At 43.5% G+C, this 60,948-nt stretch overlaps 1 long non-coding RNA gene across 3 annotated transcripts; it reads right to left on the reverse strand.

Annotated features, from left to right (window-relative positions):
• Positions 1–1,663: 1,663 nt before the first annotated feature.
• LOC137379142 (uncharacterized) lies at positions 1,664–57,848 on the reverse strand. 3 transcript variants are annotated; one of them, XR_010976742.1, is made up of 4 exons: positions 57,760–57,836; positions 54,930–55,057; positions 46,823–46,913; positions 1,664–2,618 (listed from the first exon to the last, which is right to left on the reverse strand). It is a non-coding gene; the product is annotated as an uncharacterized lncRNA (long non-coding RNA). The 3 variants fall into 3 exon arrangements; XR_010976743.1 differs by lacking the exon at positions 54,930–55,057 and having other exon boundaries at positions 57,760–57,848; XR_010976745.1 differs by lacking the exons at positions 46,823–46,913; positions 54,930–55,057; positions 57,760–57,836 and adding exons at positions 13,907–13,971; positions 22,525–22,668.
• Positions 57,849–60,948: the final 3,100 nt, after the last annotated feature.

The following is a 60,948-nucleotide window of genomic DNA, read 5'->3' on the forward strand; positions in this document are numbered from 1 at the left end:
AATCTAAGAACTTGGTCCATGTGCTTTCTTCCTCTCTTACAAGAGTTACAATTAAGGTCACTGTCCTTTTATCAGCAATCCTTTTTTTGTTGTTGATGGTATATCCTTCACTTCTAGTCTTTCTGCACATGATTGTCATGGGATACTCTTCAAAGTGGTATCATTTAAAGCTACTGGAATCATCCTCTGTATCCCTCATGATCTTGACAATGTTGGAACATGTGTTTGAGTGCAGTCATTGGTAGCTATTAGCAATTTGCTGTTGAAGGCTTTTACGATCCTAATTTTTTTAAACAAATAATTTGAATCCAATGTCACGACTCCTGGTGTTCCCAATATACATAACCGAGCTGGCCAGTGCATCTATAGTTACATTTACAGTTGACACCAAGTTAAAGGTGAGGTAACGGCATTTGTGGGTGGGCAGGGGAGTGGGCGGGGGGGGCTATGGATTCAGAAGTGTCAGCAAACATCTTACAAAGGGAGCTTGGCAAGGTTTTCACTAGGGTTGAACAATGGCAAATTAAGTTCAATATCAATAAATTCAAGTTAATGCCTGTCAGAAGGGAAAAATAGGTTATATAGTCCTTGGGAGCTGAGTTTCCTTCTGCACATCTGCACCTTTCCCAACATTGCTCTTCACATACCTTTGCAACATTATCTGTAAATGCTCCCAGCCCTTCTGCAGCTTGACCCTTTCAAAATGCTCTGCAGCCAGCCTTCTGATCTCCACCCTGTGCCTCACTTGCACAAATTTCCATCCTTGCAAGTTCATTTTAAGAATTGTGTCCTGGCTTTCAAATCCTTGCATGCCCTCAGCAGTTTCCTCTCACCAGTAGTCTCCCAGCTCCCCACACACCCTTCGCTTTTCGGACCTCAGTCTATGAATTGTTCTCCAGTCCTTCTACTCCACCATTGGCAGCTACTCCTTCAGCTATTACGTCACTGCCCTCTGGGGCCCCTGTTTAAATTATTCTGCCTTACCACCTCCCTCTCCCTGTTTGCACAAGTCTTCTGAAAACCTTTGTTCAACCATGTTGTTAGTTCAAATCCTTAACTACCATTCTGTTTTCCCTCCTACGCAGTGATTACTTTTCCTGCCACTCTGTCATCTGTGCATGAGGAGCAGGAAGGAAATGTTAGCGGTTCTTCTGATGGGATAAAATGAGGGAGAAATTGGACCCATTTTTCGGACAAAAAGCACCTATTTCCCAGTGCTATCTCCCACGCCCCAAGGACACATGAAATACGTCCAATGCAATATTGGGTTGGTGATAATCAAGGTAGATGGCCCAAATTAGTTCTCTTCAAATCAGCGAGATGCCTCTGGAATCCCAAATGGCAATCACAGTTTACTGAAATGATGCTGATGAGGCCCAATTTCAATCGAGCTTCGGGCTTTTGGTGCGTGCTCCAAGTGGGAACCACTTTGCGCCCAAAAAGAGGCCAAGTTAACTGCTAGCCCAATTTCTCAAAGGGTGGTTGAATGAGCACTAACCAGCCTTGGATGATTTTTGCTTACTATGTTCAAAAAACACAACAACCAAATCAAATGGTGCAGAGCTATGTTTACCAAACCACTTCCAATCTCCAGCAAATGAGATGAAGCTGGATACAAATTATTCCATAGCAGCTGGACAATACAAATATTTAAAAAGCCTTAAGAGATACAGTTAAAAAGAAATGGGTTAACATCTTTGCTGAAAATTGCAGAGGATTTCAGATGAAGAAATTAACCATTTGTTCATTCATAGACTGAGATGTAAGATCAGGACCATGGAGAGTGCTTTTGTGCCTAAGTATACCAAACGTCAAGTTCCAAGTAGCTGCATTGGTCTGTATTTCTGTATTATTTGAAAATTACTCAATAACCACACTTGGGGAATAGGATGCAAATGTTAACAAGCTCAGCTGAAATCTCTATCTGCTTTTTTAACAATGGCATTACCCAGTTTAAAAAATGGGACAAGTGCATATGGGTTTGATGGCCACTTCATCTCCTGCATGACTTAACATATTAACATGATATTAATGTAACACAATGTAAATGGATTAACATCTCTGCTAAAACAGTGGAAAGGAACTTCAGAAGAAAAAACTAAGCATTGCATGCTGGTAACACACAGCGAGTTCAGAAAACCATCTTCACAGTGTTTTTCTGGTCCAGACTTTTCCCGTCTCAACTAATTGATAGAATCTGAGACCTTTTAGGTCTTATTTTCTGATCTAGTAAGTGACTGGCTTATTATTGTTGCTCATTAATATTCTGAAAAATGCAACAGAGTGGAAATTAGGAACTTTTAATCAAAATATCATTTTGTTTGAATTAACAAGACTGTGATTGTCTCAACTGATTATCCTTTTTAATAATTGTTCGCTTCCTTTGGGACACTCAGTTTTTCATGGTGAATTCTTGCTCTTTTATAGCTTTTGCCTTTGAAGTGCAGAATAGGAAAGAATTGACTCTTTTATATATACAACCTGTAAAGTTCCCAAAACTCTGTCAGGGACCTGAGTCTGTACTGGTGACAAGGAAGTGATTGTTTGCTTTTATCACATATTCCTGATGTTATAGGTCTTGAAGTTGAGAAGCACTGAACTTTCAATTCCGAGTAGTTCTGTAAAAGAGAGAGAAATATAACACAAGACCAACATGGAAATGGCTACCTACAATGAGTGGCTCCATTTATACCTCCATTAACCATATTAATTAGTTGCTACATAATAGTGCCTCAAGTCTGGGCCATCTGATTACAACAATGACAAAGTCTCCATTCAACCAAAATCATTATTCAAGTTTTCAATCATTTTTAAAACAAATTTATAGCATTAAAAAACAGAACTAATTCCTTTTCCTCTGGTATAATGGAAATCTCTCTGTAATTTCAAAAATTAACTATATGTGACATTTTACATTTTTTTTCATTCATTCAGAGGATGTGGGCATCGCTGGCTAGGCCAGCATTTATTGCCCATCCCTAATTGCTCTTGAGAACGTGGTGGTGAGCTGCTTTCTTGAACCGCTGCAGTCCATTTACATGGGTAAAAATGAAGAATAAAGAGAACATATACATATTTCACTACACGTGTATATATTTTCTGCTGCTCTATTGCTCACCTGCCTCAACCAGATCTTATGATAAAGGAGAAAATTGTCCCAATTTATGACTCTGGGAACAAACTTTGGAGGGAATCTCTTTTCTGTCGAAAAGTCAATTGAAGTCGCTTCTGATGTCATTGTCAATTGCTAGTTAGTGAGCTGGTTACCACAGATCACTGACATCATGAAATTTTTCTATCACATTGTTCTCATGAATTGATCACTTTATTTGGGGCTAATGAGAAGTTGCTACTATGGAAACAGTCATATGGTTTTGGGGGTGGAGTTATGCATATGGGCTGCGTTCTAAAACAAAAAGGGATACACAGCCGTCCGTCTGCCAAGTTTTCAGTCCCCTGGTTTAGTGAGCTTTCCACGAGAGCTCATCTGGCACTGGGCAGCTCACCGATTGTATTACGATTAGGCCTGGGTCAAGCCACCTGCTGAAGGGCTCATGTGGGAGAAGCAGACATACTGGCGACCTCATGCCCGTTTTGGGCACATGTTTAAAACTGCCCCCACAATATCCAGTTCCAATCGCAAGGATGGTGGGGGAGGGTCTTATTTTACAACCAGCTTTACACTATTGTATGGGTAGATACTAGACAGTTTGGCACACCCCTAAAAGTAAGTTGTGCGGACGGCTTAAGAGCTACAAGCACCACTGTACTCAAGAGTATATCTAAGGAAGACCCTAAACTTGTAACAGTTACCAAAAATCAACCCTCATCCTGATATTGGCCCAGAGCTCTCCAAACAAACATACGCCAATCCGTTCAGTCACACGCATGCCAACAAGCAATGTGTTTGTGAGAAAGCATCACAAGGGGAAAAGTCACACGATTACTGGTCAATGAAATTGCTTGAAAGTAGCCACAAAATCGCTACTAACCAATGAGATTGTTAGAAAGTGACACAAGTAATTAGAAGGGTTTCATTGCTACTATTTAAAATAAGGAAAATGCACCGATTCTTTCATAACTATGGACAGATGCTTAAGATTTGGAAAATGTTACCATGGTTCACAGCACAGAATGTTAACCGTCTGCGGATGCTGTGGATTCCGAATTACCTATTCCTTATGATTAGCTTACTGAAGGGACTCTGAAATGATGCAATCACCAATTAAAAACTCTTGTAGAAGAAAATGGCCTTTGGTTTGATGATGTTTCAGAAAAGGGGGGGGGGGGGTGGGTGAGAGCAAAAAAAAATCAAAAATTGTATAAAGGAAATGGAAAAAAAACTCAATCATCCTCTCGCTTTTCTTTCTATACAAGACCAACTCCCAACACAACTGCAAATTTGAAGCCATATCTCACCATGAAGGGCATATTTGGTTCACATTTAATTAGTTGATAAATAATGCACAGACTATGTTAGCACAGTGCGGCACAAATGACCTTCACAATAACTTAATAACAGCACTCTCATCAGTGAGATACCTTACTTAAAAACAAAACTTCTGTCCATCTATCGAGTCCTAGAGGTATTCACTTCCTCACTGTGCAATTAAACCTTCAAACATTAATAAACTCGAGGCGTCATCCCTCTCCTGTAAGTAGCTTGGGGTCAGTAGTGAATGTTCCAGTCAATCTTAACTTACAATAGTTGTAAGCATCTGGCAAGCTCCCGACAGCTGCAAAAGCAGCAAATCTAATCCCCATTATTAGAACTTCAGCTAATAATTAAATATTAATTATAGAAACTTTGCCAGAGATTGATAACACTAGCACCACGTTGCTTCATTTCAGTTTATTGAGTAAGCCTCTACTCTAATGGACAGATAAACCGCTTCTTTAACAAGCTGAATAAACAAGATTCAAGGTGACAGCTGTAGACTGAGATGATCAAATAACTCCATGGGGCATGATGGGAACTGTGCAGCTGGGAGAGCGTTGTCTGTGGAGGGTAATGGAGCAGTGTGGAATAATAGAGATGTGCGAATGGGTGAATCATGGAATGAGAGAAGCTTACAGCACAGAAGGAGGTCATTCGGCCCTTCATGCCTGTGCTGGCCCTTTGAAAGATCAGTCGTGCTTAATCTCACACTCCCGCTTTCTGTCTGTAACCCTGTAAGTTCCTCATTCTCACGTGTCTGTCCAACTCCCTTTTAAAATGATTTACGGAATCAGCTTCCACCTTCTTTTCAGGAAGAGCATTTCAGATCGCGAGAACCGTCTGAGAGAACATTTCTCCTCATCTCCCCTCTATTTTGCCAATGATTTTAAATCTCTAACCTCTGGTTCTTGACCCAATTGCCAGAGGGAATGGTTTTTCTCACTCTACTCGATCAAAACTTATCATCTTGAAAACCTCCATTCAGGTCACCTCCTAACTTTTCCATCGTTTCCTCACAACCACAGAAGAACGCTCGATTGTTATGAATCAGGAAATTTTTTATGCAGAGCAGACTCTGAAGAGATATATGATTAGGGGAGAGACCACAACAGGGTAGATTGTAAATGGACTGTGGATCATATAATTTACAGGCCTCCCAGCCATGCCAGCTCTCAGTACAACAGGTGATCTTCCCAATTCCATACATATCAACAGTCTGTGGTCGATACAGGCAGTCAGTCCTTCTGAGGAAATATCCACAGGTGAAATTAGCACCAACCAAACCCTCATAAAAGAAAGACTTGCATTTATGTAGCACCTTTCACAACCTCAGGACGTCCCAAAGCACTTTACATCCAAGGAAGTGCTTTTGAAGTGCAGTCACTGTTGTAATGTAGGAAACACAGCAGCCAATTTGCACACAGCAAACTGTTCATAAACAGCATGTCATAATGTCCAGATAACCTGTTTTTTTTGTGATGTTGATTAAGGGTTAATTATTGGAGCAGATCACGGGGGATAACTCCACCTGCTCTTCTTCAAAATAGTGCCATGGGATCTTTTTGCATCCACCTGAGAGAGCAGACAGGGCTTCAGTTTAACATCTCATCTGAAAGACTGCACCTCTGACAGTGCAGCACTCCCTCAGTACTGCAATGAGTGTTTTTTTTTGGTGCTCAAGTCTCTGGAGTGGGACTTGAATCTACAACTTTCTCACTCAGTAGTGAGAATTCTACCAACTGTGCATTAGTCACTGCCAGACCCTTCGCTGCTGCTCCTTGTTGGTTTCCCTGTTGCAATCTATTGCAGAGTGATCAAGTCCTAGAGCTGGTAGTTTAAATAGGGGCCTCTCAACCCTTCTTCTGTACACACTGTCCAACTCAGCCTGACTGGGGACCCAGCAGCAAGGGCACGACAGTGACATTCCTTCCTTCACATCTTCCCCCATTCCTCCACAGAGACGGGAACCCCAGTTGCCCCAAAACGGCCTGGGCCACCCAATCAAAATGCATCATGACATGAGTTTCCTGGGTCGGTAGTCGTTGAGTGTGCAGGGTGGGTTCCTGCTGAGATCACTGGCAGCAAGAGGGAAGCTGCCACTGCCAAGCAGGAAAATTCGAGCTTGCTGTAGCAGGATTGCTGCTGTAGTGACTGAAGAGGAGGAGGCCATTCAAAGGGGACTGAAGAGCCTGAAATTTGAAGAATTATTTTTTATGTCTCAGTATTGACTTCTGATACAATGCTGCATACGAACAGGCCTCCGGAAGATACAGAAAAGCAACTTGGAACAATACATTTTTCTCATTCTCCTTCTTTCTAATGGCAATTCTCTGCCCTTCCCACTGATGGTTTGGCTGAGGTCACAAACTAAATGCACAAGGGTTTCGTGGCTAAACATACATGCCCAACCACCCTTTAGCACACTGAGGCATCAACACGTCAAACTTGAGTCATCTGTGCTCCCCAGTGACATGTTGCATTGGGAGCCCTTTGGATTGCATCCACTTTCTAACAGTTACTTTCCAGTTTGCTGAAAATGACTGAGGCTACACGGAAGAGCCAGATAAAGAGGCATTTTGAACAAAAAGTTTGGGGGAAGTAAGTGAAACAAATCTTGGAAAAGTACTTACCTCCTGAGTTAACTTTCTCCCTTCTTCAAATGAAATAAAACACTCTGCTGAGGTTCTGCAGTTATCAAAGGTAAACAATGTCAAGGCTGGGAAACTGAAACGCTTCCCTGTGCAAAATTGTTCTAACAGCAGAAAGGATGGTGCAGATTCCTCAAGGAGCACTGGGGCACAACTTGATAGCTACTGTCGCACAAACACCATAATAGCATGCTCCAGATCCTGCAAAAGAATGGTTGCTTGCTGGAAACAGAGAAACGTTCCACTGAAGACAATCGCCACATTTGAATTCTTTTTCATTTGCAATTCAATACGATTTGTTTTGCACATCGATGACAGAACCCACAACCCGAAGGAATACAAAGTGTCATTTCAGATTCCAAAGATAATTTGCTGCACAGGTCATTGCCAGAACAATTATGCAAATTGGTACAGCGCACAAAGGAATATTGGAAGCACATATTCCTCTTATCAAAAAACAGATGTGCAGATTAGTAACAAAACACATCTCATTCTAATTCTCTGAAAATATAGGTCACCAAATACATAACTATATGCTTTGAAGATTAGCATTCAACTGTGTGAAGTCTACACAATACTGAAATGTATCTGAATATAGTTGGAGAACAGTCACTTGCTCAGAGGAGTTAGGTTGACCCATCCAATGATGATTTGAATTTAGTTCGATTTTCCAGGAACCTCACCCATGTGCATGCAACCTTTTCAACACTTTTCACGAAGATGTAATATGAGGTTCCTGCGGCAAAAATCAACATTCGTTACTCAAAGTGACTCCTATTCCTTGACAACACCCATTTCAAACATCTGGCACATTAATTGAGATGGCAAAAGTGGGAGTCTTTTTTAAAAAATCAATCCACATTTTTCGTGTTTTCCATTTACTGTATCGTATTTTGAGTAGTGAAGGAGCTATTTTTCTTTCATTAACTGCTATTAAAATGTAACTTTAAAACCCAAGAAAACAGAACGAGAAAGTTCCCATGGTATCTTATATTTGTAACTCATCATGTACAGAGACAAATTGATAACTGTGTATATATATTCATGCATATAGCCACACCCGTGAACCACAATTATTGCTTCAAATCCTGAGCACTGTAAACTGGACACAATATGCCTGAAGTTACTCCGGAGTTTAAGTGTCAACTCAAAGTCAGAAGGTTGTGAGTTCAAGATTTACTCCATGACTTGAGCTGACACTTCAGTGTAGTTACTGCCAGTGGTGCTGCCTTTCAGGTGAGATATTAAGAAAATGCCTTGTCTTCATGCAAAAGTAGATGTAAAAGACCCCCCAGCACTATTCAAAGACGAGACAATTTCTCCCAATGTCCCGGCCAACATTTATCCCTCAACCAACATCCGTCAAAACAGCTTAATTGGTCATTTGTCTCGATGCTAATTGGCTGCTGTGTTTAGCTGTGTTACAACAGTGACTGAACTTTAAAAGTAATTCACTGGCTCGATAGTAAAGGCCTGCTACCCGGCCCGAACCCGACGGGTCAGGTCAGGTCGCACTTCCGGGTCCGGCATTCGGGCTGGGGTCGGGTCGAGCCAGGTCGGACCCACTCTATCACAACCTCCGGTAAGTGCCCCCACTGTTAATGTATTTTTTGGTCTAGAAAGGTGGTTTTGCTACAGTTATTTTAAGCTTGTGCAGGTCAGCAACAACGTGAAAAACGGAAGGTAGGTTAACTGATGGTCGGGTCGGGTCGGGTGCGGGAAAAAATGGAAGGGCTCGGGCCTGGTCGGGCTCAGGGTCGGATGTGGTTCTGTCGGGCTCGGGTCGGGTTTTGTTTGCAGACCCGAGCCAGCCTTTACTCTGAAGCACTTTGGGAAATCCTGAAGACACGAAAGGTGCTCCATAAATGCCAGTTCCTTCTATCTCTGTAGTGGCCAAAGCCATCTGCTTTACTTGCTCCTCAAGTGTGCAGTGTTCACTTTCGATCAAAAGATAGATCGAGATATTAAAGTCATTGCAGATGGGGATTTCACACAATTGGGAAATACCACACAATCTAACTCTATTATAATGACACTCCAAGAAAGAAGCCCATTGTCTTTACTCAAGTGGCAAAACAGGAATTAGCATCAAGTCAACCATTAAACTGGCACTTAATGATAATCTCATGCACAAATAATGTCCATCTGCCAATTCGTCTCCACTTGTACCCATTTTTTTGTAAACCATTAAAGGAAGCAGCTGTCTCACAAGGTCGACGTTTGTTCTGCCAATCCTTTTGGCTCACACACTCCCTGATAGTTTTGAAAGCAATAACACCCTCAGAAAAAAGTGAAGTACGTTAATCAGCAAGTCCTGTAGCAAAGCTAAGCATGGTCATATCAGTGAAGATGCAAACTTGATTAATGCCTAGTTGATGGCATATTGCAAAACAATACTCAGTTATGTAAAACGATTTTTATGTAGAATGTTCCAATGCATGGAACCTACCAATTTATTATGGCATTTTCTAAAGTTCACAATACTATAAATATTAGAAATTACAAGGGTTTCTGCTGTTTTTGTATTAAAAAGAAAGATTTCTGATAGCACAGATTGAGCAAAGACAGTTATTGAAAAAGAAGGTTGTATTTTTTTAAAGTCATTGGAAAACCCGTGAATGATTTCAAAGTTTGAAACAGCAAAAGGCAAAGCCCATTAGAGAATATGTTTCATCATTTCTAATTTTCTGGTGTATCAGTATTCTCGTTTTGAAATCAGATTTTGAAGACCCAAAATGTAAGAACCCAAGGTTGGAAAGAGCAGAAGAGAAAATAAGGCAAATCCTGAAATCATGATTAGGATGTGTTCGGGTTGGATATAAAAAGCCTGTAATTCAAAGCAGAAGGAAAGGTTAAGGATGGATCAGGTCCATGGTTTAGGCTGAGTTAGACTAAGATACTGTGAGACATATCTTGGAGTGAAGTTTCACTTGGGGGCATCTCTCACAATCCCAATGGGAAAGAGCCTGGGAAAAACAGCACCAATGCCACTGAAACCATTTTTCCAGAGTTTCTGTGGCTCTTCAACTGAAATCATGATGAACGAAAGGGAGGACACTCACAGAATGTTCACTCCCTTGATTTCATCACACTGGGGATGCCGGGAGGATGAACAGCATGCAGGATTGTGCATTTATGACTTAAGGGAAACAACAGAGGAATGTCCAGAGCAGAACTGGTCATGAACCTGTGATGGAGAGAGAGGCTGGAGGTTAGAGGTGACAGAACAATCACCTGTCAGATGATAAACTTTTTCTTATTACTTGACCAAGATTGTGAGTTGACTTTTAGAATAGCTTGGGATTTAGAGGAAGTACAGAAGTAATGAAGGGAAAGGAAGCGCTTAGCATCAGCAAAGTATGCTTTTAGAAATCAAATTTAACAGCAGAAGAGCTAAGTGGGTTCTATTTGATGTCTGCAGAAACAGTGATGCCAAGAATGTCAATAGATGAAGTTGGGGTTGAGAATGGAAGCACTCAAGGTATCAAATGATACTTACTCTTGGATTCATGAGTGATGCAGAAGAAACTGCAGCTTAGAAACTCCATGACATATAAAACAGGTGCAAAAGCATCCAATATAGCGGGTGGCGGGCATGTGCACATGCTGAGCCAGAAAAGGGTCTCCCGCCTGTAAACCGTGGCGCGGAGTCAACTCCCCCTTGGCCCCTTTATTCCCTTCACCCACTTGATCCTGGCCATCACATGGGATTAAGTCCTCTTAATTCAGGCTCAGGCTGGGTGTTTGGGATATTGGTGTTACAGGAGAGCCACCCTCCACCTAATTCACCGGCTATGGTTAATGGCTTAGTACAAAGAGGAGGAAACTCAGTCCTTTCTTTAACTATCAATTTACTTTATTCACGTTGTTGTACAATGTAAGAATAAGGCTTATACACTTGGTTAGACAAAAGCATGCAACTCAAATTGGGTTATACAGTTAATAACAAAGCTAACTAGAATCGATAAGCACACCCACTAGGTTCCTCTGACCTTTCCCTGACCTAGTCACAGAAAACAAAGGATAATACCCAAAAAAGGGGAGAGCTGACGCTGGCCCGACGTTCCGTTCTCTCTCTCTTTTACGTCGTCGCCGCTTTGCTCACGCAGGGTCTTCCACTTCCGCGATGGTTGGTCTCCGGAGTTTCTCGCTGGCTCTATGCCTGAGATTCTCCATACTTAATCTCTTTCTTATCTCCTCAAAACTGTGCTGTTTCTTTCCGGTTGGTTTAGGCCTGCTCACCTCGTTCGTATCTTCTCCTTATTGGCCCAGGCCCAAAGACCCCGGTATCACACCGTGTCCAAATAAGGCTCTATTCCTGTGATCTCTCCTTTGTCTTGTCACATAAATTAATTAGTTCAAACTGGTTTTTACCAGCACAGGCCAGTATCAGAGCTCAGGTTACTTCAGTTCACAAACAATCCAGCAGTTTGTAACAGATTCTGTACTTCTTGCAGCCCCTGGCCAACACGCCATATTAGTAATATTAGTATTTGCGTCAAAAGCGGCATTCAGGGTTCACATTTGAAATAGGCGATAGGCCCTTTGTAAATGTTTTTAATGGGACCACTGCAGATCCCAATAAAAAGTTAAGTTTTGCAAATTAAACTTACTTCAACTTTGAGCCTGGAGGAACAGAAGTGCTCCTGCCAACTCCACATTAAAACCATGGACCACCAACCCCCCCTCTCTCTTCCAGTCGTGGCCTCCCTCCCTCTCCCTTTCACTATGGCTGGGAGCACATGACACAACTTCACAGATTGGGAGCCCAAAGATTGCTGAGTCTATCAAGGAAGGTTGGCTAGCTTCCAATCTTCCATTGTCAAGTGTCAACCTGTAGCCAAGTTAACTCAGAAAGATGCTGCTTACTTCCTTGCCATATCACAATATAGCCAAACATCATAAATGGATTATTGTCATACCCAGATGTCAGTCAAAATTGCAATCTCATCCTTTATTTATTGTGGGAGGGTTTAAAACTATAATATAATTAAACGAGATTATTTTGTTTATGGCGTTTTCCATAACGGTACATTAAGAAACTGCACTGTCCATCCCTGCAACCATTACAGTAATTTGAGCAGTGATCATATACTATTATTCTGCCAAAGTCATTCATTAATGAGATGTGTTATAACCAAGGCAGGAGTAATGCACTGTTAATTCAGTCCCACTACTCCACAGGTCACAACATATTAGTAAAGTTTCCCACATACCAGAAAATTAGCCAAATTTAACATCGTATTTATTTGCCAGAATAAAGCACCCCAAACCAGGTTTCTTTAAATAACAACAAATTAACAATTTATTAATAAAGCAATTTTAAATGATAGTGAGATAAACCTATATGTATGAACAGATTTTATAACTTATGTTCCTAACCCTCATGCACACACAAACATTCAAAACAGTTAACCATTTGAAAATGATGTTTTAAATTAGAGCTGTTTCTTAGGAATAAAATAACTGGGTTGTAAGTCCTGGTGGTTATGTCTGGTTCAGTGAGGCATCCCAGAGTCGAATAATCAGATGCCACTCAAAGTCTCCAGGTGAAATTAGTGAACAGTCTGTACTGGGTAGGCATTCAAGGCAATTCGTCTGTAGCACACATCACACAGATCTGCAAAAGGTTGCAGCAACGGGTCTACTTGGATTTCTAAGTCACAGTCCAACAGCAGAAACTTTCCTGGGGTTTCAGCATCTTTCAAACACATAAAAAAGGCAACAGGACTCACTTTTGAGGCAGAGTGTTTCCAGAGACTGAAGACAACAGGAATCTTTCCATCCTTAACAACGCAAGGCTCCCTATCAGCAAAATTCTGTTTTTCCGGGACTTTTCTCTCACCAGGGGTCTTCTCCCCTCTCTTCAGGCAGGTCAAAACCACACCTTAAATGTAAGATTCCTTTTTTACACAAAAAAGACAAGCATTCCACTCAGGGGGAGTTCTTTTTCTGGTCTACAAACCCCAGGTTTCCAGCAGCAACTAATCTTTTACTTTCTTTTCAGAGAGAGATCTCTTTCTCTGGTCTTTAACAGGTTCCAGCCCAAACTGGTCTGGTCTTGCAGAAGTGAAACTAAAAAACTCCCTAGCTGCCAGTCATGTGGCAGTCATTTCTCTCTGCTGAGTGGCTTGGAAAAACAGCTTGCCTTTCAATTGCCCCACCCAGTTCAGCATTCATTGTTCTCAGAGAAATCCTTTTTCTCAGTCTTAAAGGCACACAGACAACTTTTGTGACAGATGTGAGAATTGCTTTACCATTGAAAATCACTGCTCATATAAAATTGGTTAATTTACATTCCTCAGTCATTCAAATCCACGTATTGTGATTAATTATAAACTGGTTCAAAACTACTACTTTTTTGCTATTTGGCAACAATTATTTAGAACAGTCACTGGTTACATCCATCATCCTTTCAGCATATTTAACTCAGCTAATAATTTAGATCCTTGTTCGGGGCCCGCATAGACTATTTTTAAGTGTAAAATTCACACTTGTTGTGATCACCTTTCTATTTGGATTCAATTTAATTCTTTTGTTTTATTCGTTCATAGGAATTTGCAAACTCCACCTCAATAAACACAAAATTCAACACTCCTCTCCAAAAAAAGTGAAAAATTGATTGAATTTTAAAAAGCACATATTTATTGTTGTAGCTTTAACTTTTCCATTTCAGTTTTGTTTGAACCTCAAAGTGAAGGTCCAGACAACATCCCTTTATTTTAATTTGAATATATATTAGTATACATGCACATCTGTAATCATATTGTGCACAGAATTGAGCACGATTTTAATTATTTTATTAAGCAGGTCAGCACACCTGTGGGAGCGAGTTTCATATCCACTCTGAGTGATGGATGTACGGATTCCACAGTCTGACAGTTCCTAAGAAAAATGATACAGAGTGATAGATAGAAAAACCTACTGCTTTCACTGACAAAGGCCACAAGGGCGACTGGTGTGGGAATTCTGCCATAGTAAAAGGGTGTTCTGCTGAGTTTTAGATAATGGGGACATAATTAAGACCAGTTGGGAGGTTATTAAAGCCAACTGCTGCATCGAGAAGCAGGATTCAATCTATAACAGGACTGCTCAGTGCTGATAGAGTGGGGAGATGTTTCATTCCCAGCATCAGACCCAAGCTTACCAAGCGTGAAGCTCCCCAAAGATATAAATACATTGTAAAGGCACATTTTTAGTTACTTAGCAGCTTTTATTCTCCTTCACATCATAGATCGTTCCAGCATTGTTTGGCCGACTTGATAATATTCTACTGCCAACTTCTATTACCTAAATAAAAAGTATGGACATCTAACAGTGACTATACTTCAAAAGTACTTCACTGGCTGTAAAGTGCTTTGGGATGTCCTGAGGTCACGAAAGTCGCTATATAAATGTAAGTCTTCCTTATTTCGTTTTAAACATCTTTGAGATATCTTTCTCCCTCATTTTAGCACTCTCGCAAAGGCTTTTATCCCCTTACCCATTTGCAGAAAGCCAACACTTCACCTGAAGCAGGTGGATGGCGTTGAGATACAGATCAGGTATTGAATAGCAGAACTAGCTCAAGGGGCTGAATGGTCTACTCCTGTTCCTATGATCCTAGGTAGTAACCAGAGCTGTGCCAGCTAACATCAACCACAGGCTCAGTCAGTGAAAACAAGAGAAATCGCAAGCAATTTTTCCAAAGTTACCAGAGACCCCAGACCTCCAGGATCAGGCTTCCATGCAGATGCTAAGTATAGATTAAAATAGCAATGTTTCTTGTCAGGTGAGTGATACTTTAATATATTTTCATTGAAAGTGTGACAGTTGCTGTCAAAAATACCAACCACCTAACAATAAACACAGATTAAAATGGCATAAATTACACCGAATTATCATAGAAACATACAGAACAGAAGGAGGCCATTCATTAGGCCCATGCTAGCCCTTTGAAAAATATGTTTTGTTTTGTCCCATGCCCCTGCTTTTTGTCCGTAACCCTGTAAGTTCCTCATCCTCGGGAACCTGTCCAACTCCCTTTTTAAATTATTTATGCAAAAAGCTTCCACCTCCCTTGCAGGTTGAGCATTCCCAACCCCGACAAGTCTCTGAGCGGAAACATTTCTCATCATCGCCCCTCTAGATGTATGCCAATGATTTTAAATCTATGAACCTCTGGCTGCTGATCTGCTTGCCAGAAGGAATATTTCTTTTACCTCTCTACGCTATCAAAAGCTCTCATCATCTTGAAAACCTCTATTGGGTCACCTCTTAACCTTCTCTCTTCCAAGGAAAACAGTCCTAACTTTTCCACCCTCTCCTCATAACTGAAGTCCCTCCTTCCCGGTAACATCCTGGTAAACCTCCCCTGTACCCTTTCTAACTCCTTTACATCTTTCCTGAAGTGTGGATCCCAGGATTGTCCACAATATTCCAGCTGAGGCCTAACTAGTGATTCATAGAGTTCTGGCATGAGCTTTTTGCTTTTATATTCCATTCCTTATAAACCCAAGTAACCCATATGCATTTTTAACCACCTTATCAACTTGCCTTACCACCTTTAAGGATTTGTGTATACGGACACCAAGCTCTTTGCTCATCTACACTTTACAAAATTGTGCCATTTATAGTAAACTGTCATTCCATAGCAGTTCTTCCAAACTGCACCACTTCACAGATCTCCGCATTGAACCCCATCTGCCACGCTCCTGCCCATTTCCCCATCCTGTCTATGTCATTCTGAAGTGTGCCACTTGCACACACTTTGACCGGGATTTTACTGAGGTCCCAACATCAGGATCTGTGGCGGTGGTGGGGGGGAGGGGGGGTTCGGAAGATTGTACCTACAGCAGCCCGCCATGGAGGCCAACACCGGGAGTGCCAGGCCCGATCATCCCGGTGGTGGTGAGGCTCTGTGGCAGCAACTCTCCACCACCTCCCTCCCCCCACCCCCCGCTGGGCGGCAGGACCTGGCTTTACATATTTAAATGAAGTAAATGAATACATTTGAATAAAATTCACAACAATCTTATCTGCCGCCTGGGATCTACCGAGCGGCGGCTGGCGCTCACACGCCTTCACTTTCCTGTCCAGGGAAAGTGAGCGCCACTGAGGTGGGGGAGGGGAGAACTTAGGATTTTAAGTGAAGTGGGGAGGTGCGGTGGGGGGGGATGGATTCCAATTGCCATTAATAGCGTAGGAGAGTGTGGGTAGGAGTGACCTCAGCACTTTGATCAGTTTTGGTGGGGGGGGGTGAGGTCAAGTGTTTCAGGTAAGTGTTTTGGGGGGGGGGGGTTGGAGAGGGAAACTATTGCATTTAATTGTTATTGGGGAGGAAGGGCGAGAGTTCCTTTGTGGTACATTGGGGGCGGTAGCAGCGCCTGCACATAGGCAGCTGACGCCACTGCCGGCATCGGAGAGCCCGCCCCCTCCACGTGATTGCGGGGGTGGGGGCAGCCTGACCGGTGCATTATCTTGGGCCTCTGCGAGGTCGATCACAGCAGCATGGCAGTAGGTGGGCCACACATGTGGGCTGCCATTCCCAGCGGCAGGAGGAAAAAATTCAGCTCATTATGGGGGCCAAGGCGGTCCATAAAGTGTGCATCAAACAACAACGAAGCCAAAGGCTTTCTCTCAGTGCCTTTTCAGAACAGTAAACAACCGCTAAATATGGAGTGCCCGCTGTGGAGGTCACATGGTCCACCTGTGTGAAACTGAAAATCTCAGACACAAAAATAGGAGCACAATTAACACCAGTGAAACCTGTGTAGCAGGAGATTACTGCAGCCTACTTCAAAAAATGGTATTTATTTAAAAATATTTGTACGTTAGTGCTTTCACTGTGATTTTTCTTTGGGAATATGCAAGACTGGAGAATTAAGGACATGCAGCTCATTGGTCAGGTAGATTATCAGCTGATTCCAATATCACTGAACATTCTTTAAGTGCCAGGGTTGTCAGCTCTGGTTGGATGTATAACTGGAGGTTTCCTCCCACCTCCACCCACCTCACCTGGTCAAAGAGCCTGTTTCTAATAAATGAACATGCACAAAACAAAAGAGAAAAACACTCAATTGCTTTTCTCTTTGAAAAGCCCCAAAGATTTCCCCTGATCACAACAGCATCTTGAAAATTAATCATTCATTCGTGGAGGCTCCAGGAGAATTGTGGAGGGTTAGCGGTGCTAGTTCAGACACGATCTTGTCTTTTTGCTGGTTTTCAACGATTTCATCCTGTTACTGGCAACAATCAGTACCAGGCTTTCGGTTTGCCAGTGATTTTTCTCAGAAGCACAAGAAACTATTTATTGCCGCTCACACAATGAAGCAGATGAATGGTTGACAAGGTGCTAGCATCCCCAACACCGAACACCTATTCCTGCTGGGGAGACTTTAATGCCAGGGTTGGGGCCGACCATGACTCATGGCCCTCCTGCCTTGGGTGCTATGGCGTTGGAAGGATGAATGAGAATGGTCAGAGACTGCTTGAGTTGTGTACCTATCATAACCTCTGCATCACCAACTCGTTCTTTCACACTAAACCCTGTCATCAGGTTTCATGGAGGCACCCAAGATCGCGTCGTTGGCACCAGCTAGACCTCATTGTCACAAGGCGAGCCACCTTAAACAGTGTTCAAATCACACGCAGCTTCCACAGTGCGGACTGCGACACCGACCACTCCCTGGTGTGCAGCAAGGTTAGACTCAGACCAAAGAAGTTGCATCATTCCAAGCAGAAGGGCCACCCGCGCATCAACACGAGCAGAATTTCTCATCCACAGCTGTTACAAAAATTTCTAAATTCACTTGTAACAGCCCTTCAAAACACTCCCACAGGGGATGCTGAGACCATGTGGGCCCACATCAGAGACGCCATCTATTAGTCAGCTTTGACCACCTACGGCAAAAGTGCGAAGAGAAATGCAGACTGGTTTCAATCTCATAATGAAGAGCTGGAACCTGTCATAGCCGCTAAGCGCATTGCACTGTTGAACTACAAGAAAGCCCCCAGCGATTTAACATCCGCAGCACTTAAAGCAGCCAGAAGCACTGCACAAAGAACAGCCAGGCGCTGCGCAAACAACTACTGGCAACACCTATGCAGTCATATTCAGCTGGCCTCAGACACCGGAAACATCAGAGGAATGTATGATGGCATGAAGAGAGCTCTTGGGCCAACCATCAAGAAGATCGCCCCCCTCAAATCTAAATCAGGGGACATAATCACTGACCAACACAAACAAATGGACCGCTGGGTTGAGCACTACCTAGAACTGTACTCCAGGGAGAATGTTGTCACTGAGACTGCCCTCAATGCAGCCCAGCCTCTACCAGTCATGGTTGAGCTGGAAGTACAGCCAACCAAATCGGAACTCAGTGATGCCATTGATTCTCCAGCCAGCGGAAAAGCCCCTGGGAAGGACAGCATTACCCCTGAAATAATCAAGAGTGCCAAGCCTGCTATACTCTCAGCACTACATGAACTGCTATGCCTGTGCTGGGACGAGGGAGCAGTACCTCAGGACATGCGCGATGCCAATATCATCACCCTCTATAAAAACAAAGGTGACCGCGGTGACTGCAACAACTACCGTGGAATCTCCCTGCTCAGCATAGTGGGGAAAGTCTTTGCTCGAGTCGCTCTGAACAGCTCCAGAAGCTGGCCGAGCGCGTCTACCCTGAGGCACAGTGCGGCTTTCGTGCAGAGAGATCGACCGTTGACATGCTGTTCTCCCTTCGTCAGATACAGGAGAAATGCCGAAAACAACAGATGCCCTTCTACATTGCTTTCATTGATCTCACCAAAGCCTTTGACTTCGTCAGCAGACGTGGTCTCTTCAGACTACTAGAAAAGATTGGATGCCCACCAAAGCTACTAAGTATCATCACCTCATTCCATGACAATATTAAAGGCACAATTCAACATTGTGGCTCCTCATCAGACCCCTTTCCTATCCTGTGTGGCGTGAAACAGGGCTGTGTTCTCGCACCCACACTTTTTGGGATTTTCTTCTCCCTGCTGCTTTCACATGCATTCAAGTCCTCTGAAGAAGGAATTTTCCTCCACACAAGATCAGGGGGCAGGTTGTTCAACCTTGCCCGTCTAAGAGCGAAATCCAAAGTACGGAAAGTCCTCATCAGGGAACTCCTCTTTGCTGACGATGCTGCTTTAACATCTCACACTGAAGAGTGCCTGCAGAGTCTCATCGACAGGTTTGCGGCTGCCTGCAACGAATTTGGCCTAACCATCAGCCTCAAGAAAACGAACATCATGGGGCAGGACATCAGAAATGCTCCATCCATCAATATTGGCGACAACGCTCTGGAAGTGGTTCAAGAGTTCACCTACCTAGGCTCAACTATCACCAGTAACCTGTCTCTAGATGCAGAAATCAACAAGCGCATGGGAAAGGCTTCCACTGCTATGTCCAGACTGGCCAAGAGAGTGTGGGAAAATGGCGCACTGACATGGAACACAAAAGTCCGAGTGTATCGGGCCTGTGTCCTCAGTACCTTGCTCTATGGAAGCGAGGGCTGGACAATGTATGTCAGCCAAGAGCGACATCTTAATTCATTCCATCTTCGCTGCCTCCGGAGAATACTTGGCATCAGGTGGCAGGACCTTATCTCCAACACAGAAGTCCTCGAGGCGGCCAACATCCCCAGCTTGTGCACACTACTGAGTCAGTGGCGCTTGAGATGGCTTGGCCATGTGAGCCGCATGGAAGATGGCAGGATCCCCAAAGACATATTGTACACCGAGCTCGCCACTGGTATCAGACCCACCGGCCGTCCATGTCTCCGCTTTAAAGACGTCTGCAAACGCGACATGAAATCGTGTGACATTGATCACAAGTCGTGGGAGTCAGTTGCCAGCGTTCGCCAGAGCTGGCGGGCAGCCATAAAGATGGGGCTAAAATGTGGCGAGTCGAAGAGACTTAGCAGTTGGCAGGATAAAAGACAGAGGCGCAAGGGGAAAGCCAACTGTGCAACAGCCCCGACAAACAAATTTCTCTGCAGCACCTGTGGAAGAGCCTGTCACTCTAGAATTGGCCTTTATAGCCACTCCAGGCGCTGCTTCACAAACCACAGACCACCTCCAGGCGCTTATCCATTGTCTCTCGAGATAAGGAGGCCAAAGAAGATGTTAAAGCATCTCACAAAGGGATCCACTGTCAGCTTTCACTATACCCAGACTGGTTTGTGTGGTCAGTATTGAAACTGTGGTGGGTTATTATCAAATGCCTGGACTGAATCAAAACACTTGTAAGGTTGAAATTCCTCTGTGTCTTATTAAACAAATTCTTTTATTTAACAAAGTTATTAACCCATTCATTCTTAAATTTAGGTTGGTTCTGCACCTAAAGTTGAATCCTTAAGTCACAGAACCTCGGATACATGTTACACCATCATATAATTATGCTAGCAGTTTATGAGACACAAGTCGGAATCATCTCTATATCTCCCTCCAGCATGTCACTAGTACAGATAGGGTGTTATTGGACTGAAAATTGAACAGTCGTAAGTACAAACATGAAAAAAAAAGTGGGTAAGCCAACTGAACAAACTCAGATGAAATAAAATAAAATAAACACAAAAAAAATATTAAAAAAGGAAAAAGAAAAAACAACTTTAAAAAAGTAAAATGGGGGAGCCCGTCAAGCTTTGAAACTATTGAACTCAATGTTCAGTCCGGCAGGCTGTAGTGTGCCTAATCGGTAGATGAGATGCTGTTCCTCGAGCTTGTGTTGATGTTCACTGGAACACTGTAGCAATCCCAGGGCAGAGATGTGAGCATGAGAGCAGGGGGGAGTGTTGAAATGGCAAGCAACCGGAAGCTCGGGGTCCTGCTTGCGGAATGAGTGGAGGTGTTCCGCAAAGCGGTCACCCAGTCTGCGCTTGGTCTCCCCAATGTAGAGACCACATTGTGAGTAGCGAATACAGTATATTACATTGAAAGAAGTACAAGTAAATCGCTGCTTCACCTTAAAGGAGTGTTTGGGGCCTGGGATAGTGAGGAAAGAGGAGGTAAATGGGCAGGTATTACACCTCCTGCAATTGCAGGGGAAGGTGCCATGGGAAGGGGATGAGGTGGTGGGGTAATGGAGGAGTGGACCAGGGTGTCACGGAGGGAACGATCCCTTCGGAATGCTGACAGGCGAAGAGAGGGGAAGATGCGTTTGGTAGTGGTATCCCGCTGGAGGTGGCGGAAATGGCGGAGGATGATCCTTTGGATATGGAGGCTGATGGGCTGGAAAGTGAGGACAAGGGGAACCCTGTCGCGATTCTGGGAGGGAGGGGAAGGGGTGAGGGTAGAGGTGCGGGGAATGGGCCAGACACGGTTGAGGGCCCTGTCAAACACATTGGGGGGGAAATCCTCTGTTGAGGAAAAAGGAAGACATATCAGAAGCGCTGTCATGGAAGGTAGCATCATCAAAGCAGATGCGTCGGAGACGGAGAAACTGGGAAAATGGAATGGAGTCCTTACAGGAGGCAGGGTGTGAAGAAGTGTAGTCAAGGTAGCTGTGGGAGTCGGTGGGTTTATAATGGATATTAGTAGACAGCCTATCCCCAGAGATGGAGACAGAGAAGTCGAGGAAGGGAAGGGAGGTGTCGGGGATGGACCATGTAAAGGTGAGAGAAGGGTGGAAATTAGAAGCAAAGTTGATAAAGTTTTCCAGTTCGGGGCAGGAGCAGGTAACGGCACCGAGACAGTCATCAATGTACTGGAAAAAGAGTTACGGGAGGGGGCCTGAGTAGGACTGGAACAAGGACTGTTCGACATATCCCACAAAAAGACAGGCATAACTAGGACCCATGCGGGTACCCACAGCAACACCTTTTACTTGAAGGAAGTGAGTGGAGTTGAAGGAGAAGTTGTTCAATGTGAGAACAAGTTCAGCCAGGCGGAGGAGGGTGTTGGTGGATGGGGACTGGTTGGGCCTCTGTTCAAGGAAGAAGCGAAGAACCCGCTAACCGTCCTGGTGGGGGATGGAGGTGTAGAGGGATACTAGGATCAATGGTCTGGCAGCAAATTCCAATTCATTATCTGCTCTCATACCATACTGAGACAACATATCCAGCCGGCTACCCCTTTTCCCCATGTTGAGGCACGTGTTAGAAACCAGGAACTCTCTTCCTCTCCACCCTTTCCCTGCGTTCCACCACCTTCCTCCTTCTCTTCCTCACTCCCACTCCTGTCTCCACTCCCCCTTCCCTCACCTCCCCTCCTCTACCCATCCACCCCTCAGCTCTCCTCCCTCTCCTTCACTCATCTGTTCCCCCTTTCCTTTAACCTCCCTTTTCCCTTTGGTTCCCTCCTTGCCAATCCCCAATGTGGCAGGATTTACTCCTGGAAGACCATTTTGCCCCTTCTCCCCATACTAACGTCTAAAGAAAAGCATCAGAACAATAAAATATTTGACAGTATTTAAAACATTGGATTTCTACTCACTGATTGGAGGTTGACTCGGCTTGTTTTCTGCTACACTGAAAGCATTCCCATTTCCTATTATTTAAATAATAATACCCCTTAAATCAAAGTTATCTCATTACATTTACATTCCTCTGACCTCGGTATGGCCAGTGCAGGCCTGCTCACTAAATAGGAAAAAAAGTGAACTCTAACTCCAATGCTCTGGAAAATCACTCAAGCTACAGTTTACTCATTAAATAATAATTAATCTCGCTCTCCTCCACAAGTGCAATAACCGCGCAACTGTTTTCCCAAAGATACCTCCTTTGACGTACTGTGGGTGCTGCAAGAAAGCATTAGACAAATCTCAACAAAGGTGGAATCCACAGGTCCAGGCAGTGTGCGGTCAAATGGGGTCATTTGGCCCAACCTCCTTCTTCTTTTCAGTGGTTATGTTTGCGCTCGAGTGTTCCTGCAGAGTGAGTATGCAATGTGTGCCAGTACAGTTGAGGCCTTCCATAACTGGTGGGCACCAGAGGGACTGGATTGCATCGCGGACACCAGGAACAGCATTATGCCTTAATTTGATAAGCTTCCTTTTGTTTTACTTATAATTTATTGTTTGTGCTCCTTAAAAAGGAGGTACTTTGTTAATTCGATTTCAACGAATCCTAATTGGAATTTTATAAGAGTTAAAGTGAATCTCTTTGAACAGAAGCAGATAAGGCCATAAAAATCACAAACAACTCCCTTAGTTTTGTATCTAAAGGCTTGATGGGCCAAATGGCCTTCTTCTGTGCTGTAATATTTAGGTCAAAGGTCCGTTCAGTAAAATCACCATTATTGCTAAAAGCTGTAACCAGTGATTTCAATTTTGGTCTAACTTTAAAAATATACGTATTGCAGAAACAATAAATGGGCAACAGCTGAAGATTTAAAGATGATGCCTCGGGAATCAATGGCATTGCACATCCAATATGGCAGACAGGGTGATCGCATTCCAACCTGGAAATGTGCCACCCATCAAGTTAGTAAAGCTAGAAATGGAGGCGTCCAGGATTCGTGCCTGAAACAGGCCTTAGATAGAGCTGGGCTACCCGCACCGAACCCAACAGGACCCGACGACATGTGTCGGGTCCGGGTTGGGTCAGGTCGCTCTTTCGGGTCCGGCATTCGAGCTCGGGTCAGGTCAGACATACTGTAACAAGCCTTGTGTTACAATTGTGTTAGTGAAACACTGGAAACCGCAGATCTTTTGAAGTGTGCTTCCTACTCTGCTTGGTATTTCAACTTAGTGTGTACTAATCAATAAACGGTTCTTGCGTACATTGTAGCAATTTAAACAGCCTTTCAAGTCCAGTTACAGTTTTGGATGCTTATCTGCACAAGCTTTAAAAGTGAAAAACGGAAGCTAGGTTAACTGAACATTCCGGTGGTCGGGTCGGGTTGGGCTGGGTAAGAAAAGATGAAAGGACATGGGCCGGGTCGAGCTCGACTCGGATGTGGTTCTGTTGGGTTCGAATCGGATTTCATTTGCAGACCCAAGCAGGCCTTTAGCCCTAGGCCCTTTGCATCTGCAAATAGGGGGCCTTATACCTGTTTGAAGACCCCTTTGCAAAATTGGGCTGCCTGAATGCAGCCGGTGCCAGATGACCTGCATTCTGAATAACATGGTCTAAATGTTATCTAACCACTGGAGGCCATCAAAAAGGAAAGCTTTTAAAAATATACTTATGCAAATGTACCTCTCAATTGACCTCCCTCTCTTCATCTAGCTTGATCACTTTCCCCTCCCTCCCAATCACTCCCTCTCTCCTGATCATCCCCTCATTCCTAATTGTTTGCCCCCCTCCAATTGCCCCCTCCCTCTTGATCACTTCCCCCTCCTTCCCAATTGCTTTCCTCCCTCTCCCACTCACTGTCTCCCACCACCCCCACACCCCCACCATCCTGCTTTCCCAAATTGCTTCCCACCTCTCGCAGGGCCTGCCTGAAGACCTAGGGACACCCAAGGCATATGGAGCTTGTCAGTTTTACATAAATGATGCCTGAGGCCCAATATTGGATGTGTGTCAAGCCTGCGAGTTCCAGTGCAGGTATCCGTCCCTGCACCAATTTCTCCGCCGAGGTTTTTAAAACAAGTGATTTTAGTCTCTGAGGAAAGTGATTGATTTCACTTTAATGGTTAGGAACCAACAAATGGGGAACAAAAACCAACAAAAGGATTCTGGTTGGGTTTTCAGTGACTTAATTTTGGCAAAGAGACTTTTATTTTTGGGTAAGGTAATTGATTCTAGATTCTTTCCTTGAATAATTTAGAATAATTCTGTTGTCAACTAAGGAAATCTTTTGTAGCAGGTCTTATCAATGCTGCAGATCAATCTAATCCTAACACTGCAAATAAACCTTTTGTAATGTGGATCTGGGATAAAAGCAAGTTCAGATAGAGGTCTCAAACAGTGGGATCGCTGTACCTCAGTTGTTATTACGGCCGATGAGTGTTGAGAAAGATCTAGTGCCTTTTACAACATCACAACGTGCTTTACAGCCAACAAAATATTCTTGGAGTGTAGTCACTGTTGTATTGTAGGAAACACAGCAATCAATTTGTGCACAGCAAGCTCCCACAAATAGCAAATGTGTTTTGAGTGATGTTGCTTGAGGGACAAATATTGGCCAGGACACCAGAAGAACGCTAAAGCTCTTCTTCAAATAGTGCCGTGGGATTATTTACGTCCGGGGGCCTCAGTTTAACATCTCATCCGAAGATGGTACCTGCAACAGTTCAGCATTTCCTCGGTCCTGCACTGAGGAATCAGCCTTGATGAAGTGCTCAAGTCTCCGTTGAGGGAATTGAACAGACAATAACTCAGTTGAAGGGGAGAAGGCTGCCAACTGAATCAAGGCTGACACCAAATGGATGAATAGTAATAAAACTTCTGTGGTACTAGATTATATAAATTTGAGAGTAGTGTTGCTGATGTCAGTAAATTTAATGTTTTCCTCTTCTCGAAATAGAAGAAATCTCATCAATATGCCACACCAGTGTTTTTATTGTGAGTTAGTACAGGCTTGTGCTAATTTCTCTGTGATTATCTTGGCAATATAAATGTTCTACCTCCAAGCATTTTCATGAAACAAAATAAAGTTGTTGCAAATGAAAAATAATAAATCTCTTATGAAGGACGAGACACTAGTCAGCCCATCAAGTTTGAGCATTCAACCTTCCCTATCTTCCGGTCTCATTTCGCAAACTACAAGGGTCTTCAATCATCATTTTCCTTTAAGTTTTGTTCCAGCAATTGAAACTCATCCACTTGACATTTGAAAGCCTCTCCAGATGTCTTCACTCCAAACCTGGTGAGGTTGCAGATGTTTGTTTGCTTGCTGATTTGTTTTACCCACTTATATTTCCATCAGAGTCAACGCCAAGGATTGCTTAACTCTCTGAACTGAAGATATGTTGTTTGTTATGTGCAAGTTTTCCAGGTGATTGTCTGTGTCTTTGATGAATGAGAATTGTATTGCACTTGAAGATGTAAATCACTGGAACATGAAAGAGGCTCTCAATCACCATAATATTATCTGAAGTGATAGCTCATCTTTGATTGTTGATGTACCTTGAACAAAATGCTAAATTTTCCTTATTTTGTTACAGGATTGCTGAGTAAGCTCCAGTCCCATTGACGATATCGAATTGTAAATTGCGTAGTCCTTTATAATGCTGATGATGCTAAATATTTTACATATTTTTCCTTTTACATGAATTTTGTGCTTAACAGAATGAAGGATGTTAGTGCTGGGTAATGGAAATACATTTCCACTTGCTGTCAGTATTGATTCCTCCCAGGTTAGTTATAGTGTAGATTAGAGTTTAGTTTAGAGATACAGCACTGAAACAGGCCCTTCGGCCCACCGAGTCTGTGCCGACCATCAACCACCCATTTGTTCTAATCCTACACTAATTCCATATTCCTGCCACATCCCCACCCTGTCCCTATATTTACCTACCACCTACCTATACTAGGGGCAATTTATAATGGCCAATTAACCTATCAACCTGCAAGTCTTTGGCATGTGGGAGGAAACCGGAGCACCCGGAGGAAACCCACGCAGACACAGGGAGAACTTGCAAACTCCACACAGGCCGGGTCGCTGGAGCTGTGAGGCTGCGGTGCTAACCACTGCGCCACTGTGCCGCCCAAGAGGCGGACAACATTGCCTATCTATTTCTGCATCTGTGCAACCTAATCACAGCTAGAATCACAGAATTGGACAGAAGTCTGCCATTTGGACCATTGTACCTGTGCTGGCTCTCTGAAAGAACTATCCACTTAATCCCAATTCCCTGCCCTTACCCTTTCCATAATTTTCAAATATTGATCCACTGCCATTTGGAAAGCTATAATGAATCTGTTTCCATCACTGTTTCTGGTGGGGTGTTCTGTTTCCTAATAACTAACTGTGCACAAAAGCATAGTCCAACCTCTCCCTTCCTTTGCTTAAATTCATGCCCTCATGTTGCCAACTTACTGACCAGTGGTAATAATTTCTCTGTATTTATCTTCTCAAAACCCCTCAGAACTCTGAACACCATTAGTGATGAGTTATATACAGTTCTGTTCTTTGCATTTGAATACTGTCCAAATGTATTTCACATGGGAGCCCTATTGCTTTAAGACAAGGGAGACGTTCATTCAAATAGTGAAACCATGGTCTTAGAGCTAAAAGGACAAGGTTTTAACCCATCACAGAACTTAGTGCTCCAAGTGACATCCTTTTCAAAGGGTTTATGGTGTTATGGTGTCTCATTGTGTGGATCTTGAAATGATATTGTGCAATGTTAGGCATGAAATAGTTTTGTCTAAAGTTTCTCTCTGTGTTGTTTTAGCAGAGGTTTACTGTTTAAAATAAATGAATTGATGAGTTTGCTAAAATAGAGGTGAGACAAATTTCTGACGTTAAGCTTTCTTAGACCTGCAAATCTTTTCTCTTCAGGTGCTTATCCGATTCCCTTTTGAAAGACACAATTGATTCTGCCTCCAGCACCCTCTCAGACAGTGCAATCCAGATCCTAACCCCTCGCTGCTTAAAAACATTTTTCCTCATGACACCAGTGGTTCTTTTGCCAGTCACCTTAAATCTGAGTCTTCTGATTCTCGACCCTTCCACCAATGGGAGGATTTCTCACGATCTACTCTGCCTAGACCACTTGTGATTTTGAACCCCTTGCACCCTGATTGGCAATTGCACCCAAAGCAGAGGCATCACCTTGTAGATACTTCATTCCAAATGATACATTTTGCATGTCATTTTGTTGCATAATTTCAGTTTTAAAATGGGTAAGGATTAAAAATTATATACATGGATAATTATATAATTACAGGCCATTCATAAAGGCGGGGCTAAAGTGTGGCGAGTGGAAGAGACTTAGCAGTTGGCAGGTAAAAAGACAGAAGTGCAAGGGGAGATCCAACTATGTAACAGCCCCGGCAACCAATTTTATCTGCAGCGCCTGTGGAAGAGTCTGTCACTCTAGAATTGGCCTTTATAGCCACTCCAGGTGCTGCTTCACAAACCACTAACCACCTCTAGGCGCTTACCCATTGTCCCTCGAGACAAGGAGGCCAAAGAAGAGAAGACAGGCCATTCACTTACAGAATAATGGTTGCAAAAGTTGATCCTCAATTACCATTATGAACTTAGAACATTCACTGACCCGAAACGTTAACTCTGCTTCTCTTTTCACAGATGCTGCCAGACCTGCTGAGTGGTTCCAGCATTTCTTGTTTTTATTTTAGAACATTATTTAATACTTGTGGAATTTGATTTATTTGGTGACTGCAACTCATAGAATTGTGGTACTTTATAGAAATGACAGAGTTTATTTGGTCAGTGCTGACTCTCAGACAAAACAATCCATTAGTCTCATTCCAGCATCCATTCCCTTTTAACTTTTTCTCTTCCAAACATTTATCCACTTTCTTTTTAAAAGCTGTTATCAATTCTGCTTCCACATTGTATCTGGTAGGGAATTACATGTCGTAACTACTCTCTACAGAAGAAAAAAATCTCCTCGGCTCTCCCTTCATTATTTTGGAGATGATCTGAAATTTATGCATAACTGTTCCCAACTCACTGATTAGTCAAAGTTATTTTTCCTTATTTACCTCATCAAACTCAATTTCAAACTCTTAAGACCTCTTAATTTTCTGGACTCTAATGAGACAGTCTCAATTTCTCTCGTCTTATCACTGGTATCATCTTTCTGAATCTCTTCCATACTCTTGGCATTGTAAAACATCCAAACAGGACACAAAATTCATACTGTAGCCCTGGTGTTACTTCCTACGAGACATAAGCACCCCTATTGTTACAAGGTGGCATATTCTCCAACCCACCCTGAACAATGGTTGGTCGAACTGTTAGTAATATTTTCAACATATAACACACTCTACATTTAAGAGTAATACTTCCTTGCTTCAACACTTTCCCCATCGCACATTGTTCCAATACTCCTGTTGTTATAAAATTGCATATCCTCTAACTCGCTGAGAGCAATGCAAGAAAGACTTGAATTTATATAGTGCCTTTCACAACCACAAGATGCTCCAAAGCGCTTTACAGCCATTAAAGTACTTTTGAAGTGTAGTCACTGTTGTAATGTAGGAAACACAGCAGCCAATTTGTGCACAGAAAGCTCCCACAAACAGCAACATGATAATGACCAGATAATCTGTTTTTGTGGTGTTGATTGAAGGATAAATGTTTGCCAGGACACCAGGGAGAACTCCCCTTCTCTTCTTCAAAATAGTGCCATGGGATCTTTCACGTCTACCCGAAAGAGCAGACGGGGTCTTGGTTTAACTTCTCATCCTTCGTCAATGCAGCACTCCCTTACAGCAGTGGAGTGTCAGACTTGATTTTTGTCTCAACTCTCTGGAATGGGACTTGAACCTGCCCTTCTGACTCAAAGATGAGAGTGTTACCAACTGAGCTATAGCTGTCATCAGAGAACTGCATGATTACGATTACATGACATTTGTATGTCAAAACTGCATTCTTCAAATGCACCTGAATTCTTAAAATAATAAAGAAACCTGCTCAGAATTTGATGTTTTAATATATCTTTTGACAATTGAGAGTAATTTGTTATGTTTTAAGTACATTCTAATGGTTGGTGGTTTGGGATTTATAGAACACAGTGGAACAATCGACAAGTGGCCCCTTTTATATAAAGGGAAGTTCTCACAAACATTTTAAGGGGAAGGAGGCTCTTGCCGAGAGAATAAACAAAAACACTAAAGGTGGTGAATTGAAAATGAGAAGTCATGTTCAAGTGGGAAAACAATACCATTTAAATTTTGAGAGGGTTTGAAAGGGTAAAGGCAGAGAGGCTGTTTCCCCTGAGCGGGAGAGTCTCGAGCTGGGGGAGTCTCAGGATAAGGGAACAGCCATTTTGGACTGAGATGAGGAGAGATTTTTTCGCTCAGAAGGTTGTGAATCTTTGGAATTTTCCATCCCAGAGAGCTGTGGATGCTCAGCTGTTGAGTATTCAAGGTTGAAAGTGATAGATTTTTTGGACTCGAGAGAATCGAGGGATATGGGGATCAGATGGGAAAGTAGATTGAGGTCAAGGGTCAGCCACGATGTACTATGGGAGCACATATGGCCTATGACTGTTCCTATTTCTTGCATTCTTATGTGGTGGCCATCCGTCACAGAAATCTGTTGGTGGATGTTTAAGGGCAACCTGTTATAAAGTGGAAGTACAGAGGAAGGGAGAAAAGATAGAGGAGTGGGAAAAGAGAAGGTAAATAGGCAGATAAAGAGGGGAAAAAGCAAATGAGAGGACGGAATGAATGCATAAGAACGAGAGAAAAGACAAAATAGAGAGATGAAATAATTTTTAAAAAGAGAAAGAAAAAGTGAGTTTTTGTTACCAGAAGATATAAAAGCAACAATTTTTTGGATAGGGAACTCACCATCGTAAACCCTGGTCACAGTTATAGCCTGATCTTGTTTTATATCAAGTTTCAGCCTGACCACTAGATGGGGTTTTTCACCACAGGACAGGAGTTAACTTATTTCATTTTCCTAAATTAAGATTAGACAAGAAGTTCAGTAATTATATATTCAAGGAAATTGACTTTTGATAATCAGCTTTATTATATATATACACACACACCCCAAATGATGGTGATTTAAAAACAGTATTTTAGATGGAGATAATAAGGAAGGGCAACATAATATAGCAGCAGTTTTTACGATTGTTAATCATTTTTAAATTCACTTAGTGGTATGCAGTCAATGGCAGGCAGACTATGAAGACTACTTCTACAAGTTCACGGTCCTGGTAAAGCATTAACACGTCAGTAAATATTTTACTCTGGTAGACTAATCAAGCTATTGTTTGAGGCGGGGGGTGGGGGGGGGGTGGGGTTGGGTGGGAAATGGGAACGAAGAAATCCATTAAGTTCATAATGTATATTCCAATCAGTTAAACTATAAACTCCATCAGTGATATGCCAGACTTGAACCAAGGATAAACCACCCTGACAAGCTAAGAATTAAACTTACGAAAAAATCTACAATTGTCTCTTTCATTACAAGGGAACATAGGAACAGGAGAAGGCCATTCAGCCCCTCAAGCCTGTTCTGCTATTCAATGAGATCATGGCTGATCTGTGACCAAACTCTGGTTGTCACCAGAGCAAATGTCTTCACGCAGAGGGTCACCAGAATATGGAATGCATTATCACTTACTGGACTATCATATGGTGGAACAAACCTTCTTTTTGCTTCTTTGTGCAGCACATTAGCCCTGAGATTTTAACTCCCGACCCCACCGTTCATGGCAAGAATGGGGTGTGTTTGGGACGAGGGGAGGGTCAAATTCCTCACAGCAACTTTATCCACCCAATCCTCACTGTTCATAGGGTCATAGGAAATAGGAGCAGGAGTGGGCCATTCAGCCCATCGAGACTGCTCCGCCATTCAAACAGATCATGGTTGATCATCCACCTCTACACCATTTTCCCCCACTATCCCCATACCCTTGATGTTATTAGTGTCCAGAAATCAATCAATTTCTGTCTTGAACATGTTCAATGATTGAGCTTCCACAACCCTCTGGGGTAGAGAATTCCGCAGATTCACCATTCTCTGAGTAAAGAAATTCCTCCTCATCTCAGTGTTAAATGGCCTGCCCCTTATTTTGAGACTGTGTCTCCTGGTTCTTGACTCACCAGCCAGAGGAAACATCCTGTCCACATCCACCCTGTCACATCCTGTAAGAATTTTGTAAGTTTCAATGAGATCACCTCTCATTCTTCGAAACTCTAGAGAATACAGGCCCATTTCTGCAATCTCTCCTCCTAAGACAATCCTGCTATCCCAGGAATTTGTCTGATGAATTTCCGTTGCACTCCCTCTATGGCAAGCATATCCTTCCTTAGATAAGACCAAAACTGTACACAATACTGCAGGTGCAGTCTCACCAAGGCTCTATACAATTGCAGCAAAACATCTTTACCGCTGCACCCATTTTAACAGGCACATTTTGGCCAGCAAGGTTTTTGCATTGAAATTCAACTGTCAGGATCTGCCGACGTAATTCGCCCGACTCCCAGCCAGCTGTACTGACATCGAGGTTCAGGAAGATGTCAAGTTGAGCCTGGTATATTTAAATTTAAATAAAAGGGTTGCCCTATGATGAGAAGCTGAGTAAATTGGGCCTATACTTTCTGAAGTTTAGAAGAATGAAAGATGATCTTATTGAAACATACAAGATTCTGAAAGAGCTTGTCTGGGTAGACACTGTGAGGTTGTTTCCCTGGCTGGGGAATCTAGAACATGGGGGCACAGTCTCAGAATAAGGGGTCGATCATTTAGAACTGAAATGAGGAGACATTTCTTCACTCAGAAGGTTGCGAATACTTGGAATCCTCTACAAGTACAACAACAACTTAAATGGCACCTTTAATATAATAAAACGTCCCAAGGCACTTCACAGGAACATTATAAAACAAAGTACGATACCGAGCCACAAAAAGTGATATTAGGCCAGATGACCAAAAGCTTGGTCAAAGAGGTAGGTTTTAAGGAGTGTTTTAAAGGAGGAAAGTGAGGCAGAGAGGTGAAGAGGTGTTGGGAGGGTATTCCAGAGCACGGGGCCTAGACAACTGAACGGTTGTAAAGGGTTGTGGATGCTCCATCGTTGAGTATATTCAAGGCTGGGATAGACAGATTTCTGCTTTCTCAGGGAATCAAGGGATATGGGAAGCGGGCGGGAAAGTGAAGTTGAGGCAGATGATCAGCCATGATCGTATTGAATGACAGAGCATGATTGAGGGGCCGTTTGGTCTACTCCTGCTCCTATTTCTTATGTTCTTATGTAAATGAGGTCCAGGAGTTAAAATGGTCCAGGCCTCACATTGGCAAGCCCCATCCCTATCCAACACTTGCCTCTTGGCCCCCCAGTTAAAATCGGGACTATTATTCCATGTCTATATTCTGGACAAGTTTAGGAATAGATGCGAAAGGAAATGCAGTCCTCTGTTCTAACAGGCACAACTGGAAGCACCACCTCTACAGAAATAAAGACAGAACTGACAGGGTAAAGGACTGACTGAACATTTCAGACGCTGGTCAAATGATTAGCATCCGTTTGATGGAGCAGATGTGTCCCTCTGCCTTTCTGTTGACCTCCAATCTGTATGGTGTACCCCAGAAGATCTGCTGGAGAAAGCAGAGGTTTTCTGCTAAGCAACAATGTGTGGACTCTAGTCTGTGAGTGACATGTCTTTGGTAGCTGAATTCTCATGAGAGAATTCGATGTTCTCTTGCGTCTTGCCACTTTCCCATAGATATGGTTTGGATTCAGAACACCTGTATAAAGGTAACTCAAATAGAAAAATAAGGTGATTGTTGCTTTAATCTCTTTAGCTGACAAATGGACAGGGCATGCAGAAGGAGTGCTTAAGACATCAAAGGTGTGGAACAACTTTTGGCAACGGATCAACATGAAGTCAGGCCTTTATGTGTTTGTACGACTGTACACATTGATACAGTTTATGAGTCATTATGAACAGTTTTCTGTTTCAAATATATGAAGCAATTGTTAAACAACTGACTGTCAAAATAATCACAGAGTTCTGATTCAAGGCTGTCCTGATACGTTCGTCCAGAAATTTGAAATGTTTTTGTAAACATTCACTCTGACCAAGATCTTTTCTAGTGGTTTTATGACATGGACAATTGTTTATTACGATCACCTTGTCAGGCAAACCCCCACCTGCCAAGAATGAGGAAAATTAATTTCGCCACATGAACATTGATTTTGGACTGTTGTTGGTGAAGAAAGAACTTGCTTTAAAAAACAACTGGAGATTTTGGCTGGAGAGAGACATTAGCATATCAACAGACAAGTACTTCAAATGACAAAGGGGCTATTCCCTGCTCCAATTTAATCCACAATGGACTTTTGATTACCAGACGTTGAAGCATTCCAGGTTAACTACCAAGATAGCCGAATACACAAACAGACATGGTCAGACCAGTTTAGTCACATGACTGGCTGACTGTTGGAGTTTTTTGAATTTGAACTGGACACAGGGTTAAAACTCAGAAGACTGTTAGCTCCTGGACTGAAAAGACCTCTCTCCTGTCTGCTCTCATCTCGCTCTCACCAGCTTCGGAAACCACTGAAGACATATGAACCCCAAGAGAGAAAAGTCTGCTACAGTGAACAAGATTTAAGAAGAATACTGGGCCCCAACAAAAAGAAAGATTACTTACAAAAGGACTACAGTGAGCTTGAAGCACAGTGAACAAGTAACTCTTCTGATATTGCCTCAAATCTCTGCATCTTATTTTTCTTCTGCTCTTTTCTGTCCTTATTTACATGTGCATATCGTGTATGCATGCCAGTGTGGGCACGGCGTGTGGCCATAGGCGTTAGCCAAATTAGAGTTTAAGTTTAAATGAAACTTCACTTTTCTTCTTTAAACCTAAGAAAGCCTATTTATGCTCATTTCTCTGCCTTATAATTGGAAAGCTGTGAACAAGGATTCACCAAAGGGGAAGCTCAAAACACAGTGTGTTAAAAATGAAACCCTGTTACAATAAGACCAGGTGAAGACAGTGAAAGACCCCGAGACACCTTTCTCACCTGGTCATAACAACCTTTTCCAGCCTTCTGGTTGGTTGTTGCAATGTTTATGGAAGCCTTACACTTGGGACTTTTGAAGTTTCTGTGGTGAGCAGAGCTGATTTTTGTTCCAGATGGGGCATATTTATATTTGAAGAATTGGCTGACAAGAAAAAAGTAATTCTGTTTCACAAAAGCAATAGTTATCTTTGCACAGTGGCTACAATCTCTATGCTCCATAACCACACCACTAGGTGTCTTAGCATACCGCACATGGTACATTGTGAGGCACTGTACTGAACTAGAGTATGCACCATTCCCAGCCAAGTGGTAACTGCATGTACTTACTGCTACATAGCTTCACAATGGCTTGAAACAGCCTCATTAGGTAAAAAGAACATAGAATATAAATATTGAATTCCCTAAATATAGAACTGGAGGTTAGTTGTTAACCAAATATAGGTTAGGAACATAAGAACAAGAGGAGGTCATTTAACTCCAAGAGTCTGTTCTACCATTCGATGAGAGACTGGCGAACCGTGACCTAACTCCATATCCCTTAATACCTTTGGATAACAAAAATCTATCAATCTCAGATTTAAAATTAACACTTGAGCTAGCATCAATTGCCATTTGTGGACGAGAATTCCAAACTTCTACCACTCTTTGTGTGTAGAATGTTTCCCAATTTCACTCCTGAAAGGTCTGGCTCTAATTTTTAGATTGTGCCCCTTGGTCTTAGACTCCTTAACCAGGGGAAATAGTTTCTCTCTGTCTACCCTATCTGTGCCCCAAAATATCTTGAAAACTTGGATTAAATCACCTCTTAACCTTCTAAATTCCAGGGAATACAATTCTAGTGTGTGTAACCTCTCCTCGTAGCTTAACCCTTGGAGCCCAGGCATCATTTTTGTAAATCTACGCTGCACTTCTTTCAAAGCCAATATATCGTTCCTATCTGTTCTGATGAAGGGTCATCAATCTGAAACATTTAACTCTATTTCTCTCTCCACAGATTCTGCCAGACCTGCTGAGTATTAACAGCATTGCTGTTTTTATTTCATCCTTCCTAAAGTTTGGTGCCCAGAACTGCTTTAAGGTTCAATGTCATGGAGTTAAAAGTTTTTTTTTAATCAAACATTTTTATGCTCAATTCAGAGTTATTTTATAAGCAGTGTCATTGACCAATGGATCAATGCTGTGATCAAAGTGGCTGCTGCATTTGCTTACATCACAAGTGACCAACGTCGGTAGTGGGGAAAATTCTAGAGTCCATTATCAAAGATTTTATAGCAGAGCACTTGGAGAACAGTGGTAGAATCAGACAGAGTCAGCATGGATTTACTAAAGGGAAATCATGCTCGACAAATCTTGAATTCTTCGAGGATGTAACGAGTAGAGTTGATGAGGGGGAGCCAGTAGATGTGGTTTATTTGAACTTTCAGAAGGCTTTTGACAAAGTCCCACAGAAGAGATTAGCATGTAAAGTTAAAGCACATGGGATTGGGGGTAGTGTATTGCGAAGGATAGAAAATTGGTTGGCAGACAGGAAACAAAGTAAGAGTAAACGGATCTTTTTCTGAATGGCAGGCAGTGACTAGTGGGGTACTGCAGGGATCGGTGCTAGGACCCCAACTATTCACAATATACATTAATGATTTAGATGAGGGAACGAAATGTAATATCTCCAGATTTGCAGATGATACAGAACTGGGTGGGAGGGTGAGTTGTGAGGAGGATGCAGAGAGGCTTCAGGGTGATTTGGACAAGTTGAGTGTGTGGGCAAATGCATTGCAGATGCAGTATAATGTGGATAAATGTGGGGTTATCCACTTTAATAACAAAAACAGGAAGGCAGATTATTATCTGAACAGCTATAAACTGAGAGAGGGGGAATATGCAGCGAGACCTGGGTGTTCTCATACACCAGTCGCTGAAGGTAAGCATGCAGGTGCAACAGGCAGTAAAAAAGGCAAATGGTATGTTGGCCTTCATAGTGAGAGGATTCGAGTACAAGAACAGGGATGTCTTGCTGCAATTATACAGGGCCTTGGTGAGGCCACACCTGGAATATTGTATGCAGTTTTGGTCTCCTTATCTGAGGAAGGATGTTCTTGCTATATAGGGAGTGCAGTGAAGGTTTACCAGACTGATTCCTGGGATGGCGGGACTGACTTTTGAGGAGAGATTGAGTCGATTAGGATTATATTCGCTGGAGTTCAGAAGAGTGAGGGGGGATCTCATAGAAACCTATAAAATTCTAACAGGACTTGACAGGGTAGATGCAGGAAGGATGTTCCCAATGGTGGGGGAGTCCAGAACTAGGGGTCATAGTCTGAGGATATGGGGTAAACCTTTCATGACTGAGATGAGGAGAAATTTCTTCACCCAGAGAGTGGTGAGCCTGTGGAATTTGCTACCACAGAAAGCAGTTGAGACCAAAACATTGTATGTTTTCAAGAAGGAGTTAGATATAGCTCTTGGGGTGAAAGGGATCAAAGGATATGGGGGGAAAGCGGGAACAGGTTACTGAGTTGGATGATCAGCCATGATCATAATGAATGGCGGAGCAGGCTCGAAGGGCTGAATGGCCTACTCCTGCTCCTATTTTCTATGTTTCTATGAAAGAAGCACATTTGTTGTAATCCACATCTAGGGGCAAATTTTACCGGGCCCCTGACATTGGGGCCCCATATTGCTGGCGATGGCGAGGCCTCATGGCAACCCCCCCTCCCCCCCCCCCACCACCGCTTAGCGACAGGGCTGAAATCTAAATATGTTAATGTATGGTAATAAATGAATTAATGCCTTACCTGCTGCTGCCGGCTGTCCCGCTCCGATATTCCGATCGGTTGCCAGGACTCCCGTGCCTTCAGATCTCCAACCGGAGATCCGACGTGGAACATTGGTGGGGAGGGGGGAAGGAGGTAAGTTTTCAGGGTGGCGGGGGAGCAGGGTGAAACTTTGTTGATTGGTCTACGGAGGTGGTGGGAAAGGGTAAAGTTCATAGTTCATAAACATTTGCAGGGGGGGCGGGGAGATCGGGATCGCAAGGAAAGTTTTTTTGCGGGGAGGAGAGGGCAAGTAATAAATTATTTAGTCACTGGGGGGGGGGGTGGGAGAGGGTCTTGAAACTTTTATAAAATTTTTCACTTGAAATTTATACTGTCTATAACTTTAAAAATTTAAATGAAGTGGAAGGGCTTGAAGCCCTTTAAAAATGGCGCCTCCACCTCATCGGGGTGGGTGGTCTGCCCTGGCCATTTAAATGAGCCACCGCATATAATCATCGGTGGAGTAAAGCCCACACGTGCGGGCTGCCATATCGGAAGCTCACCACCGAGATCGAGCTAGTAAAATTCAGCCCCTTGAGGACAAGAAACGTGCAAGTTCTTTCTTTTATTTGGTCTTTGTTACAGAGATTGCGAAGCAGGAACCGAAGTTGCACAATATCACATGATGAGCTTCCTGATCTTGGTCAATCCAACATAAAAAAATAGGAATTTTCCATCAGGAAGGGAGGGGAATGAATTATATACCACTATGTAAATCATTTGTGGACTAATCTTAGTGATTGGTTACAGTAATATTGATAAGATTTTGGGAGTAAAGCCAGAAATGATAGAAAGGCAGAAAGGAGGAAGGACTGTGTGGTACGGTGAGCGAGTAAACTTCCACTTCACTCAGAAAGTTGGATTCAAACTTGGCACAGATCGAGAAGATGACATTCTTGCCTCTCTACTGGCTGTAAGGGTGGTTTTTGAAGTGAGTTTGGGCACTTACGTAAAACTATACAGAATATACAGAACCGAAACAGACCATTTAACCAAAGTAGTCTGCGCAAATGTTTATACTCCATTGCGTCCGATTCCATCTACCTCATCTCAGCCTTTCCGCTTTTCTCCCTTGTACTCGTCTAGTTTCCTTATGAAAGTTTCAAAGCTATTTGCCTCAACCACTCTGTGGTAGCAAGTTCCACATTCTCACCACTCTCTGGGTAAAGAAAACTCGCCTTAGTTCCCTTTTGGATTCATTAGTAACTATCTTGTATTTACGGCCCCCAGTTTTGGTTTCTCCCACAAGTAGAAACATTCTCTCTAGTTAGATGTACATTAGTGTTTAGTGGCTCAGTTGGTAGCGCTCTTGCTTACAAGGTTTTGGGTTCAACTCTCACTCTAGGACTTGAGTGCACAAATCAAGGCTGACACGCCAGTGCGGTACTGTGGGAGAGCTACACTGTTGGAGGTGCTGTTTTTCAGATGAGGTATTAAACTGAGGCCCCATCTGCTTGCTTGGGTGGATGTAAAAGATCCCATGACACTCTTTTGAAGAAAAGCAGGGGGGTTATCCCCAGTGTTCTGATCAATATTTATCCCTCAATCAATATCACAAAAAACAGATTATATGGTCATTATCACTTTGCTGTTCATGGGAGCTTTCTGTGCACATACTGGCTGCTGCAATTCCTGCATCATAACAGTGACTACACTTTAAAAATGACTTCATTGGCTGTAAAGTGCTTTGAGACAGCTGGTGGTCGTGAAAGATGCTATAAAAATACAAGTCTTTCTTTTTTTTAATCCTGTCCAACTGAGTCATAATTTTAATAATCTCCATCAGCTCACCTCTAAGTCTTCTCTTTTCTAAAGAAAAATGCCCCAACCTGTTCAATCTTTCACAATAGCTGCAATCTCTCCGTTGTAGTAACATCCGTGTAAATATTTTTTGCCCTCCGTCCAGTGCTTCTATGTCCTTTTTATAATATGGAGACCAGAACTGTGCACAGTACTCTATGGGGCCTGACCAGTGTCTTATACAAGCTCAACATAACTTCACTACTTTTGAATTCCACACCTTAGATATAAGTCCCAGTGCTTTGTTAACATTTTAATTGCTTTGCTGACCTGCAATGCTGCTTTTAATGATTTGTTCACCTGTATCACTAGGATCCATTTGCTCTTCAACCCCATTCAGTTTCTTACTTCCTAAGGTGCAGGCGACGTTTCTGTTTTTCCTAACAAAATGTATCACCTCACATTTATCTCTGTTAAAGTTCATTTGCCACTTAACTGCCCAGTCTACAAGTTTTCTATCACTGTAGTTCTGCAGCAAAAACTGCCCAAAATTTGACATGAAATTGGCACTTGTCTGGAAACTCACTCAAAAGCTTGAGACCCGTGTTAGGAAGAAGCAGGAAAAGGTCGCACAAATGCATTCTGAGGTTGGAGTTAAGGTGCACTGTTGAGGCAGAGTAGATGGAAGTTTTGCTCTGTATTTGTCAGAGTCATTTACGGGAGAGAGGGAGGCCATTCGGCCTGTTGAGTCCATGGCGGCTCTCCACAGAGCTATGCTGTCAGTTCCACTCCTCAGCTCGATCCTCATAGCCCTGCAATTCTATTTCTCTCAGATGCAGGCGCTGCTTCACAAACCACTGACCACCTCCAGGCACGTATCCATTGTCTCTCGAGATAAGGAGGCCCAAAAGAAAAGAAAGAAGAAGATGCCACCCAATATCCAACATCCTCTTGAAGTCATTGATTGTCTCTGCTCCCACCACCCTTGTAGGCACTGTTATCAAGTCAATGGCTTCTCCAACATTTATGTTTAATGAGCCACAAGTTACTCCAGTTAAACATTGGGATAACCAAAGCCAATGTATTCTGGACCACCACAAGCTCTATATCCTTGCCACTGATACCATCCCCATCCTGCAAAGTGTGGAAAGAATTGCTCCACTCCTCTGTACTAACAACCTCCGATCTGAAGAACAGAAACATTCATTTAAAAAAGCAAGGCCAAGCCCGGATTTTACAGTCAGCAGCAAAGTGACAACATTGAAGAAAACCGCCCACAAAGATCTAGCAATGTCTATAGTGTGGATTGCCCCCTTCCTGACATTAGTTTGTACCTGGCACCAATCAAGGGGATCTCCAGGCATCCAGCAACTGTGATAGCACCAAGCAGGGTAAGCACCCAATCACACTGAAGTATCTTACAGATAGCAAGTCAGAATGTAAAAATCACTGAATCCCTTCACTTCTAATTTTTGAATTTTACAGATAGTGAAATACACGCTTTGACATACCACAAAGGATTTATGTAGAAGCTAAAATATCACAAAAAAAACTTTTAAAACATTTTAAAACACTTGGAATTTCTTATCACAATGGAGAGATTTGACATTCATAAAATATAAAATTACTCTTTCAGGGCCAGTGAGGCTGTTTAGCAGTAGTTATGGACTTGGTACACTATTAAAAACAGTCACACCTCATTCAACAAGGTGTAAATTGTTCAGGGTTTCTGCAGTGAGACTAAGAGAGTAAAAGAACATGTTCTCATCAGTTCAGTGATTTCTAATTGATTGCAGTCTAGAGGGACTCAACAGCACATCCTCTGGGGAAGCGTAGAATCACTGACAGCAACTTCTGGATTTCCGCATTATCCTGCGCATGCACAGACTCAAGAAGTTGCTGTCTGTTTCAGAGGAATGATGACAGTGAATGCTGACGGTTTTGCCGCCATTACTTCTGCAAAATCCATGCCAATATGACTAAATCTCTAAACAAATCACATTACTTGGGATCTGTAATTCAGTTATTAAGTTTAAGGGACATTGGAATTGGCTTCCTCATTAACCATTCTTTCTAGAAACACCTGGGTATTTGAGATCTCGGGGGTGATGCTCCTTTAACTGATTGAACCTGACAAAAAGAAGGGAAATAGTGGAAAGTTACAGCCTTTGTAATCACTTCCGCAGCCATGACATTGTTGACACTGTGATGAACAAACTGCATACATTAATTCATTAGAATAACAAACAGAAAATCATTAGATTGAAGGTCATCGGAGCAGCAAGCATCACTTGTCTGCTAGCTGAGGTGTTTTTCCATACAAAAAAAAACTGACACAATGCACGCTCGAACAGCACAAACCTTACCAAGTGCCCAAATAAACATTTATAGTGTTGAAGAATGAAAGTGGAAATAGCTACGCTGGAGCATTCAGAATCTTCGTTCAGTAATCTGTTACGCTCCTCATACCTCATTTAGTACAGAGCTGTCTCCAGTCACTGGGGAAACTCTGCTTACACAGCCTTCAGACTGGAACGTGTCTTTTCTTCAGAAACATGGTTAAAAATTGTTTTGGAATTTTTCCTACTGATAAGGAAAATTTCCAGATTTTCAAGGCTGAAGTCTACCACTTTGGCCTTCTAGCTGGAGAAAAATAAAAAAGGTACCAGTGGGGGATAGCTGGCATTACTTTACATTACTTAAGGAAATGACTTTATTTCCCAGGACGGGATACTGAGCCAGTAATAGTATTCAGCAGAACATGGCTCTTTCCATACAGCTGAGGTATTTGTTCTTCTCCTCCACAGTATTACATATTTGGTCCCTTCTTTGCTGTGAGAGCCCTTGCTCATTACCTAAAGTCCATTCAATTACGATTCCCAGGGAGGATTCGACTTACACTTCTGGCAGAAATCTAAAATTTCAGCTATTAAGCCTTGAAATAGCCTGAAAGTTGTAAAGAAATGGATTAGTCCCTTTGTAGAAGTGATTGGGGTAAAAATTCATCTTGAGCATTTTTTTTTATTGACTCATGGGATGTGGGCACCACTGGCAAAGCCAGCATTTATTGCCCGTCCCTAAATGTTCCTGAGAAGGTAGTGGTGAGCTGCCTTCTTGAATACAACTGAGTGGCTTGAGTGCTTTCATATAGAAGTTAAGAGCCGATCACATTGCTTTGGGTCAGGAATCGCATGTAGGCCAGACCGGATAAGGATGGCAGATTTCCTTCCCTCAAAGGCATTAATGAACCAGTCGGTTTTTATGACAGTCTGTTAGTTTCATGGTCACTATTACTGATAACTACTTTTTTATTCCAGATTTTATTTGTTTAACTGAATTTAAATTCTCCCTCTGGATCATTAGCCCATGCCTCTGGATGACTAGCTCAGTAACATAACTGCTATGCCACTGTACTGCAAGTGGAATACAAGTGAGAGTGAATGGGCTGCCTGCTAAACACCATAGGCAATATTCAGCTCCACTGGTCTCAACAGAACTGAATATTAAATGGGGTGTCTAACAGGGAGCAAATGTGATATCACTCGTTTAGTGACACTGCCCATGATGATCCTCTACCCATCCCCATTTTAAGTACACGCTCAGTGTAATTTCAAAGCTGAGAGAAATTTAATTATAGCATTGGTTTAGAAAAGTGATTAATTATCTTGCTAAATTGGGCATGGGGGCAATTCATGTCCATCATAATATTACAGGGAAATTCCAGTATCAAATTGATCAGACAAGGAGCAGGGCAGGAAGACAATGTTTTTCTTTAGGCAAAAACGAAATGTCCAGAGTTACACCAAGGCTCAACAAGGAAGGATTCAAGAGGATCAGATAACATCAGAAATAATGAGAGTGAACATTGAGTTGTTAAGGATCAGCAGCTGAACTCTGTTATTAGAGAAATGTCTTGCAATTACCCTATGATACACAATTAAATTCAAGGTTTCATTTTATTCACTCTTTGTCCTTTATGACAGCTATTTGTGGAAACATCATTTCCACAACTCATGTACCATGGCTTTCACAATGAAGGCATGTGACATCTTTATTATAAGCATATTGAGAAATAATTTACGTCTAAACATTGAACGCCATGACCCATATATGTTGTGTGCATAGTGAGTATAATTGCTTTGAGTGTGCACTGTAGTAAACAAACCTCACTCAACAGCCACAGAAATCAAACCCTCGTGCACACTATGCCATAATTAACCACTTAAATGAACGATTGGAAAGTATGAGAAGGAAAAAGTGGACAGGAAACGCCCAGCTGCTCCATCAAGCTTGACCCATCCCAGTCCTGTGTAACCTTCACGCCCCATTACCCACCCACCCTCCCTCCCTTGACCCCTCCGTGCAGCTTGGCAGTCTCCTGAGAGAAGGTTTCATGTGGAGAATAAACACTGGCACGGACCAGACAGGTCAAAATGCCTGTTTCTGGTGTTGTAAATTCTATGTGAGGTTAAAAAAAACTTTCGACCAATTTAGGAAGAAGCATTTGGGAAATTCACGCGCAGTGGCGAGAGTCTGCCTGCCAAGCAGCATGGACTCATTAAGGTACCCCTTGCAACTATGAATGACATCTTAAATTGAAAATTACAAATGAAAGAGGACTGAAATAAAAATCCTGGCATTAAAATAAGTACTAGGTGGTGAACAGCAAGGTACAAACATAAACTAAACTTCTTTGAAAATAATTCAATAATCCAGTAAGGGATTTTCAGCTTGCAGCACATTTGAACTCTGATTCACTAGGTTGCACAGGACTTGATACCTAACTTGCCAATAACACAGTTGGCTGTGGCCTGCTCTCTGAAAATGAGCAAAGGCTTTATTTGCACATTCAGATACAAATCAATCTCCATTATGAGTCAAAAAGCAAAAGGTGGAATTTCAATTTTGACAGCATCTTCCAAACCTGCTACCAATTAGAAGGACAAGAGCAGCAGATGCATGGGAACACCACCACCACTAAGTTCCCCTCCAAATCACACACCATCCTGACTTGGAACTGTATCACCGTTCCATTACCATTGCTGGGTCAAAATCCTGGAACTCCCTCCCTAAGAGTACTGTGGATGTATCTACAGCAGACAGACTGCAGTGGCTCAAGAAGGCAGCTCACCACCACCTTCTTAAGGGCAATTAGGGATGGGCAATAAATGCTGGCCTGGCCAGTGACACCCACATCCCTAGAACAAATTTTTAAAAATTACAACCGCATCCCCTCCCTAAAACCCCTCTACAGAAACAAGGCGGAGCAAGAGTTAAAATGTAGCAGGTGAATCAGACAAGAGCTTGGGACATTTTGCTATGTTAAAGGCGTTATATAATGCAAGTTGTTATTGTAAGACTGTACACATGGAAAGTTACTTGACACCCTTTAGATAAAATTAGCGTCCTTAAACAGGGAGTGAGCTTTTGGCAAGCCAAGTTCTGTTAAGCTTTGTTTACCTTAACTGCCACAGACAAAAAGTAAAAGAACAAAACAGTCTTTGAGATTAACTACTCAGGGATTCAATATTATTTGCTTATCATTCTCAAGCTATTTGCCAATTGCATATTAGATTCAGGGGCTGGTAGAAAAATGTTCATACCACAAGTGTAGACAATGGATTGCTGGTTTACTTATGATGGATAAACCTTGTTGACAGAGCTGCACAAGTGCCCCTTGTATTCAGCAGCTGCGGCAGTTAGCTAACCAAAGTCCATGCATGCCACAGACTGAGAAACAAGTGTGCTAAAGCTAAACAGGAAATCGCGACTCAATTCTATAAATCTATAGAAAAGTAAAAATGCAAAATGAAAACGTTTTTACATTCTAGTCACTATAGGATTTCTCCTCCTAAGTCCTGCCACTTGTTCCCTATATTGCTCAGAGTGTTTTCAAATCTTTCTCCCTACCTTGCTTTTCATTTTTAATATCAGCCTCTAATTCAGTTTCTCCAACTCACACCTTTATGTTGCATTGTTATAAATTTCTCCCATTTGTTTCTCTGCATTTACAAGAAGCTCAGGTTAATCCCTGCTGCGTAAAGGATGGAACAACCACCCAGATCTATCTTCTGACCTTGGTTAGTGATACCATATTCCACCAGCAACTTAGTTGCCCTGTAGCAAAACAACTTTTATCTGTGACAGCTAATGAAAGACACAGCTGTGCATTGTCAAGCAAGAGAACTTGGCAGCAGGGTCAGTGACCAGAGGACACAGAGAGACAGTAATGGACGAAAGAACCAGAGGCAACATGAGGAAATATATTTTTACGCAGCGACTTGTTGTAATCTGGAATGCACTCCCTGGAAGGGCGATGGAAGCAGATTCAATAGTACCTTTCAAAAGAGAATTGGATAAATACTTGATGGAGTAAACAAAGCCTGTCCACCATCTACAAGGCACAAGTTAGGAGTGTGATGGAATACTCTCTACTTGCCTGGATTGGTGCAGCTCCAACAACACTCAAGAAGCTCGACACCATCCAGGACAAAACAGCCCATTCGATCGGCACCCCATCTACAAACATTCACTCCCTCCACCACCAACGCACAGTGGCAGTAGTGTGCCACTTGTACGATATACAAGATACACTGCAGCAACACATCAAGGCTCCTTCGACAGCACCTTCTAAACCCACGACCTCTACCACCTAGAAGGACAAGGGCAGCAGATGCATGCGAACACCACCACCTGCAAGTTCCCCTCCAAGTCACACACCATCCTGACTTGGAACTATATCACCGTTCCTTCACTGTCACTGGGTCAAAATCCTGGAACTCCCTTCCTAACAGCACTGTGGGTGTACCTACCCCACATGGACTGCAGCGGTTCAAGAAGGCAGCTCACCACTACCTTCTCAAGGGCAATTAGGGACGGGCAATAAATGTTGGCCTGGTCAGCGATAACCACATCCCATGAACGAATAAAAAACAATTACAGGGCTATGGAGAAAGAGCAGAGGATTCGGACTAATTGGAAAGCTCTACCAAAGAACTGGCGCAAGCACAATGGGCTGAATGGCTCCTTCATTGTGTGATTCTAAAAACTTGGCTTGCAAAAACTCAACCTGCTTTTCAACAAGCCTTGCCATTTTCAAAAACACAATCTACAAACAGGATAGATAATCCCTAAAACAGCAGAGTACTAGCTCAATAGTATTTGTCCAAACAGATTTTTTTAAAACAACATATATATAATTCCTTCCTCCCAATTGCTGTCATGACTAATCCTTTGGGGAGGACAGTGGTGGTTTGGGTGTGGGGGTAGGGTTAGACAGTTGCTGTATGTTTGCTATATAACATAACACAATTGACAACAGGATTGAGGCTGTGAATTGGTTTAATGGTAAAGAAAACTGCTGACATACCAATCTCAACATTGTGAGACTTAAATCACAAACCATCAGCCATCACTCCTGATATTTAGAAACTAATAATCGTGCAGTTACCATTTTAAAAAAAATTTCCATTAATGGTTTTAGAATATGGGAGATCACCATGGATTGATACACACTCAGTGACCAGATGGTGCAAATTTTATGATCTAGTACTCAAACTTTGTCATTAGAGATGTATTTAATAACACACCTTTAGGCGTGTTCCGCACTTACATGTCCACAATTCTCTCTTTTCTATTCTTTGTTAATTGGTCCTCTTTTTCCTTTATCTTATTTTGCAGCGCTCCAATCTTCATGGCTAATTCTTTGATAAAATAAATATTTATTTCTGATTATATGTTGTATAAAGCATGTCCTCCAATATGATGTTCATTGAACAAAACAAAACAATTGCATTGATTTAGCAAAGTACTGGACCCAAAATAAAACACAGCATTGTATCGTTTGACTTTGTAAATGGTGTGTGGGGTTGGGGGTGAAATTGTCTATGCCAGCATCGCAAAATGGGACAGTAGCAAATCAGCAGTTGATTTTTCACCCTGCCTGACTTTGTTGCCACTGAAGTTCAAAGAATGATCGTTCAAACTCTTTTTGGAGACTTGTTTCCTGGTCTCACGGTCACTTTTACTTGGTTTGAAATTAAAAATCTTGGCAATATTTTCCAAGTCAATGTAAACTAAAAGCTGCCATGGTGAATGTAACAGGCTGCCGATTGACTACGAGCCCGTTTTGCACTGCTGCTGTAGATCAATTTCACTGCCATGATGTTGGACCCAGAACTTTCAGCTCTAATTTTAGGAGAACCAAAATCTGTTAAGGTTTCCAGATTTCAGGACTTCAACTACAGTGACCTACTCAACTATAATTCCATTTGAAACTGCACCAGATAAAGTTAGAATCATAGAACGTTTAAGGCACAGAAAGAGGCCACTTGGCCCATCGTGTCTGTGCCGGCTGAAAAACGATCCACCTATTCTAGTCCCACCTTCCAGCATTTGGTCCGTAGCCCTGCAGCTTACGGCACTTGAGGTGCCTATCCAGACTCCTTTTGAATGAGTTGAGGGTTTCTGCCTCAACTACCCTTTCAGGCAGTGAGTACCAGAACATCACCACCCTCTGGGCGAAAAAGCTTTTCTCATCTCCTCTCTAATTTTTCTACCAATCACTTTAAATCTATGCCCCCTAGTCACTGACCTCTCTGCTAAGGTGAATAGGCCCTTCACCTCCATTCTATCCAAGCCCATTAAAATTTTGTACACTTCAGTCAGATCGCCTCTCGGTCTTCTCTGTTCCAAGGAGAACAACTCCAGCCTATCCGATCTTTCCTCATAGCTGCATTTTTCCAGTCCTGGCAACATCCTCATAAATCTCCTCTGTACCCTCTCTAGTGCAATTGCATCATTTCTGTAATGAGGTGACCAGAACTGCACACAGTTCTGAAGTTGTGGCCTAACCAATGATTTATATAGTTCCAGCATAACCTCACTGCTCTTATATTCTATACCTTGGCTAATAAAGGAAAGGATTCCATATGCCTTCTTGACCACCTTATTGACCTATGCAATTGTCATATATATTAATGACTTGGATGTGAATGTAAGGGGCATGATTAGTAAGTTTGCAGATGACACCAAAATTGGTGATATAGTGGACAGTGAAGAAGGTTGTCTAAGGTTACAACAGGATATAAATCAACTGGGAAAGTGGGCAAGGGAGTGGCAAATAGAATTTAACACAGACAAGTGTGAAGTGATGCATTTTGGGAAGTTAAACCAGGGCAGGACATATACAGTGAATGGCAGGGCCCTGGGGAGTGTTCTTGAGCAGAGAGTCCTTGGCGTGCAAGTACATAGTTCCCTGAAAGTGGCAACACAGGTAGACAGGGTGGTGAAGAAGGTGTATGTCATGCTTGCCTTCATCGGCCGAGGCACTGAGTACAAGAGTTGGGACGTCATGTTACAGTTGTACATAACGTTGGTTAGGCCGAATTTGGAGTACTGTGTGCAGTTCTGGTCGCCGCACCACAGGAAAGATGTGATTAAGCTAGAAAGGATGCAGAAAAGATTCACAAGGATGTTGCCTGGTTTGGAGGGCTTGAGTTATAAAGAGAGATTGGATAGGCTGGGTCTGTTTTCCCTGGAGCGAAGGAGGCTGAGAGGGGACATGATAGAGGTATATAAAATTATGAGAGGCAAAGATAGGGTAGATAGCCAGAGTCTATTTCCCATGGTAGGGGTGACTAAAACTAGAGGGCATAGATTTAAGGTGAGAAGGAGGAGGTTTAAAGGGGATACAAGGGGTAAATTTTTCACACAAAGAATAGTGGGTATCTGGAATGAGCTGCCTGAGGAGGTGGTGGAGGCAGGAACAGTAGCGACATTTAAGAGGCATCTGGACATGTACTTGAATGAGCAAGGCATAGAGGGATATGGAATTAATGCAGGCAGGTGGGATTAGTATAGATAGGCATTATGGTCAGCATGGACACGGTGGGCCGAAGGGCCTGTTTCTATGCTGTACGACTCTATGACTTGTCCTGCTACCTTCAGGGATCTGTGGACATTCACTCCAAGGTCCCTCACTTCTTCTACACTTCTCAGTATTTTCCCATTATTCGTGTATTCCTTTACCTTGTTTGTCCTCACCAAATGCACCTCGCACTTCTCCAAGTTGAATTCCATTTGCCACTTTTCTGCCCATCTGACCAGACCATCAATATCCTCCTGCAGCCTACAGCTATCCTCCTCACTATCCACCACACAGAGGGCTAATCTTTGTGTCGTCCGCAAACTTCTTGATCATGCCCCCTAAATTTACGTCCAAATCGTTAACATACACCGCAAAAAGCAGGGGACCCAGTACTGACCCCTGTGGAATGCCACTGAAAACTGCCCTCCAGTCGCGAAAACAGCAGTCAACAATTGCCCTTTGTTTCCTGCCACTGAGCCAATTTTGTATCTACCTTGCTGCATTTCCCTGGATCTCATAGGATTTTTTTTTAAACAGTCTATCATGTGGGTCCTTGTCCAAAGCCTTGCTGAAATCCATGTAGACCACATCAACTGCACTACCCTCATCTATCTTCCTTGTTACTTCTTCAAAAAATTCGATCAAGTTGGTCAGACAAGATCTTCCCTTAACAAATCCATGCTGACTATCCTTGATTATTCTCTGCCTTTATATGTGACAGTTTATCCTGTCTCTCAGAATAGATTCTGTTATTTTTGCATCAAATATGAAAGCGTCAGTGCTGTTGTTGGCGTTCAGCTGAATATTCTACAATGCTAGCATTGCAAGCTCATTCCATATACAAATGAATCATTGAGCTATTCAGTAGACATCTGAAGGGAAATTCAAAGTATTACTTAACTGCATTTGAACTGTCTAAGTGCAGTTTTCACCCACCACACACACAAACACACAGAAGCACAGACACAGAGGGCTGGATTTTACCAGCTTTCTTGGCCTCTGGGAATGGGCTGGGAGGCATTGGGGGGTGGGGGGATGGGGGGATGGGGGAGTGGGGAGTGGGCTGCGGGCCGCAAATTGGCGAGGGAAGGCAGGGGTTGGAGTGCCCATCTTCTTCCTTTTACCAGCAGCAGGGAAGGTGGATGGTGCTTCCGCCCAGAGGCCAATTGAGCCACTTAAGTGGCCAATTAAAGGCCTCTTCCCACTGCCGCTGGCATTTTACCAGCAGCAGGCGGGCCCTCCGCTGTGTGGGGAGACTGCCTGGTAAACCCTGGAGGCCTCCTTGTAGGCTCGGCGGGGGTGCTCTTCTATTCGGGCACTCTGTGGCCCATGGAGGGGACCACCCCCCATGGCAATGGCTGCCCTAGCAGCGATGGGGCCACCTGCCCTCACCAACACCCTCCCTCCCCCTACCCTGCTAGTGCCTGCCTGACGGGCCCAGCACCCCCAGACCCCACACGCCTGGTTTGGAGGGCGGTGTCCTTCCATGGCGGCCTCGTCTTCCAGGTGCAGACCCAGCACTGGCCACCACTCCTGGTGGCGCTGCTGAGCTTCCAGCCCTCTGATTGGCCAGCAGCTCCTGGGGGGGGGTGGGCACCCGTCCTTTAAAGGGACGGCAGCCCAGATGTCCACTATTCAGTTTCTGGGCCACCGTAAAATGTGGCGGGAGGGGTCCCACAAACAGCTGAGGCAGTGTCGCCCTTGGCTTTCGGTCCCATCGTCGGGCCATGACAATAAAATTCTGCCCGTAGTATCAGGCTTCATTGCACAAGAGAAAAGCCATGGCACCTTTAGGAGTGTAATTTGATCAACTTCTGTTTGGATCAAGAACAGTACCAAGTATTACATATCAACGTAAAGCAATAAAACCTGGTAGTGGATTGAAAGCACAGACTTTGACCTACACAAACAGGAGAAACAAGCTATTAGCCTTCAAAACCAAGCTCACAGAACACTGTAGTAAGCACTGTTTATGGGCTTGCTATGTGCAAAATTGCTGCAGTATAACAATAGCACTTCAAAATATTTTGTCAATGCAAGCCATTTTGAAATGTTTCCGCGAAACGTAAGAGCTGCGATCGAATTTCCCTTCACCCTTATTTACATAACAGTGTTAAACACTGATGTTTCTCCAAATAAGAGAAAAGGGGAAAGGTCTGGAAAGAGTATCCAATATCTAAGTGTAGCATAATCACAACTCTAGCATTTATTTGATGTAACATAAAATGCAACACTTCCTCTGCAATGCTAAATGGCATTAAAGGTTGGACAAGTCACTGTGGTTGGACAGTAATTCACTGAAATTCACATTGTCAAAGAATTCCCACGCAGGGGTCTGATTATTTGTGAAACTTTCAACACTTTTCACTGAAGTTTTGCAAGAAACCTGGATAGAAGGGAGAAGATATTTTTATTTACTCAAAATTTTTACCTGGTGAATGACATAGAATAAAGGCTTTCGCTGAAAGCTGTGCTATTGTAAATTGATAAATACTTCAATATTACCATTTCAGCACTCCAGGCAAAGAAATAGCAAACTAAGCTTTCATAAAACCTTACAAAAATCTGCAGAAAGATAGGTTAGTAACTCACAATATTGGTCCTAAAGCGGTTACGTTTATTAGAAGACGAGGGTGTTAATTGCCTATCAGTTGGGGGTTATTTATATTCAAATGGTGGGTATTAACTGGGGGCTCACTTGTGCTCATATATATAAGAGCAGGCTAAAAGTGTGTTTGTTGCTTGAAGCTGCATGATATGTAATGTTGGTTTCTGTAAATAAAAGCTTGTAAGTATTCAACGACTCGGCTCCAGTTCTGTCATTCATCACCTGGCTACGTTAGCTGTAACATTGTGGGCTGGATTTTGTTCTCATCCCGCTGGCAGGTTTCGTGGCCGGAGGGGGGAGAGGGGGGCAGAATGGGGTGCGGTGGCTGGGCAATCGGGGCAGAATTGCCCGGCATAGAATCCGACGTGGGGAATCCCGGTTCTGATTCTCCCGGAGGGAGGTGGGGTGCAGGTTAGGCTGATGATAGCCGTCCCACCCAGAGGCCAAATAAGGGCCTCTTCCAACCGCCGCTGGGGTACCCCCTCTCTCTGGACTGAACGACCACCCCATCACCCCAACACCACCGGGGCCTTCCGGACTGACCCCGGCAACCCCACCTCACCTACCTCTTCTCCAGGGTTCCAGCGTTGTGCCTGGCTCCGAGGCCTCTGCAGTACCAGCAGTGGCCATAGCTCCCAGTGGCGCTGGTGATGCTGCTGAGCTGCTGGCCCTGTGATTGGCCGGTAGCGCTTGGGGGCAGGGGATCCTGCCTCCTTAAAGTTTGACAGCAGAAGACCAGAGGATTGCTCTGGGGGGGCTGAAAAATGCAGAGAGCACGCCCCGCCTTTTTGGCCCAGTGCCGGGAGCCCTGCCTCCAGCAAGGGTGGGGGGGGGGGGGGTGGATTTTCAGTGTATTTGCCTGGTATCCACGGGGCATTTAGACACTGAAAATGGCGGAGCAGTATTTACCACACTGATCATGCCTCCACCGCTATTTTGACTGTCAGAAGGAAATGAGTCTAGGCATCCGCCTGGATCAAACAGCAACACTATCACGCAGTTAGGACCCTGCTGCAATTTTCACAGGAATAATCAGAGCAGCTGCTCAGTGTAGGATATTTTTGGGACACTCCGACACCTGCTGAATCAATAGAAAGATGTGTAGGTGTGCTCTGATTGTTGCAGAGCTCTAAATTTAGGAGAGAATTTTCTTCTTGTGTTTCTGAAGCAACTGAACCCTCTTGACTATGGCAGTAGTTTTGGCAGCTCCTGTATGGGTGGTGTAAGAGGAACATGAGCAGCAAGTTAGAGTGGGCAGGCTGTGCAAGAAGTAGCTGCAAGGTCAAGGATTAGGGGTAAATGAGAAGTTACGTCGGGTGTACAGGACAAAATCAGGCTGTTTAACCCAACTTGTCTGATGCCACCGTTTCTGCTCCACACGAGATTCTACCCACCTGACTTCATCTAACCATACCAGCATATCCTTCTATTCTTTCCTTCCTCATGTGTTTATCTAGATTCCTCTTAAATACATCTATGCTATTTGCCTCAATTACTCCTTGTGGTAGCGAATTCCACAATCTAATCACTCTCCGGAGAAAGAAGTTTCTCCTGAATTCCTATTGGATTTATGTGACTATCTCATATTTATAGTCCCTACTTCTGGTCTCCCCTGCAAGTGGAAACATTTTTTTCTACCCAACCCTATCAAACCCTTTCATAATCTTAAAGACCTCTAGCAGGTCACCTTTCAGTCTTCTCTTTTCTGGAGAAAAGGGCTCCAGCCTGTTCAGCCTTTCCTGCAAAGTCTAACCTGTCAGGTCTGGTATCATCCTTGTGAATCTTTTTTGCACCTTCTCGAATATCTCTCTATATTCTTTTTATAATGTGGACACCAGAACTGTGTCACAGATGCCAACATTGACGCAACAGAGTCTATAAAAAAACACATGATGTAACTCTATTTCATTAAGGAACAATGTGTTCGAGGGTTCTGGTTCAGCTGTGCAGCTGGCACTGCCCTGAGTCATTTCTGTTTGCGGTAGGCACATCAGTCAGTCAGCAATGCACATCTGTACCTAGAGATACCACCTTCAGAAGCACAGGCTTTTTCATTACCTCTGCCACTGACAGCTGCAGGCAGCATGAGTGGGCTTTTGGCTTTGCAGCCACTGCAGACTTCCCCACCTCCTCTCCACAAGTGCAGGGAGTCATTGACTACATCAACAGGGTAACCCTTCTGATCAGAAAGGGTTTCCCTTCAATAAACATCCCAGCCCATGCCCTCAGAATGGTGCTTGTGCTTTCCAGGGAGCTGCCAAGGAGCTGGCTGTATTGTGACAGTCAGCAGTGCCTACACATTTCCCGGAAGACCAGCTAGTGGCCGCACTTTATCTACATGGCACACAACACCACTTTGACATCAGCAGTCTCCCGCAGAGCTACGCTACCATGGGAGTCAGGCAGCTTTCCGGGATACTGAAGCAGCTTTTCAGATGTTTGCAGCTGGTCAGGGAGAATGCTGCAATGCAGGCCATCCTCTAGTGACGCATGTAGCGGAGCATGCTCGGACCTGTATAATTTCTCTGCTAATCACTGACAGATGCTGGAAATGGAGCAGCCAGAAGCCTTTGACAGGGAGGAACTGGGAGTGGAAGGCATTCCTGCAGAGCAGCAGCAACTTGCAGAGTGAGAAATCCGAGAGCAAGTGATTGGCTAGCCTTTCCACTGGATTGAAGCTCCTGCCCCTGAAACCCACCAACACCTCCTTCCGTTAGCTCCCAGTCTAGTCCAGAACTCTCATCATTTCCAGACAAATTAAATCACAACATGGGACACACAAACACTACTAAACAATGAAGCTCTTAATGAGCCAATCTGCACAAATTGACTGTTATAAAACGGATTTTCTTTATTGAGTTAATTCTTAAATTAATATTCCCCCAGGTGTCACCCAATAGTGTCCCTCTGAAGTGTAATTTTCATAACCCTAGCGCTCTTATGTTGCACCGCTCCCGTGGAAGGTTGCTGTTGCTGTCATGAGAGCACTGGGCATGTCCGTGATGGTCGGCCTCTTGCTGTGCGTCCCCTAGAGGAGAGCAGCTGGAAGCTGGTGCTTCTTAGCTGCTGCTGGGGCAGTCTGGCCCAGTTGTCCTGGGGGCACTTGTTGTGGCCGTTGAACAAGGATTTGAAAAGGGCTCAGAGACACTGCCCTTCGGATTTATACCAATAGCATAGAAATGAGATGAAGTCCAGATTCATCCCAACAGAACACTAATTTACTGAACAACACTAAATACTTACGCAAAACTACAGCGGGAGGGATGTTTTAGGGTGCAGTCTTCACTAAATGCTCAACGTGCAAGGTGTAGACGAACTTGTATAATTCAATCCCTCGGTCTATCAAGAGCTGCAGGAGAGGTCCACAGCTCCTGTGGCAGCAAAAAAAAAAGACTTGCATTTATATAGCACCACAGGACATTCCAAAGCGCTTTACAGCCAATGAAGTAATTTTTGAAACATAGTCACTGTTGTAATGTAGGAAACTCAGCAGTCAATTTGTGCACAGCAAGCTCCCACAAACAGCAATGTGATAATGACCAGATAATCTGTTTTTATGATGTTGATTGAGGGATCAATATTGTCCAGGACAGCGGGGAGAACTCCCCTGCTCTTCTTTAAAAGTGTCATGGGATATTTTACATCCACCAGAGAGATGAGATAGGGCCTCGGTTTAACATCTTACCTGAAAGGCGGCACTTCCAACAATGCAGCACTCCCTCAGTACTGCACTGGACTGTCAGCCTTGATTTTCCTGCTTAGGTCAATGAATGGGACTTAAACCCAATCGTTCTGACACAGAGGTGAGAGTGCTACCCACTGAGCCACAGCTGACACACAACTTGGCTTTTGATCAAAGCTACTGTTGGTGGTGGCAAGAACTGTTGCATTGCCCACTTCCCTGCACCTTCCATACAGGACACCACATGGTGCATGGTAGATTGCAGGAAACCCATTCCTTGCACGAGAATGCCACACCTGCTAGATGTGGATTCCGCATTCTCAGCCATGAAGTGGTAGGTTGTCCAATGCCTTTAGTATCTGCTGGTGCATTTCCAATATCCTTCTCTTAAAGGCTGGTGCATTGAGTTCTCTATCCCTGCCCTCTTCAGCAATGCTTGGAACCGGACTTGCCCTCTGAGCACCTCTGTCCTGAACCATCCTTACCACCACTGAGAGTCGCTGCTCACTTGTGATGTGAACTTCACTCTATGCAGAGTCCTCTAACTCACTATCATTGCTTTACAGGATGCTGATCTCTGAGCTGGTGTGTGAGGGGCCCGCCAGTGCACCAACTTCTAAAGGGCCCAAATTCTGCAGAAGGACCTAGAAGCAGAAAAAGGGTGAATGAGTTGCAGTACAGGGCAGGTTGGGGAGCCTCTTACATGTGGGAGTGGGCGAGTCATCCACAGTTTGGGCAGCTTCCTGAAACAGACACACACCAAGGCCAGGAGAAGAGACTAAAACAAGTCCTAGACCCTGCTGGCCCGCTTTTCCCCTTCCCCTTCTCTGATCCTGGGAGGCCTGTGCCCTGAATACCCAGGGATTCCTGCTCCATTGAACTGGCGGAACCTGAGCCTGATTCTGCCTTCTCCCTGGCATTGTGCGCCAACTTGCCCTGCAGAAAGAAGGGGAGCTTATTAGTGAGTGTCTCCATTGTAAGGCTTGAGATTTGTTATGAGGCAAGCTGATGGGAGATATTGAACAAACAGCGGGAAGAACAGGAAGGTGTTACAGAGCAGGAAAAGTGACAGGAGGGCGATAGTTGGTGGTAAGGACATGCAAAGAAAGTGTGGATTTCCCTGTGCAGCCAGTGGTTTTGCTCTCTGATAGTTCAACTGTAAGTAGAAGGAGGAGGGAAGCCTTCATCCCATTGTCTGCTAGAGTAGAAGCAGCTGCAATGTGGGTAGGAATTCCTGGGGTGGATTGTGGGAGGGGGTAAGTGAAGTGAACGTGCTGCCTCTCTCACTCTTTATGAGGGATGCAAATCCTGCCCTCCTCATTGGCGAGTTGCCCGTTAACTTCCGGAATATTCCAGAGAACTTGTGCGCCAGTTTACATGTGATATGATAACGAAGCCTGACCTTACAAATGGTTTGAGCCTCTCTCGATTTCCCGCAGGCAGAACTGCGCCCTTGCCATGCACAGCCGACACCCATTCAGTGCACCGTGAAAACTGCACCCCTCCCGCACCCCACCCACAACACACGCAGCTCCCTGAAATAATCCAAGGCTGGGAAAAAGGATCCAGTGCAACACTAAATTGGGTTCTGATGAAGGGTCATTGACCTGAAACGTTAACTCTGTTTCTCTCTCCACAGATGCTGCCAGACCTGCTGAGTATTTCCAGCGTTTCTTGTTTTTATTTCAGATTTCCAGCATCTGCAGTATTTTGCTTTTACTAAATCAGGGAGTCTCCCCACATGCTATACCTGCTGTTCACTGATCCCTGTCCTGCTTATTTCTAATGTATTTGAGGTGGTTTGGAGTAACCCAGTATTCCAGCTAGCCTGAAATAGGGTTTACTCACTGCCTACTTACCTAAATGTGGGTGCCACCTGGATGGGGCAGGTGAGGTAAAAGTGGGGGTACAGGCAAGACCTGGGGTTAAAACAACAACGGGCTGGTACTATAATCAATATTCCTAATTGTGAACATGCTCAGGCTTAGCTTTAATCGTATAGAGAGACAGATAGTTGAAAAAGTAACACAGGGGCCCTGACATTACATCCCAGGATACTGAGCATATTAATCTTTAGCCTGTTGGTCTGAAATTCCTATTTCCAGTTAAAATATACAGCTTACTGGATCCATTAAAATAGCACCAAGAATTTCTGAATGAAGTATTAATACCTCACTTTCCAACTTATGACCAGTGTGCTTATTAACGCTTTTTAGACGCAGAAAACATGTAAAAACTTGCACTTATGTAGCAGCTTGCATGACCACAGAACATTCCAAAGCGCTTTACAATGAACAATTTGTACACAGCAAGCTCCCACAAACAGCAATGTGATTAGGACCATGTGATGTTTACTGAGGGATTGATATTGACAGAGGACAACTCACTTACTCTTCTTCGAAATGATGTTGCGGAATCTTTTACATCCACCTGAGAGGGGAGACAGGGCCTCAGTTTGATGTCTTATCTGAAAGACTGCATTGCCAACAATGCAGCACTGGTGAGTCAGTCTAGATTTTGTTCTCAACTCTTTGAAGTGGAACTAACCCACAACATTCTGACTCAGGGGTGAGAGTGTCACTCACTGAGTCACAAATGACACAATCTTCATTGCTGACGTCAATGAACAAGACAACTGAATTACAGTAAAACAGGAGGTGCAAAGTCCCCCCCCCCCTTGTTTTTAGTAACATGATAAATAGATATCTATTGAAAAGAACGGAAAAGTTTTTGAAAATGTTAATCGGATCAGCCAAAGCGCAGAAATAAATTGGGTAATTTCCAACTCAGGTCTGAGGCTTGTGTTCCAATTATGATTTTCATCATTGGAGACATTAGACATTTTAACAATGAGTCCTTGGACCGGTGCATTAGTCTTCATATTTCACAAAAATGTACCATAGATTTCCTGCACTTTAAAATGCTTACCACTTTGCTATCTGCCAGTTCATCTGCTGTTAACCACAGAGCCTCAATGGTATGGTTTAGCTGAAAACAAATTCACAAATAAAACTGAAATTAGATTTACAGCATAGCTTCACAAACAGATTTCTCTTTATGTAGAGTATCTAATGATGCACAGGGCTGTAACGTTAAAAAACCTCAGAAGTCATGGAAATCATAGCAAAATGCATGAACCATCACTGATCTCAACGTTGGATCTGTCTTACAGAATTCTACAAATACTAAGTGTTCCAACAAATGACTGGAGAAACTGTCTTTTAACCACAACCAACAAGAGGGAAAAACCTACTTGACATCATCCTCACCAATCTACCTGTCGCAGATGCATCTGTCCATGACAGTATTGGTAGGAGTGACCACTGCACTGTCCTTTTGGAGACAAAGTCCCGTCTTCACATTGAGGATACTGTCATGCAGACCCCCACCTGCCAAGAATGAGGCATATTAATTTTGTCGTATGAACATTGATTTTAAGCTGTTGCTGGAGTGAAGAAAGGACATGTTAAAAAAAATTGCCAGACACTTGGCTGGAAAAACATTTGTATACTAACAGACAGTGCTTGGACAGACAAAGGAGAATTCCCTGGTCCACTTAACCCAAAATGGCCTGTGATCACCAGACACCGAAGATGAGGAAGTTCACATTACAGGATGACCGCTAAGATGGCAGAATCCACAAACAGAAGTGGTCAAACCAGCCAGTCACATGACTAACCTGCTGGGCAACCTGGGGTTTTTTGAATTGCGCCACAGAGAAAGAGGCAGAAGGCTGTTTGAACGGGAACCTGGAACAAGGAAGCTGCTCTCGCTCGCATTCTCCCCAAGCCACCGGACCCATGGAAGACACGTAAACCTCAAGAGAGAAAAGACTCCGACATCGAAACAAGTTGAAGCGTGCAATGGGCCCCAACGAACAGCAGGACTGACTGGCAACCAAAGACTCCACATTGAACTTAAAGGACTGTAACTACCAGATATTGCCTCAAACTTTTCCCCTTTATTCCTTCTACTTTTTCTGTCTCTATCTGCATGTGTGTTAATCATGTATGCATGCTAATGTGGTGGCGTCGCATATTCGTAGTTGGTAACTGGATTAGAGTTTAAGATTAATAAACCTCTACCTTTCTTGTTTAAAATCTAAGAAAACCTGTCTGAATTGATTTCTTTGCCTTACAACTGGAAAGTGGCGAACAAGGATTCACTAAAGAGGAACTAAAACACCAGGCAAAGGCTGAGAGAGAACCCTAGACCACTTCTCACCTGGTTGTAACAATACCAACCATCATGTTGTGTGGCATTACCACCGTGCTACATGGGATAGATTTTGAACAGATCTAGCAATACAAAACTGAGCATCCATGAGGCGCTGTGGGCCATCAGCAGCAGAAGTATTGTATTCAATCACAATCTGTAACCTCATGGCCCAGCATATCCCCCACTCTGCTATTACCCATCAAGCCGGGGGGACCAAGTCTGGTTCATGAAGACTGAAGGGGGGCATGCCAGCAGCAGCACCAGGCATACCTAAAAATGAGGTGTCAGGCTGGTGAAGCTACAGCTAAGGACTACTTATATGCCACACAGTGGAAGCAGCTCCTGACCTCATTACAGCCTTGGTCCAAACCTGGACCAAAGAGCTGAACTCAAGAGGTGAGGTGAGAGTTACTGCCCTTGACATCAAGGCAGCATTTGACCGAGTATGGCATCAAGGAGCCCTAGCAAAACTGAGGTCAATGGGAATCAGGGAGAAAAATCTCTGCTGGTTGGAGTCATACCTAGCGCAAAGGATGATGGTTGTGGTTGTTGGAGGTCAATCATCTCTGTTCCAGGGCATCACTGCAGGAGTTCCTCAGTGTAGTGTCCTAGGCCCAACCATCTTCAGCTGCTTCAATGACCTTCCCTCCATCAAAAGGTCAGAAATGGGGATGTTCGCTGGTGATTGCACAATGTTCAGCACCATTCGCAACTCCTCAGATAATGAAGCCATGGCCATATGCAGCAAGACCTGGACAACATCCAGGCTGGCGCTGATAAGAGGCAAGTAACATTTGTGCCACACAAGTGCCTTGATAGGTGCAGCTCCAATAACACTTAAGAAGTTCGACACCATCCAGGACAAAGCAGCCAGCTTGATTGGTACCCCATCCATCACCTTCAGCATTCACTCCCTCCACCGCGGACGCACTGTTGCAGCAGTGTGTACCATATACAAGAAGCACTGCAGCAACTCACCAAGGCTCCTTTGACAGCACCTTCCAAACCCGCAAACTCTACCACCTAGAAGGACAAGGGCAGCAAATGCATGGGAACACCACCACCTGCAAGTTCCCCACCGCACACAATCCTGACTTGGAACTATATCGCCGTCTCTTCACTGTTGCTGGGTCAAAATCCTGGAACACCCTAACAGCACTGTGGGTGTACCTACACCCCAAGGACTGCAGCGGTTCAAGAAGGCAGCTCACCACCACCTTCTCAGGGACAATTAGGGATGGGTAATAAATGCTGGCCCAGCCAGCGATGCCACATCCCATGAACGAATAAAAAAAAAAATCGCATCCTCAATAAAGGCCTGCTACCCAACCCGAACCCGATGGGACCCGACAACACGTGTTG

Source organism: Heterodontus francisci, chromosome 2, assembly GCF_036365525.1.
Source record: "Heterodontus francisci isolate sHetFra1 chromosome 2, sHetFra1.hap1, whole genome shotgun sequence".
Taxonomy (NCBI): domain Eukaryota; kingdom Metazoa; phylum Chordata; class Chondrichthyes; order Heterodontiformes; family Heterodontidae; genus Heterodontus; species Heterodontus francisci.